The 52,164-nt window shown below is 41.3% G+C and overlaps 2 protein-coding genes and 1 pseudogene across 4 annotated transcripts; 1 reads left to right on the forward strand and 2 right to left on the reverse strand.

Moving 5' to 3' along the window:
* Positions 1-1,319: 1,319 nt before the first annotated feature.
* On the reverse strand, positions 1,320-9,641 carry DECR2 (2,4-dienoyl-CoA reductase 2). 2 transcript variants are annotated; one of them, XM_075179392.1, is made up of 10 exons: positions 9,552-9,641; positions 8,265-8,379; positions 7,502-7,570; positions 7,292-7,343; positions 5,822-5,957; positions 5,590-5,714; positions 4,459-4,552; positions 3,481-3,585; positions 3,128-3,316; positions 1,320-2,443 (listed from the first exon to the last, which is right to left on the reverse strand). In XM_075179392.1, the coding sequence occupies exons 2-10, from the start codon at positions 8,360-8,362 to the stop codon at positions 2,409-2,411; spliced, it is 903 nt and encodes a 300-aa protein (XP_075035493.1). In that variant the 5' UTR covers positions 8,363-8,379; positions 9,552-9,641; the 3' UTR covers positions 1,320-2,408. The 2 variants fall into 2 exon arrangements, with proteins under 2 accessions (XP_075035493.1, XP_075035494.1); XM_075179393.1 differs by having other exon boundaries at positions 3,105-3,316.
* A 7,506-nt stretch (positions 9,642-17,147) lies between these two features.
* On the reverse strand, positions 17,148-43,134 carry NME4 (NME/NM23 nucleoside diphosphate kinase 4). 2 transcript variants are annotated; one of them, XM_075181478.1, is made up of 5 exons: positions 42,899-43,134; positions 19,543-19,673; positions 18,294-18,395; positions 17,539-17,651; positions 17,148-17,463 (listed from the first exon to the last, which is right to left on the reverse strand). In XM_075181478.1, the coding sequence occupies exons 2-5, from the start codon at positions 19,660-19,662 to the stop codon at positions 17,343-17,345; spliced, it is 456 nt and encodes a 151-aa protein (XP_075037579.1). In that variant the 5' UTR covers positions 19,663-19,673; positions 42,899-43,134; the 3' UTR covers positions 17,148-17,342. The 2 variants fall into 2 exon arrangements, with proteins under 2 accessions (XP_075037579.1, XP_075037578.1); XM_075181477.1 differs by lacking the exon at positions 42,899-43,134 and adding an exon at positions 22,503-22,665.
* On the forward strand, positions 36,352-38,265 carry LOC142098483 (protein kinase C iota type pseudogene; annotated as a pseudogene).
* Positions 43,135-52,164: the final 9,030 nt, after the last annotated feature.

A 52,164-nucleotide genomic window follows, 5' to 3' on the forward strand; every position in this document is an offset into this window, starting at 1 on the left:
TGTCATAGTTTGGGATACAGAAGTGTTCTGCTCTAAAGCAGAGAAAACATGATTAGTACGGACACACCCTGAAATAATTAAGGCTTAAGCATTACATTTTTAGTGCTTAAAGGATTTTGTGCCACGCCCAAGTTGGAACAGACGCTCTGTGCGTTACTACACACCAGACTCGGCTTCTGCTGATCTCTGAAAAGCTGCATTTGGTGGCAGTGCTCATCCGGACGTGTCTGTGTCCTGTGGTACCAGAGCTACTATTTTATTTATTATATTGTCCTGGATCGTATTATTTGCAGTTTGTCTCATCTGATTTTTCTCTTGTCATTGTTATTTATTATATAATGTAATATGCTGGTTTCCTGTGTATATACACATGTTCTGGGTACCTAGATCATGTTCTGCTCTCAGTAGCAACGACATAAAGGTTCCCCCCCTTTAATAGAGCAAGCAAGGCTTCAATGCAGTTTGTTAGTGTGGCCACATGATGGCAGCACACACAGGTCAAAAACAGTCATCTGCTGTCTGCGCTTTCCACCATACTAATAATGGTCTTAATAGTCATAGGATCATCAAAGGGAATCGGGCAAACTACTCAATATCCCAGCATGCACTGCCAATTTCATAGATACTTAACTCTAAAAGGAGTCTTCAAGCTCCGTACAACTTGAATTTATTAGCTCGTACATACTCACTTGCAACTTTTACCAAGTTTGTTTAACGTTCTAGGTTCACTCTGTGCTTTTCACTAAAGTCTTTATATCATCCAAGCACATTGGTTTATTTTTGTTTTACTTGAATGGGATCACAGAACTGCTCCGTGATCCCATCTTATCCGACGCATAGAGCAGAGAAGAGCTGCATTGTATGCAAATACAATATAACTCAACTACTTGGATTATATAAAGACCTTGGTGTAATAAAATTATTATATATATATATATATATATATATATATTATACACTGGAGAGGATCATGTTCAAATCAATACAGTAAAGTTGTCTGAAGGTGGAGAATCTATTTAAGAATATAATTATCCTTCTGTGACTCATTTATAGGGCTGTGTTTTGTTTTTAGTTGTTGGTTTTAACCATTTGTATTTTCTGATGCATAAAATCTAAGCGATTCTAAGCCTAGATTCTTGATGCGTTTATGTGAATACTTGTTGTGTGTGCCCCCTTCCTCTACAGAATACATGTCAAACTCCTAAATGACAAAATAAGTTTCATTAGATTAATGTTATCATTTCTGTACCTTGCACCAATAGCCTCTGGCTTTCAGAGACAGGTAAACTAACAGTCACAGAGCCATTGAAATACCTATGGAGAGTTAAAGAATGTATTATTGTATCGGTTACCATTCGTTTAATGGACAGATTTTCATTAGTGTGAAACTTATTAATAACACATTGAAATATATTGTAATATCACCCATTTAAATCGTTTGCCTGCGGCAAGTAAATCAAATCTTTCAATAATGTTGCTTGTATTACCACTGTTTGTATTGTATTGTGTTCTTGTGTTGATTGAGGTCTACATTCAAACACAATTAGGGATGGACGCTGTAGTCTTATTTCAGCCAGACAAACTTGAGCCAGGGTACATTACTGAATTTCAAGTCGATCCAAATTCCAGTAGTTAGTGGAGATCTGGAGACACCTGGTGGCTAAAGTGTGCATTACACACAGGGCTTTACATGTTTAGAGTAAGGGCACACTGAATCATTGAGCACACGCTTATAGTGCAGCCTGAGCATAGGAGGCAGTGGAAGAGTTCCTGGTACGCTCTACGTTGCCCACACTATTGACAGATCTTACAGTGACTTATGTTCACATAAATCCACATGTGTGTGTAGACGACAGCTTTCTTCAAAGAGCTTCTCACTGGCCTAACAAATATGTTCTCAAGCTCATAGAGGCAGGAAGTCTGTAATACAGCAGTGAAAGAGCAGGCGGCCATTATAGGCTTTGACTTGCAATTCCATGGCAGCTGCAGAACCACAGGTCAGCCAAGCCTGCCATAAACCAATAGGACGGCTGAACAATACACGTTTTAACCAATAACAAAATATACCATTTTAATTATTAAAAATTGTCCATGTTCTGTAAAAGCTAGAATTCATCCCTACACTGAAATGCAGAGTGTCATGTGACAAACTCACATTACCAGACCTGCTATCTAAGCGGGGACACTGCAGACGGATGTAGAGCTTTGCACTATTCGTTTTGTGTCCCCTGTTCACGGACGCCACGGCGATACAGAAGTAAATCATTACCAGCAGTCACATAATGATACGCCACCGCTGTGATCGCCGACATAGAACACACTGCACCATCTGGGGACGGAGGGAGGAATGTTTCCAAGGGAGTAATTAGTGTTGATCAGACGCTGCGTGACCAATGACAGCAGCTTTTTCATTTGCTTTTCTTCATTTCAGAAGACCAAAGATCTGTGAATGAAATCAGACAGAGATCAGGAAGAGCGAGAAGGGTTTATACTCCACCCTGAGCTTGGGCGGATTAACAATAGGGGGGGGGGGGGCTGATACTAAAGGAGATCATTCTAAATATCATGCAGCATGCTCCTGTTATATTGTACAGGGATCCATGACAAAGGCGGTCTTACCTCAAACTAAACTAGTCGTGGGGCACGTAATATTTTTTAGGGGCCTCATAAGTGACCCTTAGTATAAGAGGGCACAGTACAGTTGTGGAGAAGTTTTAGATCCCAGTCAGTAAGTATAAAGGTTAACAAGTGCACAGAGATGCTCTCTGCAGTAAGCCGATATTGAACGGGACAAGACTTGGGGCTAGATTTACTAAGCTGCGGGTTTGAAAAAGTGGGGATGTTGCCTATTGTAGCCAATCAGATTTTAGCTGTCATTTTGTAGAATGTACTAAATAAATGCTAACTAGAATCTGATTGGTTGCTATAGGCAACATCCTTGGTGCATTAGGACCCAGGACTCAAACTTGTAGCGTGTGAATTGTAGAGGACAGACAGCTGACGCAGGGATCTCTTCTCACTTTGTCTTAGGGGTGGACAGTGCAGGGATTTCCCTATACTGCCCCCATCTGCCTCTCTCTCTGCATTCTAAAGGGTAACGTCACCTAGAGGTGAGAAGGAGGGGTACCCAGCGATGCTGTCAGATGATTAGGAGACGTCATCCAGGATCCACCATCCATCACTAGGGTAGTGCCCGTCACGTAGGATGCCAGAGGGCTGGCCAGGAACAGGGCTCCGTGTGCCACCTCCGTCTTATTGCCCGCTCGTTGTAGGGGTATATTGTTCCACATTCCTGCTGCCTCTGCGGCCGCTCCACCTACAACGCGGTTCAGGTCAAGAGTTAAAGACAGAATACAGTATATAGTAACAGATTAAGACTGGTGCAGTATAATAATAATATATAATCTATGGAAATAGCAGCTTGGCGACTGTTTAATAACAGGTCCATACAGTGAACTTCTATTTTACATAGGCTGTTACCCAGTCTGCGCATCCCCTCTGTGCCAGAGATGGGCCCCGGTGCCAGGCTGTTCACCCGCACTCTGCTGGGCCCCCACTCCACTGCCAGGTGCTTGGTCATGGCGTCTGTGGAAGAGAGTGCAGTAGCTTGTGAGGAACACTGTGACAATGCAGGATAGGCTGCGTGTGGAAAACACAGCAGTGTACATACAGGTCATACAAACGCTGTAACAACCATCTCTAAGTCTCTACTCAGTGATCGGTGTACAGCGCCGCTATAGACCAGCGCAGAAATAGCTGCCAGGCTTTACTTTGTATGGGGAGTTGGGAGAGATTCTTCACTCCAGTTTGGGTTCATCTTTATGTAAAAAGAAACTAGCAAAACTCATGTTATAGGAGAGACTGCAGCCATGTTAATCAGGCAATAGTAGAAGGTCTGCAAAGAACAGCCTTGGTGTGGGGTCCTTACCTATAGCTGCCTTGGTAATGCCTGCATACATTCCTGGAGAAGATTATACTGCTACCTTGGCATGAGCCACCGATATACCTGCATAGTGGCTATATAAGGTCCATACCTATAGCTGCCTTGGTAATTCCTGCATATATTCCTGGAGAAGATTATACTACTGCCTTGGCATGAGCCACCGATATACCTGCATAGTGGCTATATAAGGTTCATACCTATAGCTGCCTTGGTAATTCCTGCATACATTCCTGGAGAAGATTATACTGCTACCTTGGCATGAGCCACCGATATACCTGCATAGTGGCTATATAAGGTTCATACCTATAGCTGCCTTGGTAATTCCTGCATACATTCCTGGAGAAGATTATACTGCTACCTTGGCATGAGCCACCGATATACCTGCATTGTGGCTATATAAGGTCCTTACCTATAGCTGCCTTGGTAATTCCTGCATACATTCCTGGAGAAGATTATACTGCTACCTTGGCATGAGCCACCGATATACCTGCATTGTGGCTATATAAGGTCCTTACCTATAGCTGCCTTGGCACTGCCCGCGTGCACTTGCAGGACTTGCCCCTTGTAGCTCAGTGTAGCCGAGATGTTTATGATGACCCCACCATTGTCCTGTAAAAGAAAACCTGCTGAATTATCTCTCACCCCGACATCATCTTATAACATATAATGTACATATTGGAAGATACTAATTAAAGTAGGAGTAAAACTTCAAAACCGATCGGATAGTCCACCCTACATTAAATAAGAGGTATACGGAGAGATTTATAGAACCTGGTGCAGAAGAAAGGAGCAGCGTTGTCCGCACCAATCAGATTTCTGCTTTCACTTTCTATACTTCATAAAAATAAACAGAAGCAGACTGGTTTCTATGGCGAGCACCTTTTTTCTTTGCACCACTTTCCATAACTGTCCCCCGTAGCACAATTATATGCCCAACAAAATAAAGAAGCATGAGCAACACTATAGCGGTGGTGGAACACAAGCACCAGTAATAATCCTGACAGGGCTGTATAGCGACACCTGGTGGTTGCATAGTGTACATACATAGGCAGCCAATAACCCCTCAAATATTTCAATCCTAAAACTAGTGTCACACAGCATTCAGCGCAACTTAGAGCTTTTATTACGTCCCACCCGCTTACATCTTCGTTTTAAGCATTATAAATTTATAGTTATTTTTTTACAAATATAAGTTTAAAAAAAGATTCTTCCCTTATAAGATGACTGGGAATTTGTATTATTCAATGGAACCAAACATTAGCTGCACCCTTATAATCAGCTGATCGTTATATTGCTGACACTTAACAAGCTTGTATCATTGCACTAATAAATGTTGCACAAACAGTGATTTTGAAGTTGCACTTGATTATATATAAGATTATGAATACAATCTCCTGGAGCATTATAGGAAAATCGGCTTTGTGACTACGGATATGGGCAATTGAGACTCAGTTACCAGCCACATAACCTTTATCTACATGGTTTATTACTGCTGCAAAAAGAATCTATACCCTTCACTCATCTGTAAAACAAGAGCGCCCTAAGGAACACTTACCCTTCTGCCCTGACCTGACTGTTGTCATAGGTCATTATACAGCTGCTGTAGGATTGTCTGGTATATTGTGCTGTGTGGATGCCGTACTTACCCGGAAGAAGCGATCAAACAGGATCTTGCTGGCATTGAAAGTGCCCATTGTGTCTATGTCAAGGACGACCTTGAAGGCGTTAAAAGATAAAGAGCTGGCGGGGCAGAGAAAATTCCCGGCGGCATCTGCATGGGGAGACATAGGCGAGAGAGGTAAGTGCGGGGCGAGAGAAGAGCAGAATACTTTCCAAGGTTACATAAGAGGTGGTAACCCCCGGAATAGGGATACTTACTGTTCACAAGGATATCTATACGCGAGAATGTCTTCAAAGCCTCCTCCACGGCATCAATCAGACTCTGCGGCTGGCGCACATCCGCCGACAGCGCTAGACAACGACGGCCTGTTGCGGCACGTAGCTTCTCGGCTGCCTGGGACGAGACCGGCACAGACATAGATTATACAGGATCTGCCCATTATCTAAAGCTGATGAGGTCTGTCCGTAAATCTAAAGTCTTATAGCACATATGTGTTGTAACCTATAGCAACCAATCAGATGTTAGCATTGATCAGCATAATCCAAGTTAGACTAATGGAAGCCAAAGTTTGATTAGTTATCATTACAACACGTTTGTAAGTTATTAAATAAGATTCCAATAACATTTGACACCAAGAGGATTTATACTTTCCTATCTACATCAAAGGGGGCAACACCTTCAGATACCTTTAATTGATTGGCTTGTACATGTCCTAGTACAACTTTTGCCAAATACATTTATCTACGGATCTACTGTGCTCTATACCCACATACAACTGTAACCAGAGATCGGTTACAATGAAAATGAACAACCTGATGATATAAATAATTGGTGGGAAAGCATTGATGTAAATTAGAAAGAAAAAGCAATGTATTTAGTGAACGTTGCAGAAGGCTACGCAGAACCCATAAGGAAAGGTTATATGAAGGTTGGGGAAAAAAAATAGTTTCTTGAGAGCTTTATCTACTACAGCTGCCAGTAATTGTAAAACACAGAGTAAGGTAAACAATGGAACTGTACTACGTGATGCACTTATGAACACCATCATAGAATCTAGGTAACATCCTATAACAAACATATCTTAAACATTGATTCTTTAATATTTACAATAGGCAATTTTACTTTTATTGACAAAAGCTTACATTGTTCTTCTCATTTGCAAGGTATTTGTTGTTTGATCAATGTAACTTAATTTTTACACTGTTTTGAAAATTGAAATATGTTTAAAAAAAAATAATATTTACATTAGGCAAATACAAATATATATTTTCTGATGGATGTAGTAACGTATGTACAACGCTTCATTTGTAGATTAAAAAAAACAAACAAAAAAAAGTAGTGAAAATCAGATGTAAAAGATGAACTAAAGAAATTATGGCATTAATAATTATCTTTAAACATTAACGCCTGTGGGACCGAAAGAAATGTCACAACATTGTTCTTGTACATTCCAGCTTAAGCCCTCTGTATGAACAATAGGATGACTGTTTAATGTTGTTGTCTGTGGGCAATTTTATTTAGTCTTGTTGGCCAACCTCACGGATTAGGCTATTAACCCCAAAATACCCCCCTCTGCCATAATGCTCATGCCAAGCCCAGGTCTAAGATTTCAGCTGTCACTACCCAAAAATGCACCAATAATCTATAGTTAATGTCAACATTAGCCACATTTCTGACATTACTCATAACATATATAGTACAGCACACAAGCAACAGGGTGATCATACCTCAGTCACCCTCTGCAGGTTCCTGCCGACAATGACTGTGTCGCAGCCATGCCTGGGGATAAATGAGAAACAGCCATTACTGCCACGCGGTGTGACGGCACTCCAGAGATAGCGGAGGGGATTATAGCGAGTATGTGCCAGTGGGCGGTTAGAAATTGAGGTACAGATGGAGCAATGGATGCCATGCAGAACAGAGAGTTGTATTTTTACCTCATGAATATTTCAGCAATACGGAATCCAATCCCAGAGCCCCCTCCGGTGAGAAAAGCCATTCTGCCCCTGGTTGTGAACAGATGAACTGAATTATTGCTCAGATAACAGGTTGGCATCTATGTCTACAAAAACATATTAGCTGGAATGTATTTACTACCAGAGATCAGATGAACAATGAGGTTTCCAAACCCACCCACTGCTGATAGGCTGACTGTCTGCAGCAACCTCTCGGATATGGAAACAATTCAGTTAACATGGTCAAGCCGCCTGTATAGCGTAAGAGTCATGTGTCTGGTGGACAGTCAGCTTCTGCTGTAGATATATTCCATGTACATACAGTTATCATACCATTCATTGATATAGAGCTAGCAGTTAATTCTAACAAGATACAAAACTATGTAAAAGAAAATCCCACTCCCCCTTCGATTGCATAGAGATAGTTATTCTCCTGACCAGCCTAACATGCTAATCAGCCAGACTAATATGCTAATTACTTTGTATGGCAGAGCACTTCCTTCCCCTGCTCTATGTCATACTGAGAATGTGTTTTACTGCTCCTTCTTCACTGATAACAGATGTAAAAAACAATTGTACGAAAAATTTCAAAGCCAAATATTTCAAACCCCAATCAAATTTCTACAAAAATTAAAAGATATTCTCTTACAAAGACCCATATCCTACAGATCACACGGTAGTGTAAATAGCAAAAATTAGAAAGGAGTGAACATTATACACTCCGAGCAAAGCACATGGTCCTTACTGGAGGAGAGTCGGGTTATAGAGGTAAGTGTAGGAAGAGAGGCAGTCGTCAGTCTCCACATCTTCTGGAGCCTTATCGAGACTCTGTAACTCAGACATTCTTCAGGGGAAAGATCCTGAAAGGTGACAGAATACATTGTCCGAAGAATTCTAAGAAACGTTTACAGATACAGTGAAAATAACAATTAGTTATGTTTGCAGAAACAACAGTGATTTGTGACAGCCATGCTGGACCTCAAGTGTAATAAAATGAAACAAATCAGAATTTGTCAATTATTTATATTTGGTATTTTGCAAGGTTAACTGGAAAATGCCTGTGCTTTAATATCATTGTAAATACAGTTCTTTTTCCTCTGTGTGATTGGGGTAGTTGCATTAAAGCTGTACTGGTTAGCAGAGGAAGATATTATCGTACACTATTCTAAAGGGTCCGCTGAGATGCGTGTGAGCTTGCAGATACATATTGGTACATGCAGTACACCGCCCTACGCAGTATCACTAGAGCCCCTGGGGCTGCGCCATACAGCTGTCCTTCCTGGGGATCTGGGGAAGAGAGTGGTGGGCAGGGGGATTTTCACCCTACCTGGGTGACAAAGTAGCACAGTGGTTAGAATTGCTGCCACACAGCACTGGGGTCATGGGCTTGATTCCAAATAAGACACAATCTGTGTGTATGTTCTGCCTGTGTTTGTGTGGTTTGCCCTGGTTTCCTCTTACACTCCAAAAACATACCGGTAGGTTCAGTGGCTTCTAATGAAATTAACCCCACTGTCTGTTTGTGTGGTAGGGAATACAGAACATAAGGTCCACTGGGCAGGGACTGGTGTCTATGATTAAATATTCTTTGTAAAGTGCTGTGTAATATGGACATGCTATATAAATAAAGGTTAATAAATAACTGGGAACGCAGCTTTACGAACAACTGGGGGTATGCCCTGCCAATATGTGACAGTAGTAACCCAGGGCAAGTAATCAGCTTTAATAGATTTAGTGCAAAGAAGACTGGTGATAATAAGGTCTGATTAGTTACTGTGAGTTAATATACTTTTTAGACTATAACCCACAATATATGCATTTATTGAGCTGCATAGGAGAGCACAGAATACGTTACATCTATGTTCTATCTGTGCAATACATTGTAATGTAATGTATACACATCCAGGTACAGAATATACATATTACACAATGATCAGTACACTATATAAGTATTGCACACACACCAGCTTGACGATAAAACCCTATAATCAGGTTCAGAGAAGGATCTGCAGCCTGCACCCCCCATACTTACAATCCTTGCAGCACTGGACGGACTTTGCATTCGCCACCTCGCTGTATCTTTAACCTCCCAGCCGCAGAGAATCCTGGGAGTTGTAGTTTTCCTGACGCGCATGCGCAGACTGGACTGACCATGCAGCTTGTATCTTAATTTCATGGTCTATCTGTGGGATCTATGGTTATAACGACATGCTGCCCACAAACTATAAAGTCAAGTTAAAATATAGAAACCATTTTGCCAGAGTTAGCTGGCAGTGAACCACAAACATATATGAAAGTAGGTCTATTTTACCATAGACATAAATAATAATAATGTTTCACATCCCTGATATCTGGTACTAGGTTTTAGCTATACATCCCTGTAAATGTCCCTTTTGTTCAGTACTGATAGACTGCACAGTAAGCTATGTTTTTCTGTATGGAAGATGCCATTTTCATCTCCTGTTTATATTATCTAGGCTTTATAAAGGGAATATTAATTTACAAGTATTATTTATATTCAGTAAACCTGACAGCTATGAATTTTTAATGGTCTGTCCATGGAAATGTCCCTAAGTTTTATTACTGATCAACTGCGCAATACAAGTCATATCCTACATATTATATCTCATTCTTACCATCTTGCGGCTTTATAAGTTAATGTTTATTGAGTATTTACAATGCCAAAAGGTGCATTACAGTCAGATTCAGTAAACGAGGGGATTGTAGTGCTCCAAGCTGGCACAATATGGCATGTAACGTAGTTAGGTTAGGAGCATCAGCTCAGTGGTCAAGTATCCCAGCAAATTATTTTTATACCTTGATTAGTAGGCTGGGATAGTCAAAGGTTTAAATCTTCTTTCCTGATTTTTATTTTTTTTTGTTTAGAGTTTGTGTTCTGCTTCAGCTAAACTTCTCCTTGGCATAAGCGGTCTCTTGACACTATTAACATGGCAGCCCTTGGGCTCACAGCTTTACCCATTGGATATTCTGCATATAACATGGGCCAGTGAGACTATATTACACCTACAGGCATACAGTGTTACCTTGCCTCAGGTGATCAGCAAGACACTGTAGAGAGCATGGGTGCAGAGAGTGGGGTGAGCAAGTACAAGGTACCGCTGCACTGGCCTACCGGTGTTGTGGGAGGAGTCACCACTTAGGTGTGGCCCCATCCCCCCCCCCCGGTGGCTATGGAAGGGGCCCCAAGAAGTTGCTCTTCCGGGGACCTAAATTTCTCTTGGCAGCCCTGGTAGAGAGCCTCACAGAAAGTAAATAAGGTCACGGACATTGTACAACACCAAAGAAGATGTTGGCTCTATAAATAAAAGAGGTAGTTATAATCTTAGGGCCAATGCTTTACCCACCCATACATGTCCCTACTACTATACTGGAAACCTAGGCACAGTGTTTAAGAGGCAGCACCGCAATGGTCTGACACATGTTTAAGAGATTAGGAATATTAATGGTGCTAGCTAGAAAAAAAACTTGTAATGAGATGAGTATTAATGAAGTAGGGATAACTTTATTTATGAATTTTTTGTTCTAGTGTAGTTTGTAAAGCTGGTATGAATCTGGTGTACTGTAATTATTGTCACACATTTCATGTATTGCATAGCAATGTTAATTGTATTTCATTTTTCATTTTAATGGTTTTTTTTTTTGCTACTTGATGGTTACAGACTACCTATTTTTTCAGGTACAGAATAATAGAGGAGGGGTATCATACTAGGATAGGAGCATGGATGGTGCACATTTGGTAAATTTTGGGAACATTCAAGCACGTTGCATATTGCCATCTCTATATACTGCCGCGCTCTCTCAAAGTGTTTCAAAAGTTTCATTAGTGAGGTTACGGACGCCCAGGAACACCTATTGCCCTGTCGTATTTACGTAGTTTGCAGACTCTTCTCAGTTTTGTGACGTCATTCTACGCAAAACATAATCACTGCAGGTCAAATTGGAGCAATGCAAAATGCCTGGAGAGGAGGTCAACTTGTTAAATGTTAAATGAGCACGTCTCTTAGTAATGGGTATACTCCTGTATGTTTCATGTGTGCTACACTGAATCTGAATCACCTCTTATCTGTAAACTATTTACAGTTTATGCTGCATTTTACATCTTCTAGAAAATAAGTCAATAAGTAAATTAATAAAATAAATAAAAATAAAAATTTAAATAAAACCACATTCAGTTTCCTAATACATGGAAGAACCAATGGAAATTGGCCATTGACCGAAACGTCTCATACACAATGGCATCAATTTTGTGTATTATACCATCAACTGTAATGGACTTGGAAATGGAAACTATTCTTTCCAACGACCCCATACCCAAGCTTGATATTAGAGTAGTTCTGGAGCGTTGTGGCTGCTCTGCGGTTTTCTGTTCACTCCTGATTCATTGAGTGGAGTGATCTCCAATTACCTCCCAATTGCAAGGATAACAAACCAACAATGTATGACATGTTGATATAAGGTTTCAACGGCACTTGAACTTGCTTTTTTAAAAGAAAATAAAATTTCAGCGGCTACCTGCCCGAGCTGGTTCCAGGTAACTACAGGAAGCGCAAAAAAAAAAACCCAAGGACAATTTTTTAACACCAAAAAATGGGTGGGCAGGGTTGTATTGTATGTGCATTAAATTAAATTTACCGCCCTGTTAGCATCAGTTCTCGCCTTACAACAAAATTTAATTTCAAACTATATCAGAGTTAGCCCTCTTACGATAAGCACGTGAAGACCTACAAAGGATGGTTAGGATTGGTTACTCGTAAGAGGCATGTAAAGCAGTAGTCTCACATAAAACACTTTCTTCTCATACAAAAGTTGCAATCCCAAGGACTTCAAGACACTGTTCTATCCTGGTTCTCATCCTACCTCTCTAATCGCTCGTTCACTGTTAATTTCTTTGGGGCCACCTCTGCTCCGCTTCCCCTATCAGTTGGAGTACCACAAGGATCAGTGCTAAGTCCTCTGCTGTTCTCTATCTATACCGCTTCTCTTGGAAATCTAATAAGTTCCTTTGGATTTCAGTATTACCTCTATGCGGATAATACCCAAATTTATCTATCCTCTCCTGATCTCTCACCATCTGTGTTGTCCCGTGTAACTGACGGTCTTTCTGCCATTTCATCTTGGATGTCCTCTCGCCAACTCAAACTTAATCTTTCTAAAACAGAGTTAATAATATTCCCACCCACCAACAAGAGCATACCTGACATTTCTATCTCTGTTGATAACATGACCATAAATCCCACCCCACAAGCTCGCTGCCTAGGTGTAATCCTTGACTCACACCTATCCTTTGTACCCCACATTGAGTTTATGTCTAAATCATGTTACATACATCTTGAAAACATTTCCAGAATTCGCACATATCTGATACAAGACACTGCGAAAACCTTAATTCATGCATTCATCATCTCCCGCATTGACTATTGCAATTCCCTCCTTACTGGTCTTCCCAAAAACAGACTCAAACCCCTACAATCTATTTTGCACGCAGCGGCTAGATTGATTTTCCTTGCAAATCGTTATTCCTCTGTTGAATCACTCTGTATATCTCTACACTGGTTGCCTGTCTTCTACCGAATCAAATATAAAATACTTTTACTAAGCTACAAGGCCATCAACAAAGCTGCACCAACATACATCTCCTTTCTTGTCTCAAAATATCTCCCAACTCGGCAACTCCATTCTGCACAAGATCTGCGTCTCTCATCCACACTCATTACATCCTCCCATTCCCGGTTATAGGACTTTTTTCGGGCTGCACCCACTCTATGGAATTCTCTCCCTCGCACATTAAGACTTTCCTCTAGTCTACAAGCTTTCAAGAGTTCTCTGAAAACCCACCTCTTCAGACAAGCTTATGATATTCCTCAACCACCCTCTTAACCTCACTACATTACCCTATTACCACCCGTTATACAACTACCCCTTGACCAACATTGTTGTGTGACAGGATCATTTAGCTTATGAGTCACTTTTACCTTTGCAGTCTGGCTGGGCCGACTGCAAATGTAGACTTAACCTCATGTGTCAAACTCCCATTGTCCCATAGATTGTAAGCTTGTGAGCAGGGTCTTCTCACCTCTTTGTCTGTTTTACCCAGTTTGTTTATTCGTTTATTATGTTTGTCCCCAATTGTAAAACGCTACGGAATATGTTGGCGCTATATAAATAAATGATGATGACGATTTTATTTTTTAAATAGCAAGTTAAGCACCTTTTCCACACGCATCTGCTAGTCATCTCTAGGACAACTAAAAATAAATAAATTTACTATCTTCTTTTCAAAATCTTTCTGTAGGTTGCAAAATATGGCTGTCAGTTACAGACACAAAACTCTAAGCATATCATGTGAAGACGGGGGGAACAAACCAACGATTTTTGGCAAATAGAAACATTTTTCTTATAGTCTGTCACAGTGATTTATGTTAGATATAAAAAAAAACAAAAAAACTACATTTTTGTTTCTCAGATTGCTGCTTTGACGCCTGCACGAAACTGTAACTAGTTCTATGACTACGAGAGATTTATCTTTAGTGTATATAAAAACAACCAACAACAGTCAGAACACTTTCAGAATTGCAACATCCACTGCTTAGTAAGTCTACACTTCATGCCACTGGAGTAAAAGTAAAATGTATAGTTCAAGGCTGACACAACAGGAACACAGAAGTCAGTTAGGAAACACATTGTACTGTTTATATATGTAGTTACACTATACATAGCATATCCCTATGTATAGACTAATGTATCATGTGGGCTCCACCAGCAACACTGCATACCAAACAGTCCACTGGTAATTGGGATTCATAACCTTTTCTCTGGGTAGGACAAACATTCCCACCTCCTCTACACAGCACTGATTACAGGCAGAGCTCACAAAACAGAGCCCTGTGTGCACTTGGAGCATGTTATAAAGTCTGGAAGTGTGTAGTGTCCCACATTAGTGTCACAGTCCCCACTGTGGCATAGGAAAACTGGTATACAGGAGAAACAGCCACATAAGGACACATATCTACAACATATGTTTAAGGCATCTTCAATCAGGGGCAGATCTAGGAATTTTTTCTACCCCGGGCGATATGGGGGTGGGGGGGGGGATTTAGGCCCAGCCCCCTTTCTAACTTCTAAGGCTGCCGGCGGCTGCACAGTATGTGCAGGTCCGTTCGGCAGTGATAATGTGCTGTCCCGCTGCTCTGAAGCGATCGCCCCCCCCCCCCCCCCCCTGGATCCGCCACTGTCTTCAATACAGAACCCTTGCCATGATAAAAGTACCAGCAATTGGAGAGACTTCATAAAGTGAGATTACATGAGTGCACAGGAACACGAAGGGCTAGATTTACTAAACTGCGGGTTTGAAGAAGTGGTGTTGCCTATAGCAACCAATCATATTCTAGCTATCATTTATTTAGCACATTCTACAAAATGACAGCTAGAATCTTATTGGTTGCTATAGGCAACATCTCCACTTCTTCAAACCCGCAGTTTAGTAAATATACCCCCAGGTGTAATAGACAAGCAGAGACCAACAAAAGGAACAACAGACACGAGACAAAGGGGGTAGACAAGAGAACAGATATTGGAGAGCCTCCTAATAGCCTTGGTTCATGTATGTAGGGGTGGTGGTATTAGGAGCGGGGAGACACTATGGCTCAGATTTTGAGCTAGGGTGCATTAGATACTCCACTGGTTCCCCTGACTCAATGGCACTTGTTGTTTTAACTTATTTTCCCTTCATTTTCACCTTAAAAACCATTGACTGACTTAAATTCACTCACTGAAATTCAATACAACAATTATTGTCGTTTTTTCATACTCTGTAACTAATGAAGATGCTCGTCTTACTCAGCATCTCTATGCTCCGAATAAAGTTAAGGTTATCTCATATGGTGATGCATTAAGTGATAAAGCTGCTTCTCAAGCCACACTGCAGAAGTATTTCTGAACAAAACATCTGACGTCATGTGGGATCTAGTTACCATACCTGGGCATTTAGGGTGTATAAGAGTCTGTGTACCTTTCCTGACCACTGTTGACCCCCTCCCCGCCCCTTCCTCAATTGAGTAATGGAGGAGACACATTATAGCACTACCAGCTTACACATATTAAGCTTGGTAATCTATGTAACCACCAGATGAGTCCCTTATCTTATAAAAAGACAACATCCGAGTTTTCGTGATTTATGTGAGAATTTTTTTGCCTTTGGATGGTGGAGTTTATACCCCCCACATTCCAAGTCCAAATCTGTAAATTGTCAGAATTTGAAGGGGAACTGACTATTATTGGCATTAGAGCAGAGAAACATTGTTATACAACCACTATAAGACTTGCTTAATAACTCCTGAACGGCTGCTGTAAATGTGTCTGCCTGTATCTGCATAAGAGGCTCCATCGTCTCCTTAACAGCACATATATATACCCCACCTATGAGACAGGAGAGGTGGATGGTGGGGAATCTAAAGACTGGCCTGTAATACAATTGGACTTATCCATATGCCATCTTCAGCAGTAGTCATATTGACTTCCCAGTCTTAGATCTTGTGCTGCATTAAGTGAGGTAGCCAAGATAGTTTGCTAGTCTCACTGACTGCAAATCAGCTTTTTGTTTCTTTGTTTGCGCAGCTGGTCATTTTGTAGGGTTGGCCCCACCCCCATGATGCACAAACGCAATTGGTGAGACCATAATGATGCAATTCACCTTGAATCGTGTCATGGAGGCTTGTATACTGCTCACCTCCCCAGAAAGGGGGCAGGATGTGAGAGAATGGCCTGATCTCCCAGGAGTGCAGGTGACCTCCCCCAGAATTCGGAAGTCTCCAGGTCGTCCCAGGAGCTTGGGCAAGTACGAATTATTGTCAATGCTTATCCTCCTCCTTTTTCTTTTAAACAGCTCCCTCTTACCCTTATTATGTTCGCTTTGTAATATTTTCCCATTTCTTTACTTCTACTATATACTTATGGCTCATCTCTCCCCTTCATTCTCTCTACTCCTCCCCTGGTTTCCATCATTTCCTGACTTCCTGTGGCCGTTTGGCTTTCGGCTCTAGTGTACCGGGAAACCCCGCAGAGGAAGGCTCACTGCACTCTATCCTTTTACTCCGGTAGGGTGCGTGAGCTCCCTGCGCTGAGATCATGTGACACAGAAGCTGCCGCTCCCATTCAGTCTTATCCTCTGCTTTGTAACAAACCAGAGTATAAGATGAGGAGCAGCCATCTGTTGCCCATCACTGATGAAGACATTTACGTTCAGTCCTCAAAAGAGAGCAGGATAATAGATTAAAACTAATATATATATATATATATTATATTAGTCAGAACTGTGCATTTTTCTAGTGACCTCTTCAGACATTTTGCCAAGCATACGGTGGTCTTCAATAATATTGGCAACAACTGTAATGGATAATTAATTAACACGAGCAGACAAATCAGCACCACTTTTTAATTTCTGTGGATAAACAGCAGCATATTCCAGCGGCGGAAGGGTTAATGAACGCAGGCAGGAGACACATTGACAGAGCAACATTACATTCCCATGGGAGAAAGAGCGATGGAAACAACTGCCCCCACCCGGAATGTCTCTGGGCCTGGTGGTATAAACAACGCTGGCACACGGCTATTTTTATATAAAGACAACAGTACTTTTATTGAACAGGAACTATAGATGTCGGGAGGGACAATCAACACCCTGAGAACAACAACATTTCAAAACCTATTACCTGGCCCATTGTATACTTATCACACCCCAGTGTTTTGTTTTTAGGACCCCTCAGAAAGCAGGATCTGCATCTGTTTCAGGGGCCACAGAGAAGCATTAAACTTGATACAAGTCACTGTGATCCGACGTCTCCCAGTTCATCAATTCCGCACTGTGGAACCACAAGCTGATCTCCCGTTCCGCTACCTCCACCGAATCACTGGCATGGATGACGTTCCTGCAGAAACAATACAGGGTTTGTGCACCATACTGGTCCTCCCATAGGCCCTTCCACCAACTATTAGATAATCACCTGCTGATGTGGACACTAAAGTCTCCTCGCACAGTACCAGGCTTGGCCAAAGAAGAGTCCGTTTCTCCAACCATAAACCGGGAAGATCGTACCACGTTGTGACCCTCCCAGACCTGAAACAGAGAAGATTATACAATTCCATCCATCATACCCGCGGAATCACATGACCTCATCAAAACAGAGAATTCACATGACCTCAATGTAAATGGCTGTCTGATATTAGCATATTAAAAATGGGTACAGTGAACAAGTGAAGCACAAAATAAGTCAATAACAACAAAATAAAAGCATTCTAGATGCTACATCGGATAATAAAAATTTACTTTGGAAGGGAAATTCCCCTTTCTGTAACATTGCATTCAATACTATTACTGAAAAGTAATGTTAACTTTTAAATTTATTACTACTTTAAAACACGAAATAGTGGCAGATAGTAATTGCTCAGTGTACTGCACTAGAATAGACTACAAGCCAAACTGTTCCACACACAAGCAGCAGAAGATCCATTACTGGCACAGCAGTCATTTAACCATTTCAACTCCTCAAAAAAAAAAAAAGGAAAAAAAAGAGCTCTATTCATTAAACAAGGGAAGTTGCATTTAGACATATATGTCCATTCTAACTCGCACCTCTTAAGCCATATTAATTAAATATATGACGAGTATAAGAGTATTGGAGATGAGGCAAGACATTAGGCCCTGTCTTGTAGGTCAGCATGGCTGTACAACTAGCCCCTGACTTGTGTGCTTACTTACCATGGCTACCACAGGTCCAGACGTCATATAACGTATGAGCGCAGGATAGAAAGGTTTTCTCCTTAGATCATGGTAATGTTCAGCCAGAATCCCCTCTGAGCCCTGAGCAGAAAGTTAGACCGTCAGATGCAGGAGGAGGGAGTTTATGGGGATCATGCAGGGAACAGGCAGAGGTGCATTACTAAAGTACAAATTGCATTGGTAAGTTTGGCATCATGCCCACTTATTTTAACTCCAATATTATAACAAAGTACATCCATCATTGAACTGCCAGAAAAATATTTTGTGCAGTCACACTGCTGTTTGAGCAATCAAGGTCATTTTGACCCCGTGGAGTGCTATAGTGTGATATTTTTGTATATGAGAGGGGGAGGAAATTAAATAAATGGCATGTCTACATTGGAATGTACCCTATAGTAAGACACACTCACAGATTAGACTTGCACAAAGAACATCACTTCTATCCTTTTACCCTCTGTAAATGCTTCGTTAACCAAACAGTAAGACCTTGTAGGTAATCATGTAGACTTAATTAGCATAACAGCCTTGGAGCCCGTAGACACAAAGTCGTTGGTGCTCTAAGCCAAGCTCCATCTACACCAGTGTTGGCTAACCTGTGACACTCCAGTTGTTGTGAAACTACAAGTCCCAGCATACCCTTCCAGCAATAAGCTGCTATATATTAGCAAAGCATGCTGGAACTTGTAGTTTCACAACACCTGGAGTGTCACAGGTTAGCCAACACTGATCTAGACCATTTTTACATAGAATACAATGCTGCATTGCTTATGTCACAGACCCTAGTAGTGGAATTACCTGCATATTTAACCCTCATCAACTTTTACCCACTCGATAGAGGACCTCAGTGTCATTTAAGTTGGACATGTCTGAGTCCAGATACTTCCCCTCTATCAAAGAACATCATAAAGTTTATTTTGCTATATGCACCAGTCTTGCTCAGAGGCTGCAAATGAAAGTGTTGAACAGTTCAATGCATGGAAACTTTTACACATAGGTTTTTTTTTAATGCTGCATTCTATTCATATACCTCTAGGTTATAGTAGATGAATCCCAGTTTCAGCCTGTGAGTCCCTATAAACAACTGGTATAGTGCTATAATTAAAGAACAATTGGTGAATCATACACACTGTCTGGACAGGATATGTTACTCCCAGTACATCCAGGGTGAGAAGGTTCATATGTAACTGCTGTACATTATACTGCATACTACATAGACTTGCATTGGTACCTGCAGCATTTTAATGCCCACTAGTTTAAAGCCACGTTGTTCAAAACGTTTGATAATTTCTCCCACCAGCCTCCGCTGTACCCCATCTGGCTTCACGGCAATCAGCGTTCTCTCCCGCATGTCAGGAGCCACTATGGTGAAGAAAGGAGATAGTGGTTACACTAAGCACATTAATAAGTCTGGGAAGGGGTTAGGATTATATTAATATAACACATGACTGCTGTTTATACATGTATAAATCTTTGTAAATAATATATGCATAACCAATGGCTTCTCATGTCATCACTTCGGTGTTCATTAGAAACTTGTGTATTATAGGACATAACGCACCCCTACTGTAAGTTATATAGATATTAGAAGACACCCTTTCTGTGACCTGTATTAAACCATAATACAGGTCACATAATAATATTGCGCTATTCTATAGATACAGAACTCCTTGCAACAACTACTATCCATATAATCTACAGCAGGGAAGAGTATTAAGCCACATAGGAAATATCATCATCAATTTATATAGCGCTACTAATTCCGTGGCGCTGTACAGAGAACTCATTCACATCAGTCCCTGCCCCACTAGAGCTTACACTCTAAATTACCTAATATAGACACACACTCACACACAGACAGACAGAGAGGGAGACAGACAGAGAGGGAGAGACTAGGGTCAATTTTGATAGCAGCCAATTAACCTACCAGTATGTTTTTGGAGTGTGGGAGGAAACCGGAGCACCCGGAGGAAACTCACGCAAACAGGGGGAGAACATATAAACTCCACACAGATAAGGCCATGGTCAGGAATCGAAATCATGACCCCAGTGCTGCGAGGCAGAAGTGCTAATCACTAGGCCACTGTGCTGAAATCACAGGAGATGAAACTAGGAAGCATAGTTCCAATATCTGCAGGTGATCACACATCCAGTTTTGTAGGAGATGGGGCGTTAATGTCATGAAGCAGCAAACAGATTATGACAATATAATAAAATTTCTGGAAGACCCCCATGTAAACACAAAACACAGGATCTGCAGCTGAAGAGGGCCCCTGGATGTGCCGCTTTCCTGGTCCAGACCAATTAAAAGCTTTTTAGCAGATATCTTAAATCAGGCCTGGCCAACCTGCGCCGTTGCAGGTATTGTGAAACTACAAGTCCCAGCATACCCTGCCAGCTATCGGCTGTCAAAGCATGCTGGGACTTGTGGTTTTATGTGCGTGGTTTGGTAAATTTTAAAATTTGATTATAGACTTCAGCAGGGAAGAGGCTGATATGACTGAATAAAATGTCAGTGTACAGCACTGTGTAATATGCTGGAGCCAGAGAACGGATACATTATATTAATAATGTCACCAGACAGCTATTGATTCTCCAACAGATAAGGAATCTAATAACCTCCTATCCAGTTTAGTTGTAGCTATGACAGGAAACATGCAGCAAGGAAAGAAATTGGATCCAGGGAATCTGTGATCATCCAATAGTTCACTCCTTGAAGTGTGGGAATTAACACATGATGCACTGTCTGGGGCACAGGGCATCAAGCGCCAGGAGCTGGGAATTACGTAGAGATACAGGAGCTGGCACGGGATCCTGGGAAAAGAAAGGCAGCAGAACAATTCGAGACATTGTCTGTAGTCTGCACAAATACAGGACGCAGAGTGAGCAGGAGAGAGAATTACATAGAAGGAGATCTGCCCAGATCATCATATGGTTCTACAAGTTTATAAATAAAATTAAAAATACTCCCTCCAAATTTTTTAAAAAAAACTAAAAAAAAGTTATTCGCTTCCATTAAACCCTCTGGAATGTAAGCGATGGACAGACAACATTAAAGAGACTTTTTCTTGGAGGAAGGGGCTCTTCCAGACACCGGATGGTGGTAGGGGGAAGGGTGTGTATTTATGTATAGGGGGAGGAGGAAAGAGTGAAGAAAGGAGAGTTTGAGAAGTGGACACATACAAAAAACGCTGCAAATATCATTATATACCAGACAGAACTGAGCAATATTCTATACACACTGCTGTATTACAGACCAGCTATCACAGCACACTGCCTAAAATCAACTAGGTTCACTGTATGGGGCTATAATAGAATCATGGCATTTTCAATTCTGTCTTGTACTTTCCAATAAGACAGTACTATAGAAAGGATATTTTAATAATCAATATCTGAATAAATAGTTCTTATGTCTTCAATTTAGTGTGCATTATAAGGAATAGAGCACCTTAATGTTTACATGGGCTGCATATATCAGAGAGATATTTGCTGAAAACTCACAAATGCAACTCCTATAGGTCAGAGATGTTTGTAATAACTCTTCTTAGATGTGTATCTCACTCACTGAAGATTAATCGCTCTCCCTGCGTTCACAGCAGGTCTCACTCTGCCAGCAATTAGGAGGTTTCATTCATAATTGGTTTGAGAGGCTCTGCCCAATCAGCTGCTACTAATTACCAGTAATGAACAAGGAGCCTGCGGGGCTCCGCTAATGAATGACTTGCAGTGTGTGTGTGTACTACACACATGATAGATGAGCAGGGGGGGAGAAAGGCATCCATCTGCCAGTCTGAGCTTTGGCAGGCCATGGATGACCCTGCAGTGGGCACCTCACTATGAGTGCCCACAGCATATAGTGTCTTTCTGGGGACCTGTTAACTCGTTCATGCACTAAAGTATGTGTAGTAGGTGGGTCATGCAGAAGAGGTAGACTATGCTTTACTTGTATACAGGGATGAGAATTATATATATATATATATATATATATATATATATTATTTTTGCATAACATCTATAGTAAATGTATACTGCACAATAGATAAATAACAGCAATGCACAAAGTGAAGTTTACACTGCACACATGCTAGCCAGGCTGCAAGTGACCAGCACTGGCAGTGAACTCCTTCTGCAGTTTATATAAAGTTTCCCTCTATAAAGCTGTGCCCAGCAGTGCCCCCCTCACCCACTCACCAGAGCTGTAGAGCAGGCATGGTGCCCTGGCTGAATGCTTGGCTGTCCCTCCACTCAGCAGTCTCCGGAGGATGAAGTTCATTGTGGCCGGGAGAACAGACTCTTCACCCCCTCCGGATGATCCTCTCTCAGCCAACGGGGCGGGGCTTAATAAGAAGACGTTACCGCCCACTACTGGGGAGATTTGTTGGCCAGGTGGACACGCCCATAAACCCAGACACATCTTTAAGATCACGCCCACTACTTATAGATAGTAGACATATATATATATATATATATATATATATATATATATATATATATATATATATATATATATATATATATGGATGTGGTCTTTTAATTGCTTTCACATGACAATTGTTTTTGCTGTGCTCCAGATCACTGGACATATATTAGTGTACTGAATGCAGTATAGAGCTCTACAGCTTTAAAAAAAATAATAATAATAATTTCGTTTACCATGTATATCACAGCACACCTTCTGCCTAAAATGGAAATGTAATATTTGTGTGCAGGACATGGTAACAAAGGATATACTTACTGCGGAATAAAATTATAGGTACTTGGTAATTATATGGGTGCCACTTGAAAAGTGAATATCTGTCCTCCTGTCAGTTTGGTTATTGCTGTGTAACTATCAGTCCATCCCACAATGCCATGTCAATAAAGTGCTGGGACTTGCAGTTCTCCAAATCAGCTGGGAAAGGTCACATCATGTTGCCTACATAATATTCTGCACAGGCACTGTGCCCTGCTAAGCAAGAAAACCAATTTTACATTTACATGTTAAAGAGGTAAACAGTGGATGTGTAGGCGTTGCCTTAATCTTAATTATTAATGCCAAATGTGTGTTTTTATTACATTTTAAGGTTGTGTAGGGTAATGCCGCTTCAGCATTTAGTACTAACACATATATATGTCTAATGCATATTTTTTTTTTACCATAGTCAAGAGAGGAATTGTGTTACTAAACAGGAGCGGGATGTGTTTCTAAAGAAGTAAGGGGAGATGTGTTACAAGGAGGAGGTGGAGGGCAAGAAATGTTCTGCTACAGGGATGAGGGAGTGTTATTATAGAGGTGGGGGATGTGTTATAGAGAGGTGAGGGGGGGTTATTACAGAGGTGGGGAAATGTGTTACTACAGGAACAGGGCCGTAACTAGGGCTATACGACAGGGGCGACCGCCCAGGGCGCAACGCTGAAGGGGGAATATTTTAGGTACATTTGGTTAAAATTGAGGGCTAGGGGGGCGGCATTTGTCTTTCTCGCCCCAGGCGCTAGAATTCTAAGTTTGGTGGTGGACCTCTGCTTTGTGGCGTTGCAACACTTCTGTTGCCATGGGGACTCTTTACCAATGTTGAGAGGTTGGTATAACTGAGCTATGGCTTAACTGCAAACAGGTTCCTCCTGTACTAAATTCTATGAATTTTACAGGTTTAAACAAGCGTGACCCTTTCAAATGAGTATTCTCTCCCTTCAAACCAAAAGAGGTTGTGCACCCCTGATGTTATGAAGGATGCTAAGAAGAATATACTGTGTATAGAATGGAGGAAAATAGCAAATACTCGTTGCTCTATTAAAGTGAATACTTAGTATGCGTGTCATGGAGAAAATAAAATTACTTGGTGTACTGTATGTAGACCAGCACAGTACCTTGCATGGCATTGTTCACATTACAGCATACAACTTTCAAAATCTCTCACCGGGAGATCCCGGGGGAGAAGTCATGTGACAGGGGGTAGGAGGGGGCGTGGTGACGTTGTCGCGTCACCATAGCCCCGCCCCACTATAAAATGCTGAAATTCATGGCATTGAATAGCGGGCGTGGGACTTAATGACACGATTAAGACCCACCCCTGTCATTCAATGCTGTGAATTTCAGCGAATCCGGAAGGTTTGCCTACTCTTCCGGGAGTTCAGGTGGACTTCCTGAAATTCGGGAGCCTCCCGGGAGAGTAGACAAGTATGCATTACAGGAGAAATTAAATTATTAGCATGTGCAGTACACAGGTCTGACAATAGGGAATTTGGGCCCTAGAGCAGAAACTTTTTGCGGCTCCCTGCCATGTACGCCTCCCTGAGTACATCCCCTACTCCCACTGAGTGTAATGTTAAACCAAAAGCATTGTCCAGGGTGATTCCTTGGGGTAAATGTATAAAGCTGAAGTTTCCAGCGGGTTTGAAATAGTGGAGATGTTGCCTATAGCAACCAATCAGATTCTAGTTATCATTTATATAGTACAATCTCGAAAATGATAGCTAGAATCTGATTGGTTGCTATAGGCAACATCTCATGTAAGGTAATAATGGTTGTGTAAATAATAGTGTAACAGTGACCTCAACGCAACACCCGCAGCCACACTGGAACAACAACAATACTGCAACACATAACACTACTAACTCCCACTGAGCACTAATAATTGTTTAGGATGGCTTTCCTTGTGTGTTGCAGTCACCCATAGTCCCTGTAGTTCATCGTTTCAGTTTCTAGACTGTTTCTTTGCTTGGTTCGGACACTTGTCCTTTGAAAAACCCAGACTCTTTATGGGCAGTGGCAGGCTGGACTGGCGGGCAGGGGGGCATCTGTAACCCGGGCTGGTCCAATAGAGGGCTACCTTAGGTTGGGTCACTGGGCCACATGCATTATTTTCCTTTAAAATAGGCTCCTGTGTCGAGTTTTGCTAAAATTTGCCTTCCCTCTCCTGATTACGGGCAATGGCAACAAACCCCATGGATGACTCACATTCCCCCTGTGCTTCAAAATTAGTCTCCTTAACTTCCATTTTTGGACTTACCCGGTTGACTGGATTGCCCACACATTAAATTGGCATTTTAATCTTATCTTCACCTGCCTTTGTTCTATTTAAAAATGTATACTCATCCTTCACCAATTTTTTATTATACAACATTTTAACTCCATTTAATTGCCCTTCTCTAAAACTAATTTCACATACATCTAAATAACATCAATGCCTCACTGCCACATTAAATTCTATATCTTTTTCCTTGCTTATCCTAATCCTGTTCACAAATCACTATAACTAAACACTTAATTCTGCTTTAGGCCAACTAGCACCTACTACTTCGAAGCTCCCGGCATTGTCAGTGGCAATCTTGGGACACCAAACCCATTGTTGTGTGGATCCTCTGCAATGCCAACTACAGATGACAGATGGCAGTGCACCATCAACAATGACAAAGTAAATTTTCCCAGCTCCGAGCTCTAGAGGGACCAGAACCTCAAGCCTCAATCTTCAGTCAACACTTTGCAACATGTAAGGATCTGTGGCAATACCAGCTACAGATGGCAGTGTACCCTTCAACACCTACAACTGCACCTTCTTTATCAATTACTGCAATCAGCACTTTGCTAAAAATCAAATCAATTAAGACTAAGATACCTCACCTGTATTCAGGGGCTCACTCAAGGAGCTTGGCTTGGCTGCGTGAGGAGCGCAGGTCGCAGTTCTTCAAGCTAGTTAACAGTGCAGCGGGAGAGAACAGAAATGGTCGTACAGTCCGGGTCGGATGGCAAATGATAGCGCAGTACATGAGGGTGATCCAGAGGGAAGGTCAGAAGCGAGCCAGAGGTTGGAATCCAGATAACAACAGAGCCAAATCAGAGGACATAGAGTGGTCAGGAACAAGCCAGGAATCAGGAACCAATAGACAATAATAGGAGCAAGGGAGCAGGATAATGCACGCTGGAGTAGGTGAAACCAATACTCTGGCACAGACAGATGGGAGGAGGTGCCAGATAAACCCTAACATGGCCCTTGATTGGTAGAGAATGATTTTGGCGATCAGATGCACCTGACCGCCGCCAAGCCGAGAACAGAAGCATCCCATTGCCTAGGAACGGGACACGGGCCATCTGCGCATGAGCGCATGCGAAACCGGAAGTTGTGACGCACTGGGCCACGAGAGGCAGGCGTCCATCCCCGGCACATATGCACAATGCGGGAATGGCACCTGACAGATTCTGGAAGCAATGGGGAGCCAGTGAAGGGATTTACAGTGTAAGGCAGATGAGGAGCGGCGGGAGAGGAAGATTAATCTAGCTGCAACATTCACAATGGATTGTAGAGGGGATGGGGAAGGTCAGTGAGGAGGAGGTTACAGTAGTCACAGCGTCAAATAATGAGCGAGTGGAGCAGGGTTTTAATTAGTTCCTGAGTGAGAAAGGGGCTTATTTAGCATTGTTGTGGAGGAGGAGGTGACAAGCCTGTAAGAGGTGCTGTATGTGAAGGGTGAAGCTGAGGGTGGCACCAAGGCAGCATGCTGGGGAACAGGAGAGAGTGAAGTTTTTGACTGTGAGGGAGAATTAGGGAGGGGTAGTGACATTAGCGGAGGGAAAGATTATGATCTCATATTTGAACATGTTTAGTTTGAGGAAGTGTTGGATCATCCAGGTGAAGATGGCAGAGAAGCAATTGGACATGTAGGATAGTAAAGTGGTTGAGAGGAGAGTATAAAAGATAGATTTAGTTGTCATCTGCCTAGAGATGATAATGGAGGCTGAAGGAGCAGGGGCAACTTGGTGGGGTCTTGTTACCCAGTAACCCCCTTTGTCTAATAATGGAACATCTCAGTTAGTAGGTATATTAAGTTAACTATATAATATTGTATGCAGCCTAGCAAATATTTCCATGAGGACCTGCATATTTTTTCATGAACAATGGCCTCAACAAAATGGCCACCTTCACTTTTATCTCTAGTGTATTATTTTTACAGTTTTGTATCTAGTGCTCTAGAGTTTGTCTGAAATAGAAAATACAGTAAGTAAATTACTATGTTATCATCTGCAGTCTCCTGATGTGCAGCACTGGGTAAGCAACTTTAATACTAAGTTTAATAGTTTTTATTGTAATTGGGTGTGAGAGGAGAATAATATTAATTTCGTAGAGTAGTATTACTGTGGTTAGATGGTCAGATTTATTTAAAGCAGTGTTTACATTAATGTACAGCTTACTTTATGCCTCCTTTTTTTTTATGTAACATTTTATTTCATTTATGTACATTTTACTGTTCTACTTGTAGTTTTCATATCAGACTATAACACTACTGCCTAATTTTTGTTTTATATGTAAATCTGAATTGTTTTGTTATGCTTTATGTACAGACTCTGCACAGTACTGCTTCTCTGTATGTTATATTCATGCTGTACATATGGATACTGCACATTACTACTTCACTTTCTGCAATTGTTCTGCTGTACATTTGGACACTGCACAGTACCACTACTCTTTATGTCATTTTCATGTTGTACATTTGGACTAGGGGCAGATTGGTCATAGACCTTACTGGGAACTTTCCCGGTAGGCCGATGACCTAATGAGGCCGACTGTTTTTTTTATTCCGTTTCATTTTTTATTTTGAACAAGGCCTTCAGGTGGCTGCGGATCTCCTGTCCCCCTCCCCCTTGTGAGCGGGCTAGACCACAAGAACTGGATATCATGGGACGCGCACTATATGACAGGCATAGCCGGATTAAGGGGGGGGGGGCACAGTGCCCCCTGTGCCCTCCAAACCACCCTGGGCTATTATTTGAATGTGGGGGTAAGTTTGGGATGAATGAGGTCTATTTATTAAATGGAATTTTAATTATTTAATGCCAGTAATATTTGCGGGAAATCGGTATATTTATTATGTGTAAATGCTATTAATTTATTTTGGGTGGGACGTAGGCTAGTAATTTAATGGTGGACTGCAGGTTGGAGCTAATTATTTAATGGTGAGTTCTATTAATTTATTTGTGGAGTTATGGTAGTGCTATTTAATTTAATAGTAGAGCCTATTGATTTAAGATGAGGTGATGGGACCTGTAATTTAATGGTGGGGTGGTTTGGGGCTATTAATTGAATGTGGGGCTGAGTTTGGGAAGAGGGCTATTTATTAAATATGAATATGAATTATTTAATGCCGGCATGGTCGTGGGAAATGGTTAAATTCATTAAATGTAAATGCTGTTAATTTATTGCTGGGGCTGTTTGGAGGGAGGGATATATTTAGTTTTATTTATTAAATGTGAATGCTAGCATTTTAATGTTGGGGCTGGAGGGAAGCCTATTTATTAAATGTGGGTGCTTTTGATCTACCACCGGAGCTTGTTGGAGTTTTCTAAATTTCATGTACTCATTTTTTTTTCCAAATAGGGCCCCCAGCATTCCAGGATCCAGACAAGCGGCAACTGATCAAGAGACACTAGCAACCACAGGTAGGGAAAGCAACAAGAACAGGTAGGAGAGAGCAGGGGCGGGTCTAGGAAATTGCTATACCCGGGGCGATTTAGGGGGGGGCGATTTAGGTCCCGCCCCCTTTCCGACATGTAAGGCTGACGGCGGCTGCAGACTATGTGCAGGTCCGCTCGGCAGTGACAGTGTGCTGCCCGCCTGCTCTGATTGTGTTTAAAACACAATCAGAGCAGTCGGGCAGCACATGGACACTGCCGAGCGGACCTGCACAGTGTGCAGCTGTCGGCAGCAAGCCCCTGCTAGGGGGGGCAATTGCCCCGATCGCCCCCTTCCTGGATCCGCCACTGGGAGAGAGCAGGACAGTCTGCCAACTGTGTTTTTCTATATTGGCAGTTCCTCTGCACCATGTTATTAAATAAACATGAATATGTATATTGTGATGACATTCTCTGATACTGGGTTGCTACTGCTAAATTTGGTTGCTCATTTTGTCCTACTTTCTATGTATTAGTGTACCCATCACTCGTACACAGAGGAGGCAGCCATTATGTGGGTGAACCAATAAATATAACTCCCAACTATGTCCCAATTTCAGCGGGACAGTCCTGATTTAGGGCTCTGTTCCATGAGTGGGAATGTTGGGACAACGGTGGTATGCAATGGGCAGTCTAGCAATATTCAGCCCTCTGATGGCATGATCAACTTTGTACTAATCCCGCCTCTTTTTGTGTTTGCCCTGCCTACACTTGATTTGGTCCCACCCACATGAGGCCACTTCTAGATTTTTTTCCAGGGTCACTTTATGTTCCCAATCTGCCCCTGATTTGGACACTGCACAGTACCACTTCTCTTTATGTCAGTTTCCAAAGCCCGGTGGTGGCCATGTTTTGTTTTGTTTTGTTTTTAAATTGAAGTTAAACTTAAAATATTAGAATAATTTGGGATTACCTGTGTTTCATAAAAAAATTCTGATCAGGGTCAAATTTCCAAAAAAACGGGAATAAAACCGGCAAGTGGAAACAGTGGAGTAAACGCCTCTTAGTAGCTGCTTCTGCACCAGTTATTAGGTTACGTCTTACACTCTGTCACTCAACCAAACTTCTTATGTACAGTCAAACAATTTAACTACAAAAAAAAGTGTTTGTTGCAGCAAGTTTGTTTTTGTTTTGTTTTTGCTTTGTTCCAAAATCAAACATTTGGAAATCCCCCTCTAGAAATCCTGCGTATGAGTTCATAGAGAGAGGAGGTGTAGATTGAGAACATGTACCCCTACCCCTTATTGCAAGTGTTTTATACGTAAGGCTTATAAAATAGTATAGGAAGAATAGGTAGAAATAGAGTTTGTCATTTTATTAAAGATGAATAAACAATTATATTTTGTGAGTTCTTGTTTAAAGGAGCGTATGTTGTTTATTTATAGATAGACGCTGTGGGAAACAAGATCCTGAAAACACAAAGCTCTGTTTCAAGTTGCGTTGGGAAAGTCTGTGGGCACATGATGGAACCCAGTTACCTAGAAAGATGCTAAATTGCGTTCTTATCCTCGTTGTGCCACATTTTTGTAGGAAGTCTCATATCAGTTTGGAGAAGAGTGCGAGATGTTGTTCAGTGTCCAAAGTGTGGTATGTACTATCCAACTTCACCAGCAGATGTCCTTACTTTACATAAATGACATGTACAGTTCACTCAGAAAGGTGATACTGTACTACTTTGTATGCAGTGAAAGAATAGAACGAAAAAATTAGATATAATGGAGCCTTTAGGGCAGGTCTGTCCAACCTGCGGCCCTCCAGGTGTTGTGAAACTACAAGCCCTAGCATGCTTTGCTGGTAGACAACCAGTTGATAGCTGGAAGGGCATGCTGGGACTTGTAGTTTCACAACATCTGGAGGGCCGCAGGTTGGACAGGCCTGCTTTAGGGGTTAGTCTTTTTCTACTATTTTTTTACCTTTTGTTTTTTGGTGCCATAAAGTCATTTGTGTTTTTCGGCAAACAAATGGATTAGTATCATGTTAATCCCTGGTGAGAAACTAGGATAGAGGTTACAGGTCATTCAGCATGGACACATTGAGAATAATCTACAGGAAGAATTACATATTCAAATGAAGAGAGAAGGGAAATCCATGAAAGCTGTTGTTCAATTTTTGTTGTTGTCGATAATATATATGTTTGTTAGAAATCTTCATAAACCCACAAAGCAGAGAGTGATGGGAATGAGAGACTCGACAGGGAAGTAGTAACAGATAGGAATGGTTATGCTCCAGACAAACTAATATCTCTCATGTGACTAATGACATTATTGCTATGACTAATGACATTATTTCATGTAACCGTAGTAATTTCATAATGGGAACTGTACAAGAAAATTGCATTTATTGCAAAAAGATATTGGTACCAAATATATATATATATAATTCTGAGAAGTTATTTTACCTGCAATTGTTGCCTTTTTTCTCTTTTCTTTTAAGAATTATGTTGGTCCCTAAAAAATGGCTTCCCACTGATATTTGTAGGGCACAGAATAAATCCATTAACTCCATCCCGTGAAATAACTTGGTCTTCTAATGCTAAAGTGTAAATATAGACTGTGTTAAGCTCAAACCATGGTCATTATTAGGATAGCTAAGAGCCTGATGATACGAACCGTGTCCCAGCCCCCCACTGTGCGGTGAGGTCATCATGCACTTGCCCCATGGACCTCTCCTCTGGGTAAGAGTGGACAGTGTGCATTGGATGTATTATAAAATATATTTTTCAATATATTTCAGCTATTTGTTGGCAGATATTAAAAGGCACATCACAAATATGGTTAGGTAATGTAATTATTATTATTTAATGGGAAGGAAGCCTATTTATTAAATGTGGGTGCTTTTGATTTAACACCGGAGCTTTTTAGTGTTTTATAAATTTCATATACTCATTTTTTTTCCAAATAGGGCCCCCAGCATTCCAGGATCCAGACAAGCGGCAAATGATCAAGAGACACCAGCAACCACAGGTAGGGAAAGCAACAAGAACAGGTAGGAGGAGAGCAGGACAGCCTGCTAACTGTATTTTTCTATATTGGCAGTTCCTCTGCAACATGTTATTAAATAAACATGAATATGTATATTGTGATGACATTTTCTGTTACTGGGTTGCTACTGCTAAATTTGGTTGCTCATTTTGTCCTACTTTCTATGTATTAGTGTACCCATCACTCGTACACAGAGGAGGCAGCAATTATGTGGGTGAACCAATAAATATAACTCCCAACTATGTCCCAATTTCATCGGGACAGTCCTGATTTAGGGCTCTGTCCCATGAGTGGGAATGTTGGGACAACGGTGGTATGCAATGGGCAGTCTAGCAATATTCAGCCCTCTGATGGCATGATCAACTTTGTACTAATCCCGCCTCTTTTTGTGTTTGCCCTGCCTACACTTGATTTGGTCCCGCCCACATGAGGCCACTTCCAGATTTTTTTTCCAGGGCCACTTTATGTTCCCAATCTGCCCCTGATTTGGACACTTCACAGTACCACTTCTCTTTATGTCAGTTTCCAAAGTCCGGCGGTGGCCATGCTTTGTTTTGTTTCATTTTTAAATTGAAGTTAAACTTAAAATATTAGAATAATTTGGAATTACCTGTGTTTCATAAAAAAAATCCTGATCAAATTTCCAGAAAACCGGGAATAAAACCGGAAAGTGGAAGCAGTGGACTAAACACCTCTCAGTATCTGCTTCTGCACCAGTTATTAGGTTACGTCTTACACTCTGTCACTCAACAAAACTTCTTATGTACAGTCAAACAATTTAACTACAAAAAAAAGTGTCTGTTTCCGGTTTGTTGCAGCAAGTTTGTTTTTGTTTTGTTTTTGCTTTGTTCCAAACTCAAACATTTGGAAATCGCCCTCTAGAAATCCTGCCTACGAGTTCATCGAGAGAGGAGGTGTAGATTGAGAAGCTGTACCCCTACCCCTTATTGCAAGTGTTTTATACAATATAGAATAGGAAGAATGGGTAGAAACAGTGTCATTTTATTAAAGATGAATAAACAATTATATTTTGTGAGTTCTTGTTTAAAGGAGCGTATGTTGTTTATTTATAGATAGACGCTGTGGGAAACAAGATCCTGAAAACACAAAGCTCTGTTTCAAGTTGCGTTGGGAAAGTCTGTGGGCACATGATGGGACCCAGTTACCTAGGAAGGTGGTAAATTGCGTTCTTATCCTCGTTGTGCCACATTTTTGTAGGAAGTCTCATATAAGTTTGGAGAAGAGTGTGAGATGTTGTTCAGTGTCCAAAGTGCGGTATGTACTATCCAACTTCACCAGCAGATGTCCTTACTTTACATAAATGACATGTACAGTTCAATCAGAAAGGCGATACTGTACTACTTTGTAAGCAGTGAAAGAATAGAATGAAAAAATTAGATATAATGGGGCCTTTAGGGGTTAGTCTTTTTCTACTATTTTTTTACCTTTTGTTTTTTTGGTGCCATAAAGTCATTTGTGTTTTTCAGCAAACAAATGGATTGGTATCATGTTAATCCCTGGTGAGAAACTAGGATGGAGGTTACAGGTCATTCAGCATGGACACATTGAGAATAATCTACAGAAAGAATTATATATTCAAATGAAGAGAGAAGGGAAATCCATGAAAGCTGTTGTTCAATTTTTGTTGTTGTCGATAATATTTATGTTTGTTAGAAATCTTCATAAACCCACAAATTAAATAGAGATGGGAACGAGAGACTGGACAGGAAAGTAGTAACAGCTAGGAATGGTTATGCTCCAGACAAACTAATATCTCTCATGTGACTAATGACATTATTGCTATGACTAATGACATTATTTCATGTAACCGTAGTGATTTCATAATGGGAACTGTAGAAGAAAATTGCATTTATTGCAAAAAGATATTGGTACCAAATATACATACATATAATTCTGAGAAGTTATTTTACCTGCAATTGTTGCCTTTTGTCTCTTTTCTTTTAAGAATGATGTTGGTCCCTAAAGAAATGGCTTCCTACTGATATCTGTAGAGCACAAAATAAAACCATTAACTCCATCCCATGAAATAACTTGGTCTTCTAATGCTAAAGTGTAAATATAGACTGTGTTATGCTCAAACCATGGTCATTATTAGGATAGCTAAGAGCCTGATGATACGAACCGTGTCCCAGCCCCCCACTGTGCGGTGAGGTCATCATGCACTTGCCCCGTGGACTTCTCCTCTGGGTACAAGTGAACAGTGTGCATTGGATGTATTAGGAAATATATTTTTTAATATATTTCAGCTATTTGTTGGCAGATAGTAAAAGGCACATCACATATATGGTTAGGTAAGGTAATCTAGAACTGGACATTGTTTGGCGTGTTTTAATAGCTAAAACATTTTCATATCCAAAGCATTAAAAGACTTATTTATCAAATACTTGCCAGAATCTTATAAATTGTTTAATGTTCAAAAAAACTAGAGGTACAGACACAAAATGTGAAATGATATAGATTGTAAAAGATGAGGATGGGCATGATGTCATGCCCTGGAGGAGGATCCCCATGAATGCAATTATCTGCTGGGGACTCTGGAATACCCAGCACAGCAGCACTTATAGATAGCAGTCATTAATTCGGCTGCCAGAATGCCGACAAAGCTTTGAGCAACGTAAAAATAGTGATTATATAATGTAATCTGGGCAGCAGGTCCGCCCATTGCCACTTTAAAGCAGGTAATCTTACTCTGCCCATTACAACTGATGTCATTTCTTGCTGGAGAGATTTCTCAAAGTCGCATTTTACATTTGACATCAATTAAGTGTGGAGGAATTACTGCATGTCTGTTATGTGGAAAGTCTATACTTACTGCTTGTCGCCCTTATAGTAATCGCTATTTTTACACCACTCAAAGCTTTGTTGGCATTCTGGCAGCCGCAAATGCCTACCCCACCCAGAAGCAGCCTCTATGTATATGTCACTCCTGCTGCTGCGATAGTTATGGGTCAGACTGATGTTTCTTCAGCTGGAGCCTGACTGGCTGCACACCTATGTACCAGGTAACATACTACACGCCAGAGGCTTGTGATCCAAGGGAAAACATGGTACCAGAGATGCCTACACACTGATCCAAAGTAACAGCTTTCTTCAAGGGACATTTGTACAAGAGTTCCCTCACCAAATCCAATATCACTAATGGAAGGAAGAATGTTCTTTGGAAGCATCCCCTGGAGCCATTGAGAGATGGGAGAGCTGTCAGATTTAGCTGGTTTCATGTAGTATGATGTTATTGGTATGGAGCAGTTCCTAAGACAGGTCAGCATACCTCTGCATGGGGTATTCCATGAGGGGCGGTCACAGAGGAACCAGGGGTACAAGCCCAAGATAAGGAGGAAGGGCCTGTGGAGGCCCAATAGGAAACACCAGGGCCATCACATAAGGAGATGGAAGAGGAGGGACTAGTCAAATCTGATACTCAGGAGCAGGGCCGTAACTAGGGCTGCGCATCAGGGGCGACCGCCCAGGGCGCAACGCTGAAGGGGAGCGCAATTTAGGAATATTTTAGGTGCATTTGGTTAAAATGGAGGGCTAGGGGGGCGGCATTCGTCTTTCTCGCCCCAGGCACTAGAATTCTAAGATACAGCTCTGCTCAGGAGGAACCGGGCCCATCTCTGTCCATAGAGAAGGATGTGCGACAGCTAGAGGACCTGGACGAGGAGACACTTGAGACTAAGAGTAAGGTGGTGGAAGGTAAGAATATGATTTTAATGATCTCTTTGCTAACCAGATTATTTAGTGTAGGCATAACAATGACTCCATGTTGACCAAGGTAAATAATGACGTAAGTGTTATTTCACCTAGCATTTTGGTGTTAGCAATAATTGCAGTGTTTTTTTTCACAAGATTAAACCTTTTGTGCCACACAAAAGTCTGGACAAATGAGAAATGTGTGTTAGACAACGCACTGTAAGCAAGTATAACTCCTAGGACATTCTGAAAAAAGATGTAATTTTTAAATATATATATTTGCTTCTTCTACAGAACTGTTGGTGAAGGATTACTCACAGAAGCCCAAAGGCATCGACAATGGTTATACTTGGAGGGGCTGCAGTAGGGAATAGCCATGGTACAAACATCCATCTATAATCTCAACAAGTATTTGGGCCTTTACAACAATATAAATTACAGAATGAAACATTCTAATTAGATATTTTGTTACAGTTCGGTACATGAAAAACAAAACAGCAAAATAAGATGTATTTTTGGTTTCATATAATAAAAAAACATTGAACAATGCATTGATTATTTACACATACTACAATTATATGAATTTTATATGGTTTTTTTTGCCTGAAAAGTGTAATCCTATGGATACAATTATGTTATCAGTAGTATTAATATTAGTAGTAAATAATCTAGTGACAGCATAGCCTGTAGAGCTGAACAAATGTGTTCAAACACAGTAATAACATAGTTAGACAAAGCTGAAAGAGTGTTTTAAATAATTTGTCTCGAATCCTGCAGGAACCAGTAGTACAAGCTTTGCTCAAAGCTTAGACAAAAGGAGAAAGAGCGAGGAGAGATCCAAGGGTCCATTCAGTTTACGTGGAACAACTTGACGGCAAGCATGCTTCCCCCATGAGGGAAGTTGAAGGACAAGACCAAGACGAAAATGATGAAACACTTTGACATGGGATCTTCTTCAACCATTGTCCCAAGCAGCATTTGTCATTTGGACAGTGATAACGAATGTGAGAAAGAACCAAAGTTCAAAGCAACAACTTTCTTTAAGGGACATTTGTGCAAGAGCTCCCTCACCAAATCCAATAACCCTTATGCGGTGGGGAAGACCCCTGGCTCTTCAGAATGGAAGGAGGAATGTTCTTTCAAACTGTCCACTAAAGCCATTGAGGAGGTAGAACTGTCATCTTAAGCTGATTGTTATGCACCGTGCTCTTATTGTCATTGACCAGTTTCTAGGACAGGTCAGCCTACCTCTGCATGGGGTATTCCTAGAGGGGGGTCACAGAGAAACCAATGGTAATAGCTTCTCTCAAAGCCTGGAACAAAGGCGAAAGAGAGATGCAAGTGTCCAGGAAACAACCTGACAGTCAGAATGTTTGACTTTTCCATCAAAGACAAACTTCAAGCATCATTCAAGAAGCTATATTTGAAGATGAAATCAAAGAAACACTTTGACATGGAGTCTTCTTCAGCCATTTTCCTAAGCAGCGTTGCTCTTTTTGGACAGTGATGTCAAGGATGAGAAAAAGGCCTCCTCAGAGCCCTGGAATACCATGTCCCTGAGAGTACAAGTCCATCTATTGTAGTGGAGCGAGATGATGGTGAAAACTATACTGTGCAAATGGGCACACTTTCTGAGCCAGGAGATTTAGAGAAGCATACTATGCCTACTGCGTTAACAGAATATGGGGGCTAGGACAGCAATGTTATAAATATATCTACTGTAAGCTCCTGGTTCATAAGAAATGTCACAAGCTTATTAGCATTAAGTGTGAGCGACATAAAGTAGTAGAACCAGTCATACCTATAAAACCGTCAAACATGCTTCCACCTCTACAGCCAGAAGCAGCTTTCAGGAGTTATAATAAAATAGACCAGGAACAGGAAGAGAAAGAGGCTCAGAATATCAGGGGCAGCAATAAGCTCCAGCCTGGGCTTGCAGGATGTTGTCCTACACAGAGTTACAGGAAAGGTCCTGGTGGTGCAAAAGACAGAACACATCTATACAATGGGGGTGGTCCAAAAATAGTTTATGATTAAGAGGATATTGACTGGGTTCAAGCAGAGAAGCATGTGTTTGAGCAAGCATCAAACCACCCTGTCCTTGGGGGACTGCACTCTTGCTCCAAACAGTAAGTAGACTGTTCTTTGTTATTGAATATGTAAATGGTGGAGATCTGAGGTTTCACATGCACCGTTAAAGGTTTTATTCTGCAGAAATCAGTCTGGCATTAAACTACCTCTGCAAGCAAGGTATTAAAACTGTCTGACTATGACATGTGAGAGGAAGGGTTACAGCCTGGAGATACCACTACCACGTTCTATAGCACACCGCATTACATTGCTCCTGAAACCTTGTGAAGCAAAGATTATGGATTCATTGTGGACTGGTGGACACTGAGTGTCTTGATATGAGAGATGATGGCTGGATGGCCGCCATTTGATATGGGAAGTTCAGCCAATCCAGACCAAACACAGGATTTCCTTTTAAAAGTCATTCTGAAAAAAAAAACAGATTCATAGAGAAAGAGGTTAGAAACATCAGGGCAAGCAATGAGGCGCCCTGCAGACTGGAAAAGTTATTCTGGATTAAAACAGATTCATAGAGAAAGAGGCTAGGAACATCAGGGGCATCAACAAGGCTGTGAAAGTAGCAAGTGTGTTAAAAAGGTTAAAAAGCTTTCTCAACAAGGAACCAAAGGATTGTCTTTCATAATGTTGGCTGGGACCTTATGGAGCAAAAGCAAGAGGTTCCTCCCTTTAAGCCAACATATGTGGAGAATTTGTGGAGGTTTGGAGAATTTTGATATGAAGTTTACAAATGAGCCTGTTCAGCTCACACTTGATGATGAGGACGTAATAAGGAAGATTGACCAGTCTGAATTTCAGGATTTTGAAGACATCAGTCCACTCTTGATGTCTTCTGAGGAACGTGTATGATGAATAGGACAGCTCCTGGGCCTCTTTCTACACAAAGGCCACTGCTAGAAGGCCATCCTTGGAAAGCACAACTTATCATTCAGCTATGCTCTACTAAACATCATTGAATTTACACCTGCAGGTCACTTATAATGGGATGTATTTAACTAATTTGATAAAGTTTGCTGGGAGCAGATGAAACGCGTCAGCAGCTGTATATTTGTCCGTAATCCTTGTGTAGATCTACAGGATTGCTTGGTATCGTTAATTGCCTTCATAGGAACTCTAAATTGAGGAACTTTATTTTCAAAGACATTGTTTTTGTCCGGACATCCATTCTTGGTGCGCACCTACTCATGTGAGTCTCCTTATTGAATTTTACCCGGAGAGTCGTGAACGGTAAGTACAGGCAGGTTTGACTGAGGTACTGTATATATCTATCTATCTTGCTGTAGTCGGACTAATTTAGCGACTTATTTCTTTGGATACTCACCTGCTTACTATCCTCATATTTTCAATGGGACTTTTCTATTTTATTAAGTTGGGACATTGTTTCCCTAATGACTCCTTGTGATCCTACTTTCAGATCATAAACAAGTGGATTCTATGTAATGTGTTGATCTTACATTTTCCCATGATATATGGTTGACAATAATCTCAATTTCTATCTATTTTATATACAAATTTACTTTTATTATTTTATATTTTAATTTTATGTTGTGGTTTGTCGTTTAGAGGGGAGAAAAGGAAGTGGAGCCCTCTGACCACAGCCCCTGGCCCCAGAAAGTTCTAACAGGTGACTAATATACACTGAGCCTTTTACCACCATTCTTTGGGAGGTTTCAGGCACTGTGCCAACTTTAAACAGAGCACTCTCCCCTTTATACCATTTTAATTACCATGAATAATCAGAAATATTGGAGTGCAGAAAGGTTGTGAAGAAATCCTAGTGTAATGAAACGCGTCAAGCTGATAAGTTAGGCTGTATTGTGGTGCCCTGGAACAGTCATGTTTAATGCATCCAAATATAACCTGCAATGAACAGTGAGTGTGACAACTTATGGTACAAAAGGACTGCCGTAAACAGCACAGTGGAATAACAAGAGTATCAGTGAAATAATACACCAACAGCGGTATTTACAACTACAGTGTGACCAGTGAGTTATATCATTGGACGGTACTGGTGAGCTCCTTTAGTGAACTGGACTAGTGCCCTCCCTTAGTGGAATGGGCCGGTATTCTCCCTTAGTGGACTGGACCGGTGCGCTCCTTTAGTAGACTGGACTGCTGAGCTCCCTTAATGGAATGAACCGGTATGCTCCCTTAGTGGACTGGACCAGTAAGCTACCTTAGTGGACTGGACTGGTGCGCTCCCTTAGTGGACTGGACTGGTGCGCTCCCTTAGTAGACTGGACTGCTGAGCTCCCTTACTGGAATGGACTGCATGCTCCCTTAGTGGACTGGACTGCTGAGCTCCCTTACTGGAATGGACTGCATGCTCCCTTAGTGGACTGGACTGCTGAGCTTCTTTAATGGAATGGACCATATGCTCCCTTAGTGGACTGGACCAGTGAGCTACCTTACTGGACTGGACTGGTGCGCTCCCTTAGTAGACTGGACTGCTGAGCTCCCTTACTGGAATGGTCTGCATGCTCCCTTAGTGGACTGGACTGCTGAGCTTCTTTAATGGAATGGACCATATGCTCCCTTAGTGGACTGGACCAGTGAGCTACCTTACTGGACTGGAGCGCTCCTTTAGTGTACTGGACTGGTGCGCTCCCTAATTGGAATGGACTTGTATGCTCCCTTAGTGGACTGGTCCAGTGAGCTACCTTAGTGGACTGGGCTGGCATTTAAAATTGCAGCTGTACTTATTGGACCAGGAGCAAATTTTCATATGATGCATCTCTACAAAATTTGGGATCTATATTCCAAAAAACTGTTTTGTTAATTTTCATCACAATTGCTGATTAAAGCAATCTATTGAACAGACTGGCATAAGCTTTATCTGGCATATATCCTTTTAATACAGCGTGTGTTTAAAATAATATTATTTTGTCACTATTGTGAATTTATGTGTTCAGTCTGTTTGAGAATATTATTTTTAAAAATATTTTTCATTGTATTTGTTTATTAATTTCCAATAAATAATATATTTTCAATTCAGACAGACTGGTCCATGATTTTATTTACTGTGGATAATCCAGTTGAAAGGAGTTTCAGACCCCCTGTAGTCAGCAGCATCAACCATTTATTTTATAATATTTGTATATTTATGCAGCTGTATTAGATACAGCAAACATAACTTGTTTGCAACAGAAATCGGGGGGAAAGAGGGGATGCAACAGAAATCATGGGGGGAGTGCCACAGAAACTGGGAGGAGGGTGGAAGGGGAGCATGCTGCAGAAAACTTGCACTTTTGCTGTAATTTACGTATTTGTTGCCGTTTGCCTTTGCATTTATGTTACCTGTGTAAGTTGTTAAGTTTTTATTTTTTTCTGAAATCTAACATTTGGAGCCTCCCCTCTGTGTTGTGTTTGCTCCTGGGCAGCCGTGAAGGCTGGACCGCATTTTGCATCAGACATCAGTGCATCTGGGCTGCCGTCTTACCAGCCAGCCAGGAGGAGCTAAGGGTTATTTTTTTTAGTTTACAAATGTCAAGTGTGTGAGGGGATGGGAAGTGAGTATTGGGGGGGGGGGGGTGTAATAGGCTGGGGATAATATCTCTCTTCCATCCACAGCGGGGGCGATATCTCTCTCCTGTGCTCTGCGGGAGTGATATCTCTCTCCTGTGCTCTGCGGGGGTAATATCTCTCTCCCGTGCTCTGCGGGGGTAATATCTCTATTCCATGCTCTGCGGGGGTAATATCTTTCTCCCGTGCTCTGCGGGGGTAATATCTTTCTCCCGTGCTCTGCGGGGGTAATATCTCTCTCCCGTGCTCTGCGGGGGTAATATCTCTCTCCCATGCTCGGCGGGGGTAATATCTTTCTCCCGTGCTCGGCGGGGGTAATATCTTTCTCCCGTGCTCTGCGGGGGTAGTATCTCTCTCCCGTGCTCTGCGGGGGTGATATCTCTCTCCCATGCTCTGCGGGGGTAATATCTCTCTCACGTGCTCTGCGGGGGTAATATCTCTCTCCCATGCTCTGCGGGGGTAGTATCTCTCTCCCATGCTCTGCGGGGGTAATATCTCTCTCCCATGCTCTGCGGGGGTAGTATCTCTCTCCCATGCTCTGCGGGGGTAATATCTCTCTCCCATGCTCTGCGGGGGTAATATCTCTCTCCCGTGCTCTGCGGGGGTGATATCTCTCTCCCATGCTCTGCGGGGGTGATATCTCTCTCCCATGCTCTGCGGGGGTGATATCTCTCTCCCGTGCTCTGCGGGGGTGATATCTCTCTCCCGTGCTCTGTGGAGGTGATATCTCTCTCCCGTGCTCTGCGGGGGTAATATCTCTCTCCCATGCTCTGCGGGGGTGATATCTCTCTCCCATGCTCTGCGGGGGTGATATCTCCTGTGCTCTGCGGGAATAATATCTCTCTCCCGTGCTCTGTGGAGGTGATATCTCTCTCCCGTGCTCTGCGGGGGTAATATTTCTCTCCCATGCTCTGCGGGGGTGATATCTCTCTCCCATGCTCTGCGGGGGTGATATCTCTCTCCCGTGCTCTGCGGGAATAATATCTCTCTCCCGTGCTCTGCGGGGGTAATATCTCTCTCCCGTGCTCTGCAGGAATAATATCTCTCTCCCGTGCTCTGTGGAGGTGATATCTCTCTCCCATGCTCTGCGGGGGTGATATCTCTCTCCCGTGCTCTGCGGGAATAATATCTCTCTCCCGTGCTCTGCGGGAATAATATCTCTCTCCCGTGCTCTGCGGGGGTGATATCTCTCTCCCGTGCTCTGTGGAGGTGATAGGGCACTGGATCAATGGGATCTCTCACAGTCTGTTCACAGACCACTGTACAAATTGGAAGGGCGCAGGGTGAAAGATTCCGTACCGTCAGTCCATGCGCTGTATAGCGCTAATGGTTCGCCCAGCGGTGCATCTGTGTATACGGACTTTAATTCTATCTAAAGCTGACCATTCATCACTCTATAACGCAATACCTTTGAGTTGGACCAAAAACGATATTTTACTGATGATTTCATTGTCATCTCTGTGCAGATATATTTCTGTTTTTACACGGAAAGTGTGTTGGAGAATCAGGCGATTATTTATATTGTTTAATTATCCTAATCCCAGACGTTCTGGTTGAAAAGCCATCTACTGACACTGCAGATTTTTCTCATATTGGAGTTTGGATTGAAGGAACCATTTGCTCTATATATACATATATTTGTTTCCTTAACTTTGAACCCTGTAGGAATCATTATTATACAGTTATTTCTATTATTGATCTACATATCTATTGTTCAGAGTACTGCCTCATTCTGATTTACTGTTTATTGTGGAGGGATATTTACAATATTGCTATTCTGCTTTATATTTCTTATTTTTATTAAATTTTGTATTTTAATAAATTTGTCATATATCCATTTATGTTTATGTTCATGAACTCACATTTTTATCTACACTTTTTGTGGCCTTTCCTGCATTCAGCGCTGTTTATAGTGTTTGACTCTGCCTGTGTGCTGCTCCTGTCTATCATTATGTTACTTTCTGAGGTAAATGACCCCAGAAATCTGCCCCATGTCACCAGTACTATGTCTATGTTGTTGTACTATGGCCCCTAGTGGCAGCAGGCCATGGACCAGCTCCCCCATTATAAGGGGGGTCCCAGGACCTCCTCCCCTCTGTCCTGGGTCCCTGGCTCTAACTCTCTCCCTGCAGATTCCATCCTCTTATACCAGCCTGATGTTGCTAAGCAACATTCCCAGTGTGTCTCCTCTGGGTCCTAGTGCTAGGGGCCATACACTCAGTCACTGGGAGGTGTGAACAACACCACCAGAGGAGGTGTTACACACACATTAACCAAACAAGACTGTGAACCACAAATCACACATCAAATAATGAAATATGAATTTATTTAGTTAGGAAATTCCTTCAATCAAATTTAAGACAATGTAAGATAATTATTTTTGGGATCTGTAGATTTCTCCATCACCAGGGACCTGTGTTGGAGCAGCGCAGGTTCCTGGTCCATAATGCGTACGAGGAGCTTATTCATATTTGCCTCCTTTCTCCTTGCTTTTTCCGGGAGAGGGGCATGTCTGGAGGGCGAGAGGGGACGGGGTGCGGCCAATTGCTGCATTTTGGGTGCAAAATGACGCGATTCACTGCGAATCGCGCCATTTTTGGGTGCCAGGTGCGGGATGTAGGAGATTTGCCAGCTCTCCCGGGAGTCCATGAGACTGACCCGAATTTCGCAAGTCTCCCAGACATTCCGGGAGAGTTGGCAAGTATGAGCTTATTGATGTAATTCTGTAGCTCCTACACATGTTCCTCCTTTCTGCTCAGCTCAGCCTTGCCCTGCAGCAACATTTGGATCGACTCCTTATAAGTAAGGTCATATTTGGTTGCATATTTGGTGGAGGACGTGGATCTTTATGTGGCTCCTGCTCTGTTTCTTGGAATTTTGTCAACTGGTCCCCAAATTAAACATCTTCAGACCAGTTCTGGATGAATTTCTGGTGTTTCTTTAATGTGTTCATAAGTAAACCAGCTGCCAACTTTTCCTCTCCCTTTTATATTTAGGGACCGAGGTGGCTTCGGAAGAGACACGTCTGTGTAGACACGACTTCCATTTATACACAAAAACTACTTAGAATCACTGTCTAAACTTCCAACGCTGCTTGGGGCAATGCCTGAGGATAAATCTGTGTCAAAATGCTGTTCCACTGTCAGAGTGTCTTTCAGCTGGGGCTTGACTTTGATGTGTTTTCCGCCACGTGTTTTGCGAAGGTGCACAAAAGGTCCCAGTGAGGTCTGGATGCCAGGTTAGGGTGTAGTTCTAGAAATGCCAGAATGCCCTGGCAGCCATAGGTATGTTGCCACTTGTATTACTACAAGCGCCAGCAATCCCAAACACTTTTAGGTAGCCAGAGCTTGCTGGGGATAGTAGTGCACCACGTCAAACTGCATAACTATCACATTAATTTTTACATTACCCCAACATGCACCGCACTAGGGGTGTTTAGGAGAAGCCCTAATTTTTTCAGAAAGGGCTAGAGGGGGGATTTTTTTGTGGGCCTGATTCCCCTAGGGTATTCAGCCTAGGGCTGGTTGTTACCATTGCTGCAAATTTCCCTGCTAAAGTGCCAACAGCTCTGGCTGGCACAGCCTTCATCCCCTGATATTGCTGATACCATCCTAGGCTAGCAGCACTAGTGATGCTTTTACTATTTTTGGCAGGGGTGCATGTTTCTTTTTGTATATGTATTTTTTTCTATTTTTTTTTTTAATTTTTTTTTTAAGGCTGTGCAACTTGCACAGTCTTAAAAAAAAACAAAACAACAAAAACTAATATATATAAGGTCCCCGCCAAAGCATGCAGGCACTTATGGTTCACTAATTACCAGCATGCCCTTGCAATTTACCGCAATTTTGGTAGTTGAAGAATTATATATTATTAGTGTGAAACCTCATTGAATATCGCATGACATTCATTTTAAACTATTGTATTGTCTGTGTAAGGGTGAAATTGTATGATTATTGATTTAATATCTATCATGTGCTAAGCTTTAGAAAATAATATGCTATAGCCTTAAAAGAAATTAGCAGATATTTTAATCAGAATGAGAAAAGAAAAAGATTGAAGCCTTGCAACAATGGTACAACAAGATGTTCTCTGAGAACATGAACAATTCAAGGGCGCACAACTAAACGTACCGTTCTATGTAAAGTAACAAGACTGATGGCAAAATGCCCGAGAAGATAAAAATATAAATAAGAAAGTTGCAGAGTACGCATAATTAACTTGCTGTTTTTAATCATTTACTGCCTTATAATTGGCTGTTAAACTACTATACCCCTATTATTTTACTGTATAAATAAAGAGTCTGAAGGAACCTCTGATTGGAACAGAATCAGAATGACTCAGCATTATATCATACAGGTGTTGTGTGTTTTTCTGTTCACCAGTCGACTGAAATTCAAGGGAGATCTGACTGACATTGAAGGTGATTGCTAGAAGTATCGGTGAACCTCGATACCCCAACATCTGCTAAACATCTAGCATTAGTAAGCACTGAGTAAAATAGCACTGCTCACATTATGTAGAACATGGCGTGTACGTCTAGACATGTGATCAATATAACATCCCTCATTATTGAGTTCCTGTGACAGATCATTGTTCTCTATATGGATTTTTTTTTTTTTTTTTTTCAGGTTTGATTTGTCTCTCTTGAATTTTAGTAAAGGAATAAACGGAACACAATGTCTCCCTAGTGCAGGCTTGCACTCTGCTATGGAACTACAAGTCACAGCATGCCTACTGACTCCCACAACAGCCTGAGCGCTATTTGTCTGAATTGATAGGCTGCATTATTGCTTCAGTCCAGAAAACAAAAATGCCTCAGATATGCCGCTGGTTCCTAGCGAATTGGTATGTTGTAGTCTCAAAATGGCTGACCCTACAATTTATCCACTCTGACTCGGCCTTATGGGCGTATTCAATTGTCGGCAGAAAAGCCGAAAAACTCGCGGTCCGTGCACTATTACCGTTATTACAGTAATAGTGTGCGGAAAAACCGTTAATACGGTAACTTTCTCGCTGGAAATCCAGCTTACTATTATCGTATTAACGGTAAGTTTTAACGCCACGGGACTTTCAGACCATTGAATATGCCCCTTTGTGTTGAGGATAATTTCAGTTGTCACATTGGGAGTTGTATATTTAACTATAATGTTAGCTCATATGTGTTTGCCGTCATATTATTAAAACCATGAAAAGTCCCTTGGAGCCCTCAACTAGTGTAGATAATGGATTGTTTTAGGATATATGTTAAACTGAATCAGTCTCCAATGAGGAGTATACTATCATCATCATCATCTTCATCTATTTATATAGCACCACTAATGCCGAAGCGCTGTACAGAGAACGCCTTCACTCGGTCCCTGCCCCCATTGGAGCTTACAATCTAAATCCCCTAACTTACACACACACACACACACACACTAAAGGCAATATTATAGCAGGCCAATTAACCTACTAGTATGTTTTTGGAGTTTGGGAGGAAACCAGAGCACCCGGAGGAAACCCACGCAAACACAGGGAGAACATACAAACTCCACACAGATAAGGCCATGGTTGGGAATCGAACTCATGACCCAAATGCTGTGATGCAGAAGTGCTAACCACTAAGCCATCGTGCTTTTTGAGAAAGTAGTTGATTAAAGAAAGGACTAGGAGGGTAGATTTACTAAAGCTTATATAAAGGAAAAGTGGAGGTGTTGCCCATAACAACCCATCAGATTCTAGCTATCATTTATCTAGTACACTCTGGAAAATAACTATAATCTGATTGGTTGCTATGAGCAACAGCTACACTTTTTTCTTTTTTAGAAGTTTTATAAATCAACCTCTAGGGGTCTAACTTACCTTCAGGATGGATATTACAGTTTGTGCATATTGTGCAAGCTATGCACAAGTTCTCTGTACTAAGAGTTTAAGCTGTTGGCAAAGGGTAATCTCATTATGATATATTAGCAATTAGCGGTAAATATTGTGAAACTATGAGGGGATAAAAATAGCATATTTAAAATATTCAGGAAGATTTTTTAGATTACAAAAAAGCTTAGAAGTTGCCCCAAATTAAAGTACTGTGACAGGATGGCCAGCCTATGCCACCCTGTCTGTTGTTGCTGGGAATGGGCTGGGCTTATTTTGCCACTGTTCCCTTCTGATATCCCAAATGCACCCTCTAATCGCAGAAGGGGCTTACAAATGCTGCCACCACTGAACTCCTTACCGGCATCCAGTACCAGGTTTCTTCTAGGTAACGGACGCTGCTAGTGTACCCAGTTACTGGTGTACCTGGGCTGGTACTCCTGACCTTTTCCTATGGATCAGGGTTGCTGCGGATGGATCCCCCTTGGCCTATCACACTGGCCAGAGCTGCTGGGAAGCAGGCATAGCGGTGGTACCGGAAACCTGGGTCCAAACCTCAGAAGAGCCGGGAATGGATTAGAGTTGGGTCTAATCTGTAGGTCACAGGAATAGATAAAAGTTTCCAAGCAGGTCTTTGAAGCAAGTGATGTGTATTTGCTCACCCTGGTTGAAGGTACCAATGAGCAGGTCAGATGAAACAAGAACAAATTTCAATACAAAAGTGTTTTTTTTATACAGTTTTGGACACGGCCTCACAGGGTAAGATAGACCCTGAAGTCTGAGCTATTTTTAGTATAAGGATGCAATAGGTTTACCCAAACATGGATTTACATGCCATGCAAAGCAAACAATATTTACACTTATCTGTGATATCCTAAAACTTGCTGTGATTTCCTGCATCTTGTTTTAGACACAGAGAAAATCTAACAGCAAGTCTAATTAAACCTTCCTGTGCCTTCAGGTGTTGGACCCTCACACATCAAAAGGTCTAATTAACACGAGATTAACATGGGTCCTTTCTTCAGACAGTTGCAGAATACACATTTCCTCCACTTGAGAATTTCCGAAGATAAGTTACAAAACCCCAAACAAGGCATTTATCTACACCAAAATACACAAGAGACTTCCTCAACAAATGCTTATTGCATCAGATATATACCTCAGAAATAATGCATTTCCTCTAGCAAATTTAAAACAAATATTCTCCCCTGGTCTCAGAAATAAACATATTTCCTTTTCCAAAATACACACAATATCAAAATAAGTACATTTGCAATTATATGAATAAGCACCCTACGCTATTTCCTTGAAATAAATTTATACCATAAATTATTTATAAGTGATCCAGTCACAAGTACATTTTATTATTTAACTTGTAAGGGCTTGTTTAATAAAATAGTGGTACATGAATAAAATATACTGTAACCTCCTGAATAGCAATCAATCGGATTATTGTTTTGTGTCATTCAGTGGGATTATGACAAAACAATGAACTGCGCAGATGACAACTATATTTCATAATGAACTCTGTATGAAACACTATAAATGGTAATAAAAATGAACACAAGTAGGATCAATGAAACATATATATTCGGACAGAACTGTTGGTGCACACCACAGAGGAAGTCTTGATTGGCTACCGCCAGCGAGCCGATACAGCGTGAGAGGAGCATACAAACGAAAGATCTTTTTATCCAGCTCCCGGCCTAGTTCTTAACAAGATATCGCAAACTAGCAGCAAACAATCGTGGTTGAATTCCAGAGGGTGTGCGGATATTCCCAATTCACTCTCACTCGGTCCTTCCGCTGTTGTCAGGAACTGTGTTGTTTAATCTGAACATTCTCACCCTTTAGGTCTCGTTATTTAGAACTGTTTCTATTGGATAACGAAAAGCCAAGTACTAACTTCAGAGTTCTTGAACTAGCCTATTACTAACTATTATACACTTCATCTGGTTGGTTATTAGTGAAACAAATCTCTCTCGTTGGTGGTGACTATATGTTGCTGCTAATTAACATTATTCTACATGTTCTGTTTCGTTTTTATTTCGTATTTGCTAATTTAATAAATTGTGTGTATTTTATATGTTTCATTGTTCCTACTTGTGTTCATTTTTCTTACCATTTATGGTGTTTCATACAGAGTTTATTATGATATATAGGGGTCATCTGTGCCGTTCATGGTTTTGCCTTATTTGTTATTTATGACAGGGTTTCCCAAATCCAGTCCTCAGGGCTCCCTAACAGTGCAGGTTTTCCGGATCACATGTGACATAATTAGGACAACCTGTGGATCTGTTACAATGTGTCAGTCAGTAACGAATACACCTGTTCTCTAGCAAGGATATATGGAAAACCTGCACTGTTAGGGAGCCCTGAGGACTGGGTTTGGGAAACCCCGATTTATGATGAAGGATTAACACTACCTCCTTTGAACAGCTATGTTTGAGAGCTCTTTTGGATTTATATATTAATTTAATTTATTATTTATCTATTTATTTATTTTTACACGGCACCTGGACATATTCCTAACCCCCCAGATAAAGTTGGTGGTTATTTAGTGGGATTGTTTTATTTATTACGAAAACCCTGTCTGTAAGGATTCATTTTATGTGCGACGATCAGAAGTTGATTTTTTACACATTTTGAACCACATACAATCACAATCAACTAAAACATAGACAACCAAAAATTAAAATGTGTTGCTTTCCTGATGCATTTCATCAAGCAATCAAAGTCGCACTAAAATGCTAACTCCACCCAAAACCTTAGTTTTGAGAGGTGACAAAGTAAAACAGTTTTGCTTACTGGTGCTAGGTAGAATTTTCCTCTTCAGCAGTAGGGCTACACAGACAGAGGTATGTCCCAGTGTGACCCTCAAAAGGAGGAGAAGAATGCCTATGATTGGACAGCTTCCTCCCAAATGTGGCTTCTGCCAGCAATGTCCACTTTGTAAAGTTTGGAAAAATTGCATAGAATAGACTTTGTTAGGTTGTGTACTTATTACTCTAAATTATGAGGTCAGTTTATATGAAAGTTGAATGGAATATATAGGGGAGAATTCAATTTGCCTCGATGTTCTTCACAACATTGCAGCCGCGGGATTTGTACAAAAAGAAAAAAATCTCAACATCACAAGAGAAGCACCGATTGGCTCCTCTTGTGGCTTTTTTTTTTTTTTTAAAAAACTTTAACATTGTGTCTGGTGAGACCCGAGTTGAAAAACCCGGGTTGCACCATTCATAGTGCAGGCTTCCTGGGGCAGACCCGGGAATTACACCACCAAAAAACCCAGGCATTAGACCTGGGACCATTCATACTGCACCTCGACCCGGGTCATCTAGTCTTGCCCCGGCAAAAACCCGGGTTTTTGGTGCAGTATGAATGGGGTATAATTAACCACACCTACATGACAAGCTGACAATGCCACACCCACATGGCCTGACCACACCCAAACCCCATGAGTCCATCTGCTCCTGGCTGAAGTCAAAATGGCTATTACCATGGGCAATTGCAAAAAGCAAAAGGGGACCACACACCCAAAAAAACAGACAGTGACATACCGAAAGAGGATACCCTACCAAGTGCAGAGGAAGCACATGGCTATTAACACGGCCTATCGCAAAAAAACAAATTAGGAGCCACATATGCCTACAAACGAGGCAGTTACAGAGAGAGGAGACGCATCAGCAGCGCATGGCCAAGGCCTGTTGTAAAAAAACAAAACAACAGAGGAGTCACAAGTGCAAAAAACAGGGCGTGCCGCTTTACAGAAGAAAGCCTTTTAGAAAGCAGAAGCACGTGACCACTAAGAGACATACATCTGAAACTGTAAGATAAAACAAGCATGATGACGAAGGTGACCTATTCCAGCCGTCACCTGACCCTAAAGAGCATCAGAAAAAAAAATAAGTTACTTAGCGTGCAAAGTTTAGTCACACTGATAGTGCCAGCTTCTTATGCATGGGACCATTGCCATTAAGTTGGTTAGTTAGTATGTGTAGGTTACTCTAGGTGCAATTAAAAAGCATGGAATAAATAAATAAAAAAACTGAATTTGGTGTCCTGTGTTTTTCTTTTTAAGCATTAAGTGGGTTAATGTAGGTGTTAAATGCATGCTGCACAAATGGTGCAGAATAAACACATGTTTAAAAGTCTAAAGACCTAAAGATAAATAAGGAATACATAAAATACAAAATTATCCTGCCACAAAATTATAAAGGAGCGCCACAAAGCCAGATCAGTTTGTAATCTGGAAAAGAGCAGCTAATACGGACCCAATCTTACCCTAGGCAGGACTGCAGCAATGGAAGCAGACAGGTTTCCGAATATACCTGGTACGCATCTTAAAAGAAAATAAATCAATGCACATTATAAAAACAACAACATATTTCCCTAAAGGCTAAAATAAACCTTTCCACTATCCTGACACTCCTGAAAATATACCTGTAAACCAAGTGGAAGGATTTCGCCAAGAACGTTCCTACCAGTCATCATTTTCATTATCTTGATTATTATTATGTATTTTAAAGTTATCCTTTAATCGTGCAATATTTAAGATGTTTATCTCTCTCTTCCACAGGATCAGTTGAGTTCTTAATGTAAGTTCAGCAATGCACATTATACACGGTTTCTAACGTATGACAATATCCACTACTTTGTGCAGTTAAATAACCCAATATTAATCTATATTGAATTAATTCAGTTTTAGAAGGTTGAAGCTCTTTTGAAACATACCTAAAAGTTTCATCATAAATTTTTGTAATATTATCCAATAAATCAGTTAACTGCTCTACTTCAATATTGTTTAAATATCCAACGAGTCCGTGAGTGAAAAAAAATTCAAAACCTACTTTTACTTTAACTGAGTGCTCTATTTTGGAAAGATACTTCTGTTTAACATCTACAACTTTTATAGATCTTCTCTTTCATTGTGCTAGGAATTAATTCACCAATATAACATTATGCTCTCCTTCCACATATGAAATACAAATTCTCTGGAAGTGTATATGGTATATCAAACATCAAGTTACGAGCGGACTCATATCCACCATGTCCACCTATTTAAGTTTCCATTAAGCGTTGCATTGATTAGTGTTCCAACAAAATTTAAGTTGTCAAACTGTTCAATCCTCATATATTCTTTAATTGCTCCTTAATATAACTTTGGTACATTATACATTATAATTTACTCCTTTCTGTTGAATTGTAGGGTTAGCAGTTTTATTGTAACAGGTTATATTTTCATAAATAACATAATAATGTTGTATTAACTTTA

The sequence above is a fragment of the Mixophyes fleayi genome, chromosome 7 (assembly GCF_038048845.1).
Source record: "Mixophyes fleayi isolate aMixFle1 chromosome 7, aMixFle1.hap1, whole genome shotgun sequence".
Classification (NCBI taxonomy): domain Eukaryota; kingdom Metazoa; phylum Chordata; class Amphibia; order Anura; family Limnodynastidae; genus Mixophyes; species Mixophyes fleayi.

Coding starts and splice junctions, on each gene's coding strand:
- NME4 (XM_075181477.1), bottom strand. CDS start 22,584: ATGAACTTCATCCTCCGGAGACTGCTGAGTGGAGGGACAGCCAAGCAT. Junction 17,652..18,293: donor CTGGACCTGTGGTAGCCATG/GTAAGTAAGCAC, acceptor TCTCTGTTTCAG/GTCTGGGAGGGTCACAACGT. Junction 17,464..17,538: donor TTTAGTGTCCACATCAGCAG/GTGATTATCTAA, acceptor TTGTTTCTGCAG/GAACGTCATCCATGCCAGTG.
- DECR2 (XM_075179392.1), bottom strand. CDS start 8,362: ATGTCTGAGTTACAGAGTCTCGATAAGGCTCCAGAAGATGTGGAGACT. Junction 5,958..7,291: donor ACCTGCAGAGGGTGACTGAG/GTATGATCACCC, acceptor GTCTCGTCCCAG/GCAGCCGAGAAGCTACGTGC. Junction 2,444..3,127: donor TCATCTGACAGCATCGCTGG/GTACCCCTCCTT, acceptor TTTCATTCACAG/ATCTTTGGTCTTCTGAAATG.